This window comes from Chrysemys picta, chromosome 12, assembly GCF_011386835.1.
Source record: "Chrysemys picta bellii isolate R12L10 chromosome 12, ASM1138683v2, whole genome shotgun sequence".
Classification (NCBI taxonomy): domain Eukaryota; kingdom Metazoa; phylum Chordata; order Testudines; family Emydidae; genus Chrysemys; species Chrysemys picta.
The window spans coordinates 23,085,505-23,157,593 of record NC_088802.1 but is presented as its reverse complement, the minus strand read 5'-3'; the positions used below and the strand labels follow the sequence as shown (position 1 = coordinate 23,157,593).

Genomic DNA, 72,089 nt, shown 5'->3' with positions numbered 1-72,089 from the left:
AGAGCTAACTTTGATTCCATTAGGAGTCTAGTTACAGCCTGCTGAGCTGAATTCACTTTGGGCCAATAGTGCACTAGCACTGTGAGCTGAAATCACAAAAGAGCTAAAGTTATTAAGAGCTGAGATTGCTGAGTGCTGTGTTAAAGAATGGGGGAGCCTGAAACTATATTGCGAAGTGGCTAGCAGAGCAGTTTGTGGGGATGGCTGGAGTGGCTCACAGGTCAGTGAGTGGAGCCATTTGTGGAGACAGCTGGAGTGGCTCACAGGTTGGTGAGCGGAGCAGTTCATGGGATGGCAGGAAGTGGACTGGCTCGTGGTGAAGGCTGCGGTGGAACCCCATGTAAGGTGCCCCTTAACACCCTGTGTGCCCCCCTTTTACTCTGGGGCTGTGTGATGGGTTGGATCACAGAAACCCCCTTGGGAACTGCTACCTGATGTGTGAAGACTACCTCTGCTCCTGTTTTCCCTGCCAGCTCAGGACTCCAGCACCCTGTCTTGCTGAGCCAGACACTCCCGTCTGCTCCAACACAGACCCAGGGTCTGAATCACTTGTCCCAAAGCTGCAAGTTTTCCTGAAAACAGCTCACAGAAGTGTGCTTGTCTTTAGCACTCAGATGCCCAACTCCCATTGGGGTCTAAACCCAGATAAATCCATTTTACTCTGCATAAAGCTTATGCAAGACAAACTCATAAATTGTTCGCCCTCTATAACACTGATAGAGAGATATGCACAGTTGTTTGCTCCCCCAGGTATTAATACATACTCTGAGTAAATTACTATATAAAAAGTGAATTTATTAAATACAGACAGTAGGATTTAAGTGATTCCAAGTAGTAACAGACAGAACAAAGTAAGTCACCAAGTGAAATAAAATAAAATGCGCAAATCTATGTCTAATCAAACTAAATACAGATAAGTTCCTCACCAGTTCCAGAATGCTCCCTTTTACAGGCTAATCTCCTTTTAGCCTGGGTCCAGCAATCACTCACACCCCCTTTACTGTTGTTTGTTCCAGTTACCTTCGAGTATCCTGAGGCGGGGCGGGGGTGTGTGTGGAGAGGCTCCTTCCTTAGCCAGCTGAAGACAAAATGGAGGGGTGTCCCACAGGTTTAAATAGCCTCTCTCTTGTGGGTGGAGACCCCCCTCCTCCCTCCTATGCAAAGTCCAGCTCCAAGATGGGCTCTTACCTCAAAGCCCACTTAAAACTTCAAAGTCCCAAAACAATAGCCCACATATGAAGACACAAACATGGGAGGTCAACACATACAGACCCCCCCCCACACACACACACACAATGCACACACAGACAAACATACTGGGCATAAGTAAACACATGCAAAATCCCACTAACACATACACAATGAAATATATCAGTCACTCTCAGGCACAATGATCTCAAGCCATGTAGTTTCACTCAAAGATGTGACATTACACGTGTTTCCACACCTCCCTTGGAATTAATCACACATATATCGCTAGGATTTAATTTTCCATTCAACTTAATTCACAGCATTGTCAGCATATTCATAGCAAGAGAGTCTCTCCTGATTCAAGCCAAGGAGAATAATGACACTTGGTTTAAATTGATATCACCAGAATTTGAGCTGGTATAAACCAGAGTAAATTATCTCATTTCCCCAAATCCTGGCCCTCTGCTGCCCCGTAGTGCCCATTATACAAGTATAGCCGCCCCTTCCCCACCCCTCACCCTCTGCTGCCCCTAGTGCCCATTATACAGTATAGCTGCCCCTTCCCCACCCCTCACCCTCTGCTGCCCGGTAGTGCCCTTTATACAGTATAGCTGCCCCTTTCCCACCCCTCACCCTCTGCTGCCCCGTAGTGCCCATTATACAGTATAGCCGTCCTTTCCCCACCTTTTACTCTCTGCTGCCCTAGTGTCCATTATATAGTACATTTTAGAAGCTTCTGAGTATCCCACTCACATTTCCTAAAGGACAGTTCTAGACAGCAATCTCACCTGACAGGTGGCCACCTCACTCTCTTGGACATTCAGATACCCAGACAAAGCCCAGAGGAACCACTCCCATTTATATTTGGGGAACACAATGAGCAATGAGGGCTCCTGCAGGGCAGAGGAGAGACCCCATGCTCCAGGGACGAGGTAACTGGCAGACAGACCCCGCGAGAGCGGAGAATGTCGGCAGGCGCCACTCTGCCTTCGACGGAGTCATTTCCACTTGAGCAAACGAGACTCTGCAACCTTCAGGTACCTCTTCTGTCAGTGGATGGTGACCCTGACACCGGGAGAGACCCTCGGGTGGAGCGAGAAAGAGATGAGGTGTCCCTCCGCTGGGCCCCCTGGGGTGAGATTCAGCCCAGCCGCAGCTGAGTACACAAGGTACATAGGTGGAGAGGGGAAGGAGAGAGAGAGCCAGGCTGGAGGGCCTCTGAGCTCTGATCCCCTCTCTGCACCAGCCTGAGAGAGGGGCCTCAGTGCCTTTCCCAGCATGTACCCATCTCACAGACCCTTGTGACACAGTTCTGGGCCCAGTGTTTAGAATGAGCAAGGAGTAAAGGGCAAATCTGCATCTGCCCAGGCCATGCAGGAAATCACAGAGCCCTCCTAGAACTATGTTCTTTGGACACAGCTGGAATTGTAGCTCATTGAGACTTCCAGGGCCAGGGCCCATTGTAATCCCACCATGAATGGGAAATGGAAAATGTGCCTGGAAAACACAATAAAAGGCCGTAATCACATTTGGATGGTCATTGTTGGGCCTCTGACACAGATACTAAATTTCTAATTGGGATTGGTATGCAAATCCCAGTGTTTGAGTTGAAAATCTCAGTCTAAAGGTGAGTTTTTCTAGAGTTGGCCTAGATGCCCCCTTTGAAATCAGTGGAGCTGCCATTGAAAGTCAATGGGACCCTGAAACTGGTAGGTATGTACTGAGCATGGCTCAGCTGTGCTGCTTCTGCCACCACCCATGCTGCCGTGGCTACACTGCTGTTTCTACTCATGCTAGCTAGTTGAGAGCTAGTGTGGGTATGTGTACACGAGCAGAGGAATCACACCCCTAGCTCATAGTGTAGATGTAGCCTGTGTGTGTGTGAGAGAGAGAGACACACACAGACACACATACACACACACACACGTGAAGGACAGATATTTCAGTATGTCACCAGATGACGATCTGCGCCTAAAACAATGGGATTTCATTATTCCATAGCTCTTTTGTGTGAACCAACACGATGACCCACCAGGACCCCCCTCTTGAGCTGTTTGCCAGTATCCAGCATTGTGGCTCTTCCCAAACGCAGACCAAGGGATCTGGAAATTAGCAGGGCAGAAAGTTGTCATTAGTAAAATATTGTATTTTGCACAACAACAACAACAATAAAAGTTGGTACAATATTTCCTCTATTATGGGTGGGATTTTCGAAGGGCTTTGAGGGGGATTTAGGTGCCCAGCTTCCCTGGAATTTCCACTGACTCCAGTGAGCCCATTTGACAATCCCGGGCTCTAGCATTTTCTTCACTAAACTCGTGTTTGTGTCATGGGAGGCAGTGGCTGGGGAGCTGGGAGACCTGCCGTCTATTTCCATTTTTACCATTGACCCGCTGGATGACCCTGGGCAAATCACATGACCCCTCTGTGCCTCGGTTTCCCTATCTGCAAAAGGGGGTTAGCCACACTTCTCTTCCTTGTAAGGTGCTTTGAGATCAATACCTGAAAAGTGCACTGGGGGTGTGATGGAGTGTCCACCCCACATGAGCCCTGAGTGGGTTAATGTGGGCCGGGAGGGGCCAATTAACCTTAGATGCTGCGCATGGAGGGAAACCAGGGCTTGATAGGGCCTAATGGCAGATGAAGCCCAGCTGCGGGAGGAGCTGGGGTAGCATTATCAAGCCAGGAAGCCCGAGCAGGAATGAGCTGCTGGGAGGCAGGATATCTGCAGTTGCTCCCTGGGACAAGGAGAAGATCCAGGGGACACTAAGCCCTGGGGTTCTGCCCTGGACTAAGGAGTCTTACAAGAGGCCTAGAGGGGTGAAGTAGCCACAGGGAGTGGAGGAAGCTCCATGGGTGAACCCAGAGGTAGGCAAGGAGATAGAGCGCTGGGGTACAGCAACAGGGTCTGAGACTGAGCAGACCTAGTGTGCTAGTCAGAGGGTCCCTGGGCTGGCACCTGGAGTACCAGGGGATCTGGGTCCCCACTAGCCACTGGCAAAGTGGCCCAGGACCTGGTGTTGGGACAGAAGACTGCCTGAGAAGATATATGGACAGCCCATCGGCTGGGACTTCGAAGACCATGAAGAGCAAACCCTGCAGGTTCGTGAGGCTGGAGAATCCCAAGAGGATGAAGCCAGATGTTGGGGTGTGATTGCCACTCGCCATTGGATGGGTACATTGAATCTGCAGAGACAAAGGCAGAGGCACTTACTTAGCGTGTTGGCACCGAACTGTCTCTCACAGATGTGAAACCATGCATCTCATCTGCCAGCGATAGAAACTTGCATAGATACCCACACCCTTCTGACTGTGATTGTTGTATATTCCGGCTAATGTGTGTATGGGAGTGTGGCAAAGTTGCTGCCCCAACATGCCCGCTCCAGGCTGCAGCAACTTTTGCCTTGGTTTCCTCCATTGTCTTTTAGCCTCCAGCCACAAGAGTGTCCCGGCCCTCCATTTTTCACAGTCCTTTCACCCAAGGTCCAACTGAAACTTTTATTACCAAACCTTCAGCCTGGCTAGGCTCAGCCGGCAGCCACCTCATCACTGATGTGCTCTATCAGTTGTTCTAGAATCGCTCCCTGTCTAACACAGGCTTCCGTGCCTCAATCAACCCACAGCCCAGGGGCTAGCACATTTCTCCCCTCACAGCAGGGTTCACACAGGCTATAGCTCCTTGAGGTGCCTGAGTCCTCTCAGGCTTCCAGCTGACCCTGAGTGACCATTCTACTCTACTCTTCTTTCAGGCTGCTTCCCAGAGAGAGGGAACTCTCTTCCCCTCTCCTCTGAGTCTCCTTCCCCCAGCTGGGCTCACTCTGCTTAGCTTTATCTTTAATTGGGGGTGGTTAGGTGAGAGCAGGCAGATTAATTGGGCTCTCTGCCCCATTTTAACCCATTCCCAGCATGTGTGGGGTGAGCAATCAGACTTGCTTAACTGTTTGTCAAAGGCCTTATACTGGTGACAGGTAACACAGATTCTCTTTGAACTCCAAAGACTAAGGCCTTGGCTACACTTGCAGCTGTACAGCGCTGTGAGGTAAACCTGTCTTCGTACAGCTGAGTAGGGAAAAGCGCTGCAGTCTGTCCACAGTGACAGCTGCCAGCGCAGTGGTGTGGCCACACTTGTAACATTTGCAGCTGTGTTGGGAGCGGTGCATTATGGGCAGCTATCCCAGCATTCATATGGCTGCAACGTGCTTTTCAAAACGGGGGTGGGGTGGATTGTGACAGGGAGTGTGGGGGGAGAGAGTGCTTTTTGGAGCATGTCAGCTCTCTATTTTGCAAGTTCCGAACTCCTGGCCCCCTGCTCATTCATTTACTCACTCAAAGCAAGCTGCAAATTGTTTGCTTTTCTCTGCAGTATGAGCTTTGAAACCCGCACTTCCGCATTCCTGCAGCCGGTCACAACAATGGAGAGGATTGGCCACTTGACAAGGTGATTAGTACAGCGCTGCAAGCGTTTACACTCACACCTGTGAGTCGTAGCCACTCCGCTGCAGCTGTTACTCCTCTCGGAGATGTGGAGTACCTGCAGCGGTGTACCCAGGGAGATACAGCGCTGCAAGTGCCCTGCCAGTGTGGATGGGGAGTGAGTTACAGCGCTGGGGGAGGCTTTACAGTGCTGTAACTTGCAAGTGTAGCCAAGGCCTGAGGCCTGTGATTTTTGGAGCAGGAAGAATGGGATTTCATCTAGGGCTGACTGACATTTTTTCAACCAAAACTTGAAAAATGGGGTATTGACAAAACTTCAATGGAAAAAGTTGAAAAAAGGTGTGTGTGTTTTTTTAAAAAGGAGGTAAAACACCTCATTGTATCTTAAAACTTTTCCCTCTTGCTGGAAAAGTGTTCAAAAGTTTTAACAAGTAAGAAAAAGTGTTACTTTCTCTCACATTTTAAACCTTTTAAAAAACTCTGCCCCCTGTTTGATATTGGGGGAGAAAAGAGAAGTAAATAAAAACATGAAAGAAAGTGACTTTCCCCTACTTTCTCTAATTTTTTTCTTCCACCTGAAAAACAAATTTTTTAAACACATTAATAAGCACTAGAAATTAAACAGAGGAACATTAGCAGCAGCGTTCGGATCAAATTTTGGGCGATACCTGGCGATCAAGTCATGCATTTTGGTTTGTCCTGTTATTGGAATAGAAACCAGCTCAGCCCTGAGTTCAAGCCTGGCTCCAGAAACTTCAGCACCTTTGTTGAGCCACAGAGTCCAGGACTATCTTATCAGATGCACTTAACCTTCACATTGACCTCTCTGTTTTTCTTTACCAGCTCCCTGACGGGTGCCATGTTTACAAGGAATACCCCAATGCCAACTGCACCCAACTCCTTCTAACGTGAGGAGAAGGAATCCAAATAAGGTAATGTTGGTCATGAACAGTCTGCGGCCAGGAGTAAACACTGTACCCCGGTGATAAGTGTCTGTGGAATGAGGCCTGAGCATCAGAGCTGGATTTTCAAAGAGGCCTAAAGGGGTCAGGTAGCCAATACCTAGTGAAATTCAACTGGATTTGGATGCCCAACTCCCTTAGAATCCTTTAAAAATCCCAACCCTGATTTCTGCCACTCACCCCTCCAATGAGTAGCACCTAACTCCAGGAGTAGTTCCACAGAACTGATATGTCTATTCAGAGATTAAGGTACTACACTGGGACAGGGAGAAAGGCAGATTCTGGCCCTTGATTAATTTAAAGTAGAACTGTCTTCCCAAAAATTAATTAATGGAACCTGAAAATAAGAAAGGTTTCAATAAATAAAAATGCAAATGTTATTTGAGAAGCTGGGAATCAGAAAGCAAAAAAGATATGAGGAAAAGCACTAAAGCCAAATCCAAATAATGGGGCAAAGGGAAAAATCAATGAAGGAAAATATTAGATCATATAGAAAAATGGATTTTTAAAATAAAATATACATTTTTTTCTCAGAAATGTTGTAAAATGTTTTGCTCTTTTTTGATCAGTTTATAGAATTATTGGTATTTGTCAGAAATGTGAAATTTTCACTAATAAAGAAAAAAATAAAAAATAAATATGGAGAAATTTTTGCATTTTTCACCAGTCCCTGTTTTTTTTTTTTAATTGAATATGGGTATGGGAAAACAAATCTTTTCATTGACGAAACTTTGGTCGACAAAACTCTGTAGTGTAGACAAGGCATTAGTCCGCGATCCCAGTAAGAGATGTTCCCTGGCCCTCTCTGCTCTTGTCTCCTTCCTGCTTTCACATATTTTGGAAAACACTTGAATGTCCTCAGCTGAAGAACTGTCTGTCATTCTGTCCCCACTTGCCTATATACTTGTCACCAATAATTTCTAATGGAGTGACATGGCAGAGGCCCTTGGTTACATTGTTGCTAACTCATTTTCCAAAAGGCATTGTTAGCAATTGTAGAAACTGACTCTACTAGGGGACTTGGTCTCATTAGCTGCATCTGAGCAGCATCAGCACTAGTTCTAGTCACTTTAAAGTTACATGGGCCAAATTCAGAAGTGAGAGGAACGCAGGAACCCCACAACCAGCCCAGACCGTAACACTCCATTGACGGTGCTGTGGGTCTGAAATTCTATGTCTCAGGTACTGAGTAGGATGCTTGTGGTAGTTCCTTACATGATGGGAAACCACCTTGGGTGGCTCCATAGGTGAGCAATGGTTAGGTCAGTCAAAGTCAGTACAAGGCAGGTAACACACTTGTTCACATTTGCATGGAGAGTTTATGGTCCTGACTCAACAAGACACTTCAATATGTGCTGAAACCTAAGCATGGAAATGGTCCCATTGACTTCAATGAGACCAATCACATGCTAAGCATAGGCACATGCTTAGATTCTGTGTTGAATCATGGTCTTTCTTTCTTTCTTAGAAATATCATATGGATTGAATGCACATGCTCCGATCTCTGTGTAGGGGGAAAAAATGGAAATCCTAATTTCACAGCTTTCCTTACCTCTGTATTGGGAGAAAATGAAACTCTAGTTCAGAGCCCCTCATCATTTGCAGGTAATGCTCAAAATCCGTTGGAAGCAGAGTCAGAGTGAGCTGTCCCCTGACATCTGGTGGTGAGCTGTGGAAAAGGACTTCAGGGGCTGATCTCGTTTGCATGGGCACACCCACCCTGTGTAGCATGATGGGGCTGCTTGCCCAAATGGTCACTTTGTCTGCTGTGGGATCCCCAGTCTCTTTTGTTATTGGGGCAGGAGTGATAAAGGGTTATTATCCTGGTTATGTGAATCAAGGAAAGTAGAACTGTACTTGGCATTTTATTACTTAGGAACTAATCTTCAACTAAGCACCGGTCGCTAGGCAAGGGGCATGGGTTCCAAAGCCTAGTGAATTGAGAGATGTGGGTGGGTGGTGGCACCATCTCCATTGCTGATCCCTGGCCAAGTGTAGGTAGTCTCTTGGTCTATCCAAGGTTATGATCAAGTATCTTGATGTTTTTAGTCTTTTGGCCTCAAGATGAAAATCTTGTCTTTGCTTCTGGGACCTTGAAGTGAAAAAAAAAATTCTCTAGTATAGTATAGATTTGTACTTGACAGTGTGGTACACTGCTCCTGATTAATTCTCTTTTTACTGTATAATAACAAAGCTAATTTATACTTAAGTAAGAGTTTGGTTACATGCTGCAGAGCTGAAATCCCTGATACCTAGGTTTAAGTGTCAGACCTACTCTAGGCTTGTGGTTCTGATGCAAGAAGACTATGCAGGTGCACCAGCAATGAGGCTCCCCTACTAACAGCTGAAATCACTGAGTGCTGTGTTAAGTGGGGGGGCCTGAAGACATATTGGTGAGTGGCCAGCTGGACAGCTGGTGGAGAGAACTGGTGTAGAACCCCACAGAGAGACATAGCAATCAGCCGTCGAGGGCCCAAGCAGTGGAGAGTGTAAAGTGCCTCCATACCTCACCCCTTCCACCCAGGCTGGAAGGTGAACTCTGCAGATGAACTTCTGAACTCTGGGGCTGCTTGAATCTACTCCTGTTTCAAAGTGCAGTGAACGAATGAATAAAAATGAATCAACAACCTCCTGTTAAAAACAAACATGGAGACAGATGGTGGGGAGGGGGGAGAAAAAGAGAAGAAAAGGGAAAAAAAGAGAAAATAATGGAAAAGATAGAAAAAGCAACAAAACAAAACAGGGAAATGAAAAAAGAAAGAGAAAGAAAGGGCAAAAAAATGCAGGTTTCCTTTGAGGATGAGGACTGATACGTTAGACATGGAGTGATCGCTTTATGAAAAGTGTTCACCCACAGGTGATGGGGTGGTTTTGTCCTTTATCATTTTCCTGTACGAGTTCATTCAGGAGCATAGTGATTGTCTGGTTTCACCCACATAGTTGCTATAGGGGCATTTAGTGATTTAATGAACTCACACAGGAAAATGATGACAAAAATGATACAAGACAAAAACACCCCCTCCCCTGTGGGTGAACACTTTTCACAATGCGATCACTCTATATCTGACCTATCAGTCCTCATCCTCAAAGGAAACCTGCACAACACTTTCAAAAGATAATCCTGGGAGCTTAAATTCATAACTTTGCTACACTAAAAATCATGGACTGACCAGAGACACTGGATTTCTGAAGGGTTGCAACTTTCTAATTTCTGAAAACCGGAACCCCCTGCCCCATCTCTTCCCCCGAGGCCCCGCCCCTGCCCCGTCTCTTCCCCCCGTCCCTGCCCCTGCTCTGCAACCCTGCTGGCAAGGTAGGACACAGCCCTCCTGCATGGCAGCCTCCTGACTCCCTCTGCACTGTCTGCCCAGCAGCCCCCTTCTCTGCCCACTCTAGCCCTCTGCTCTGGAGCTGCCTGAGAGCGCAGCCAGGGGAAGTGTTGGCTGGTGGGGCAGCTTGTGTTCCTTCCCTCCCGGGGAACATTCCATGCTCACTGGGAGCCTCTTACCCCGCTCGCCATGGGTCCCCGCACTCTGTCCTCCGCCGCACCCCTGCAAACTGTGTTGCTCAAAGGGGCCGCCTGAGCCAGTGCATGCATGTTGCTGCAGGAGCCACCTCTTCAGTCCCGGGTTACAAGCTGCCACTCTCCCCACCCCCACGGTAACTGGACATTTGGTGTCCAGTCAGTACATATAACTGGACACTGCCAGGTCCCCTTTTTGACCTGACTTTCTTGTTGAAAACCAGACACCTGGCAACCCTAGATTTATGGTTTATTACAATAATCTGTAACCCACCATCAACCCGCCTCCCCAGCTGCTTTTTGCCCCCCCCCTTACTTTCTTCCCTATGACTGGAGGGTTGTTAATAGGGCACTTCACCTTGAATGATCCCTTGAAATGCGTGTTAAGTACTTATGCCAAACAATCTGTTCCACCTTGTATTTATCTGTGACACTCTGAGTATGTTTTCCTGACCTGAAGAAGGGCTCTGCATAAGCTTGAAAGCTTGTCTCTCTCATCAACAGAAGTTGGTCCAATAAAAGATATTACCTCACGCACCTTGTCTCTCTAATATCCTGGGACTGACATGGCTACAACAACACTGCATCCATTCATTCATCCATCTATCAATCATTTTCATAGCGCACCCATTAAAACTATACTTAGCAGCCAACACCCTGATTGCATTTTTTTCAGGCACAGAACTATCCTAAGTTCAGGGGGAGTTGGGTAAGTAAGTCCCTGAGGTTCCTTTGGAAATTCCAGCTATACATTATAATTCTTTGTATTATTCCTTAGAATAACAAAATGGTAAGGGGAGCGGAATAACACACCAGCGGCTGACTCCCTGCTCCCTTGCACCATGTGTAGTCATTTGTACCAATGCGAGGTGAGTGCAAAATGACTCCATATCAGAATTACCCAGTTGTTACACTGTCAATAGTGTTTTCACACCCAATTGGCACTCACATTGCTCACATGGAAATGACTACACAAAAGTATATGGCAGTGGAAAAAAAGGACCAAGGTAAAGATATACACTGACATGCTTGGTTAAAAAGCAATAACATGTAGAAAAAACATTGACGTTTAAAAATATTCTAATATAATATAATTAAGGATACAATTTTGTCATGGCAAAATTCATGGGACAGTCATGGTAAAAATGTACAAAATCAGGATATGGTCATGGTGAGGCTGAAGCTGAAGGCCAAGCCCCGCTGCCTGGGCCTGAAGCTGAAACCAAAGACGTCATGGAGGTCTATTAAAGTCATCGAATTTGTGACCTCCATGACCAAATGGTATCCTTAAATATAATCATGTTCTTCAAAACTTACTTGCAGCTGAGAGAACAGCGTGTTCAGCAACTCTGAAGAAGCCACACCTTGAGGAGTCTGAGTATTTAAGTTCTTTTATGTCTCTGTTGAGACAGGTTCTCCCATGCATTGAATCCTTGCAACATAAAAGACTCATAGATCAGATAAGGAAATTTTTCTCTCTCTTTGGGGTAGAGAATATACGACTTTATGGTCAGGGTCAAAGTTTCCAAGGACAGCTATTTTGAACAATGGATGGTGGAAAATTTTCCTCACCCAGAGATGGGGGGCAGCTTTTCAAAGGTATTTCAGAGCTTAGTGATGCAGAGATGCACCAAGTAGGATTTTCAAAATTGCCTAAACAGGGAAGGGCCCAAATCCAAAGGACCCCGATTCACAAAGGTACTTAGGTGCCTAACTACGGCTTTAGGCCCCTAAATATCCCAGAGTCAAGCCCTGCTGGGATTCACAAAACTGCTGCCCAGCTGTCATCAAATCCTTTCAGTGCCTAAACTCCCTGGGCTCCTACTTTTTTGCAGTAAAAATTCCCAAGGTGCCTTTGTTTCTGCCTCTGGTCATGTGCTCTGCAGCCTAATGCCAGCCAGCCAGACACCTTATCCCCAGAGCGATGCACATGCTGGGGGGAGATAGCCGGTCCTCCGCCTCACTTGCCTGCGGGGCCCAATTTGGTAAGCATGCTCAGAGCTCACCTACCAGATTGGGCCCTTATAGGCAAGCTTACACAAAGCAAAGATGGTCTGGAGTGGGGGGGAGAGGAGGCTCTTCCTCAGATCTTTTAGCTCAGTGATTAGGCTATGTAGTTGGGATGTGGGATAATCTGGTTCAAGTCCCACCTCTGCCTCAGGGGGAGAAGGGATTTGAACAGAGATCTGCCACCTCTCAAGTTTCATAGATTCATAGATTCCAAGGCCAGAATGGACCACTGTGATCATCTAGTGAAGTCTGATGATCTATATGACACAGGCCGGGGAACTTCCCCAAAATAATTTCTAGAGCAGAGCTTTTAGAAAAACATTCAATCTTGATTTATAAATTCTCTGTAATGGAGAATCCAACATGACCCTTAGTAAATTGTTACAATGGTTAAACATCCTCACTGTTGAAAATTTATGCTTTACTTCCAGTCTGAATTTGTCTAGCTTCAACTTCCAGCCATTGGACCGTGTTATACCATTCTCTGCTAGATTGAAGAGCCCATTATTAAATATTTGTTCCTCATGTAGGTACAAATAGAGCTGCAGCAGTGTAAGGGCATGCATCTGCTCGGATTGCTTATTGATGAGAGACTTCAACATTGCAGTCTGCTCCTCCATAACTTTAATCATGCTTTCCTCAATCGGTGTCCTTTCCATCCTATCTTTTTCTCTCCGATCCCTTCACTCCTGTTTCTCGGCCTCAGTGGTTTGGAGAACGTCCCTAAACATGTCCTCCTTGCTTCGCCTTGGCTATTTCCTTATCTGCCGAAGGCGCTCAGCCGGGGTAGAGGGGGTGCCCCTCAAGGATGCTTCTGCTGAAGCACAAGGAACAATACACAGAAGCATGATTGTTATTCCAAGCACAGCATTAACAGTATAACACACCTCTGTGAATATCACAATCACTTTCCAAGCACACATCTTGCAAAACAGTGAAAGCATGGTGAGTGAGGCTGGGGTAGAGGTTGGGCTCTCAAGATTGGGAAAGGGGGTGCCTAACATTGGAAGGGTGTCAGATTAGTTAAGCATGGACTATATTGTAAATGTTCCCCTCATTTTCCACAGGCGAGGCTCATTGAAGTCGATATCTCGCTCCTAAGGTTGAGCCGGGATGCAAGGGTGCATCTACTGCATGTGTGCGGGTTCAGATCCAGCCCTTATGCTGCTCGCCTGTGTTCTGTTTTGGTCCCAGCTCAAGTGATTGCCCGATGGCATGGGAAAGTGTCTTACAATGGGGGATGGAACAAAGCTACAAAGTAGGATGTCAAGTATCTGAAGAAGTGAGGTTCTTACCCACGAAAGCTTATGCTCCCAATACTTCTGTGAGTCTTAAAGGACCCTCTGTTGCTTTTTTACAAAGTGGGATGGAATCATCCATAGAGGATAGTGGAGTACTTGCATGAAAGTTTTTCAAAGATATCAATGGAAGATTCCCACAAAATTGCAGTTTGCATTAACACGCTGCTCTGCTGCACCGGTTAGTTGCACATGGGAATGTGGAGCACACTCAAGCACACTATTCTTGCCCATTGCTATCCCTTGGCCCACTTTACACAAAGAAAAGCACAGCTGAACCTCATCTAACCAGGGAACACCGAAAAGAACACTTACCGGTTGCCTCCGCCTCCACAGCGTACGTGGTGGAGCTGGACTCCTTGGATTGCCTAGACCCCTCCTGAGTGCAAGGGATGTCCTGAGTCATCAGACCACCGGACGATCCAGCGTTGTCCTCCACAGTGTCCTCCACCTCCATCTTCTTATCCACTACTTCTTCATCAGGGTTCACTCCACTGTCTGCCGAGGGAGGATGGCGTACAAGTCCTGGCAGAAGCGGCATGTCTTCGGCGCACCACTGGAGTGACGGATTGCCTCCCTCGCCTTCTGGTATGCCTGCCTAAGCTCCTTTATATTGGCTCAGCACTGCAAAGTGTCCCGTTCATAGCCTTTCTCATAGCCATGAGAAATCTGCCTGTAGGTGTTGAAATTCCTGGGCTTGAGCAGAGCTGAGACTGCACAGCTTACTCTCACCATATACTCAGGAGATCCAACAACTCAGCCGTGCGCCAAGCGGGAGAGCGTTTGCCGCATGGAGATGCCATGGTCAGCTGGGAAGACATGATGTGAGTTCTCCACGCCAAGCAAATGGAGTGGAATTTCAAAATTCTTGGGACTTCGGGGATGGGGGGAGAGGAGTGGATGCCTGTGTACCTGGGAGCAGAGCAGCGGAGTTCGAACTGCTGACCAGAGCAGTCAGAATGGGCATTGTGGGACACCTCTGGAGGCCAATTACAGCGAAAAAAACCAAGCACGGTATCCACACTCACAGTTTGTTACCAAAACATTGCCACAAAATACTCTCCGCATTTCGTTGAACTGGTTTCATTTTGCCGCAAAAACAGGAGACTTTTGTCGCTTGGAGGGACATTGCAGTGTGTACGCTTGCACAGTTTTGTCACCAAAAGGTGACTTTGGTCGACAAAACTCTGTAGTGTAAACAAGGCCTTAGACTTTGACTTCTTTTCTGTTTCCCATTCACAAACAGTAGGCATGTACTTTCCACCTGAGCCTTTGAAAACTGTCTAGGGGATTTGGACACCCACTGGTTTTATTGGGATTTGGACACCTGAATCTCTGAGGGTATGTCTACAGTACGAAATTAGGTCGAATGTATAGAAGTCAGTTTTTTAGAAATAGTTTTTATACAGTCGATTGTGTGTGTCCCCACACAAAATGCTCGAAGTGCATTAAGTCGGCGGACTGCGTCCACAGTACCAAGGCTAGCGTCGACTTCCAGAGCGTTGCACTGTGGGTAGCTGTAGGTAGCTATCCCACAGTTCCTGCAGTCTCCGCCATCCATTGGAATTCTGGGTTGAGATCCCAATGCCTGATGGGGCAAAAACAGTGTTGCGGATGATTCTGGGTACATGTTGTCAGGCCCCTCCTCCCTCCCTCTGTGAAAGCAACGGCAGACAATCATTTCGCACCTCTTTTCCTGGATTGCCAGTGCAGACGCCATACCATGGCAAACATGGAGCCCGCTTATCTCACCGTCACCTTGTACGTCTCCTGGGTGCTGGCAGACATGGGACTGCATTGCTACACAGCAGCAGTTCATTGCCTTTTGGCAGCAGACAGTGCATTACGACTGGTAGCTGTCGTCATTATATTCCTGGGTGCTCTTTTAGCCGACCTCGGTGAGGTCGGTCAGGGGCGCCTGGGCAGACATGGGAGTGACTCAGTCAGGTCATTCCCATCTTCTGCCGAGCACCCAGGAGATGATGATGGCTAGCAGTCATATTGCACCGTATGCTGCCAGCCTAAGATGTAAAAGGTAGATGGAGTGGATCAAAACAAGAAATAGACCTGATTTGTTTTGTATTCATTTGCTTCCTCCATCCCTCCCTCCCTCCTTCCATGAAATCAATGGCCTGCTAAACCCAGGGTTTTGAGTTCAATCCTTGAGGGGGCCATTCTGTGTGACAGTTATCTGTGTTTCTCCTTGATGCAAAGCCACCCACTTTGTTGATTTTAATTCCCTGTAAGCCATGTCATCAGTTGCCCCTTCCTCCATCAGAGCAACAGCAGACAATTGTTTCGTGCCTTTTTTCAGCCCAGACGCCATAGTACTGGCATCATGGAGCCCGCTCAGATCACCGCGGCAATTATGAGCACTATAAACACCACGTGCGTTATCCTGGAGTATATGCAGAACCAGAACCTGCCAAAGCAAAACCAAGCGAGGAGGCTACGGCAGCGCGGTGACGAGAGTGATGAGGACATAGACATGGACATAGTCTTCTCACAAAGTACGGGCCCTGGCAATGTGCACATCATGGTGTTAATTGGGCAGGTTCATGCCGTGGAACGCCAATTTTGGGCCTGGGAAACAAGAACAGACTGGTGGGACCACATAGTGTTGCAGGTCTGGGATGATTCCCAGTGGCTGCAAAACTTTCGCATGCGTAAGGGCACTTCCATGGAACTTTGTGACTTGCTTTCCCCTGCCCTGAAGCACCAGAATACCGAGAGCAGCCTTCACGGTTGAGATGCGAGTGGCCATAGCACTGTGAAAGCTTGCAACGCCTGACAGCTACCGGTCAGTCGGGCATCAATTTGGAGTGGGCAAATCTACGGTGGGGGCTGCTGTGATGCAAGTAGCCAACACAATCAAAGAGCTGCTTATATCAAGGGTAGTGGCTCTGGGAAATGTGCAGGTCATAGTGGATGGCTTTGCTGAAATGGGATTCCCTAACTGTGGTGGGGTGATAGATGGAACCCATATCCCTATCTTGAGACCGGAGCACCAAGCCAGAGAGTACATAAACCGCAAGGGGTACTTTTCAATGGTGCTGCAAGCACTGGTGGATCACAAGGGACGTTTCACCAACATCAACGTGGGATGGCTGGGAAAGGTACATGACACTCGTGTCTTCAGGAACTCTGGTCTGTATCAAAAGCTGCAGGAAGGGACTTTCTTCCCAGACCAGAAAATAACCGTTGGGGAGGTTGAAATGCCTATAGTTATCCTTGGGGACCCAGCCTACCCCTTAATGCCATGGCTCATGAAGCCGTACACAGGCAGCCTGGACAGTAGTCAGGAGCTGTTCAACTATAGGCTGAGCAAGTGCAGAATGGTGGTAGAATGTGCATTTGGACGTTTAAAAGCACGCTGGCGCAGTTTACTGACTTGGATAGACCTCAGCGATACCAATATTCCAATTTTTATTACTTCTTGCTGTGCGCTCCACAATACCTGTGAGAGTAAGCGGGAGACATTTATGGCGGGGTGGGAGATTGAGGCAAATCGCCTGGCCGCTGATTACGCGCAGCCAGACACCAGGGTGGTTAGAAGAGTACAGGAGGGCACGGTGCACATCAGAGACGCCTTGAAAACCAGTTTCATGACTGGTCAGGCTATGGTGTGAAAGTTTTGTTTGTTTCTCCTTGATGGAAACCGCCCCCCCTTGGTTCACTCTACTTCCCTGTAAGCTAACCACCCTCCCCTCCCGCCTTTGATCACCGCTTGCAGAGGCAATAAAGTCATTGTTGCTTCACATTCATGCATTCTTTATTAATTCGTCACGCAAATAGGGGGATAACTGCCAAGGTAGCCCGGGAGGGGTGGGGGAGGAGGGAAGCACCGGGTGGGGTGGGGGAGGAGGAAAGGACAAAGCCACACTGCACTTTTAAACTTTAAATATTAAAAACTTTAAAACTTATTGAAGGCCAGCTTTCTGTTGCTTGGGTAATCCTCTGGGATGGAGTGGCTGGGTGGCTGGACTCCCCCCCACTGCGTTCTTGGGCATCTGGGTGAGGAGGCTATGGAACTTGGGGAGGAGGGCTGTTGGTTACACAGGGGCTGTAGTGGCGCTCTGTGCTCCTGCTGCCTTTCCTGCAGCTCAACCATATGCTGGAGCATATGAGTTTGATCCTCCAGCAGCCTGAGCATTGACTCCTGCCTTCTGTCAGCAAGCTGACACCACCTATCATTTTCAGCCCGCCACTTGCTCTCTTCAGCCCGCCACCTCTCCTCACGTTCATATTGTGCTTTCCTGCACTCTGACATTGTCTGCCTCCACGCATTCTGCTGTGCTCTGTCAGTGTGGGAGGACAGCAGGAGCTCAGAGAACATTTCATCCCGAGTGCGGTTTTTTTTGCCTTCTAATCTTCGTTAGCCTCTGCGAAGGAGAAACATTTGCAGCTGGTGGAAGAAAAGGGAGAGTGGTAGTTAAAAAGGCACATTTTAGAGAACAATGGGTAGACTCTTTCACTTAAACCTTGTTGTTCAGATTACATAGCACATGTGCTTTCGTTACAAGGTCGCATTTTGCCTCTTATATTGAGGGCCTGCCAGTTTGGTGTGAGAGATCACTCACACAGTGCCAGGCAACAGAATTTGGCTTGCAGGAAGCCATGGTAAGCCACAGTCTTTTGGTTTCTTTAACCTTCATAACATGTGGGAATGGTTTCAAACAGCAGCGCCCTCATTTCTCATACCAAGCGGCCGTTGGGTTGGCCATTTAAAATGGGTTGGCAATTGAAAAGGAGGGGCTGCGGTTTTCGGGTTAGCATGCAGCACAAACCCAAATAACACCCCCCCCCCCACACACACAATTATCTGAGATGATCGCTTCACCCCTCCCCCCACTGTGTGGCTAACAGTGGGGAACATTTCTGTTCAGCCACAGCAAACAGCCGAGCAGGAACAGGCACCTCTGAATGTCCCCTTAATAAAATCACCCTATTTCAACCAGGTGACCATGAATGATATCACTCTCCTGAGGATAACACAGAGAGATAAGGAACGGATGTTGTTTGAATGCCAGCAAACACCGGGACCATACGCTGCCAGGCTTTGTTATGCAATGATTCCAGACTACGTACTACTGGCCTGGCGTGGTAAAGTATCCAACCATGGCGGACGGAATAAGGCCGCCCTCCCCAGAAACCTTTTGCAAAGGCTTTGGGAGTACATCTAGGAGAGCTTTATGGAGATGTCCCTGGAGGGTTTCCGATCCATCCCCAGACATGTTAACAGACTTTTCCAGTAGCTGTACTGGCCGCGAATGCCAGGGAAAATTAATCATTAATCACTCTTGCTTTTAAACCATGTGTAACATTTACAAAGGTACACTCACCAGAGGTCCCTTCTCCGCCTTCAGGGTCCGGGAGCCCGCCTTGGGTGGGTTCGGGAGTTATTGGCTCCAGGTCCAGGGTGAAAAACATATCCTGGCTGTGGGGAAACCATTTCTCCGCTTCCTTGCTGTGAGCTATCTTCAATCTCTTCATCATCATCTTCCTCATCCCCAAAACCCGCTTCCGTGTTCTGTGCTTCTCCATTGACTGAGTCAGAGCACAGGGTTTGGGTAGTGGTGGTTGCACCCCCTAACATGGCATGCAGCTCATCATAGAAGCAGCATGTTTGGGGCTCTGACCCGGAGCAGCCGTTTGCCTCTCTTGTTTTTTGGTAGACTTGCCTTAGCTCCTTAATTTTCACGCATCACTGCTTTTCATCACTGTTATGGCCTCTGTCCTTCATGCCCTTTGAGACTTTTTCTAATTTTTTGGCATTTTGTTTACTGGAACGGAGTTCAGCTAGCACGGATTCGTTTCCCCATATGGCGAGCAGATCCCGTACCTCCCGTTCGGTCCATGGTGAAGCTCTTTTGCGATCCTGGGACTCCATCATGGTCACCTCTGCTGATGAAATCTGCACTCACCTGCACCTTGCAACGCTGGCCAAACAAGAAATGAGATTCAAAAGTTCGTGGGCCTTTTCCTATCTACCTGGCTAGTGCATCTGAGTTGAGAGTGCTGTCCAGAGCGGTCACATGGAGCACTCTGGGATAGCTCCCGGAGGCCAATACCATCAATTTGCGTCCACACTACCCCAAATTCGACCCAGCAAGGCCGATTTCAGCGCTAATCCCCTCGTCGGAGGTGGAGTAAAGAAATCGATTTAAAGAGCCCTTTAATTCAAAAAAAGGGCTTCGTTGTGTGGACAGGTCCAGGGTTAAATTGAGGTAACGCTGCTAAATTCGATCTAAAATTGTAGTGTAGACCAGGCCTTAGACAGCTTTGAAAATCTCAGCCTCAGTCTCAATGACTTTTTATTTTATATTAAAGGCAAACAGAACAGAAGAAGAAACATAAATAAAGTCTCCATGACAGAGAGCACAGTGTGTGTAGCTCATCGATAACAGTTTGTTTTAGAAGTAAGCACAAAATGGTAGCTGCCCCCAGGAGACTCCTAGCAATTTATAGCCCAATTCAGTACAGTGCTTGAGCACAAGCTTAACTTGCCGGGCAATCTAGGGTGGTGGAGGATGGGGATAGGGGATTGTAAGGTCCTAAATTATGCATGAAAAGATGGCAAAGATGAGAGGTTTATACTGGAGCAGGCCAGGAGACAGATTTTGTCCCTGAGAGTCCCTGGCTCTTCCCTTGCCCCAAAGAAGTGGTAACATCAACCAGTTCTACAGCTAGAGCTAGATTCACCAAAGGACTTTGAGTGCCTAAATCCCAGAATCAGGCCCCACTGCAATTCACAACCCTCCCACTCAGCTGCCACCAATCCCTGTGGGGAGGGATAGCTCAGTGGTTTGAGCATTGGCCTCCTAAACCCAGTGTTGTGAGCTCAATCCTTGAGGGGGCCACTTAGGGATTTGGGGCAAAATCAGTACTTGGTCCTGCTTGTGAAGGCAGGGAGCTGGACTTGATGACCTTTCAAGGTCCGTTCTAGGAGATAGGATATCTCCATTAATATTCTGTAGTTGTCGCTTGGAGTCGGCACCTAAATTTTTGCAGTGAACGTTCCCTACGTGCCGATGTTTCTGTCTCTGAGCATGTACCCTGCTGCTCCACTCTAGGTGTCTGGACGCCTAAGCCCGTGTGCAGTGTGGGAAGAGAGACGTTCCTCTGCTGAATTTGCTTGTGGGGCCCGGTCTGATAAACACTCTCAAAGCATGCCAAGTGTGCCCTGTATGCAGAGGAGGAGCTCTCTCATCACTTTTAGCCCAGTGGTTAGGGCACTCATCTGGGTTGTGGGAAACCCCAGGTTCAAAGTCCCCCCCTTTAACTGAAGGGGAGAAGGGATTTGCCTCTTCTCAGGTGAGTGCCCCAACCACTGGGCTACAGCATATTCCAATACAAGACCCCTTTGTCTCTCCAGGGGAAGTGGTTCCACTGTGGCTAAATAATTAAAAAATGCAGTGGAGCAGGGGGACTGGATCCTGGGTCTCCCACCTCCCCAGGAGTGCTCTACCCACTAGACTAGAGCCATTCTTGGGCTTGTGCTTTCTCTCTCTCTCGAGCCCGATGACGTTTTCATTATTTTCCAAAGTAGTAGGTAAGCTTTGAGCACTGAGCAAGTTGAAGTTTCCATAGGGTTTGGCGGCAGAATCCCAGAGGGGCCTTATTCTGGGATTTAGGCACCTAAGGTGACAGTTAGGTGCCTAAGTCTCTTTGTGACTCTAGCTCCTGGTGGGATTTAAAAAAGCATCTAAGCAGTGTAGGGACCTAAACACCTTTGAAAATCTGGCCCACAGAGACAAAGGAATTTGCCCAAGGTCACACACAGAGTCCGTGGAAGAGCAATACATTGAATCTGGGTTACCCACCTCTGAAAGTAGGATGCTAACCACGCTTCTGTCCTCCCAGCCAGCTGTTTGTGGGCAAACTGAAGTCTTTTTTGATACTGTGCTCTTTGGGGGCAGGGACTGTGGATAATACTTGGCAGAACTAGGCCCCAGTTTTGACTACAATCTTTGTTAGCTACCTTAATAATAAAGAAAAACAACAACAATAATTAATTCCAAATTAATCTTTATTCAGGCAGGTATGGATGTGAACTCAGTTCAATTTTTGAGAAAATGTTTCTGGGGAATGGTTTATGATATTCATCCTGATCAGCTGGGAGTACAACATAGGATTCCCTTGTCTGTTAAATCTGGTGGGGTGGGGTATGGACCAGATTTGTAGCTAGTACAGGCAGTCCTCGGATTTAAGACACAATTCGTTCCTGAAAATCACGTCTTAAGTCAAAACGCCATAACTCTGAACCAATTTTCCCATACATACATGTTATGAATGGGGGAGCATCATAAAGTCAAAACCAGCGTCGTAAAACTGATTTTATTCTTCAATTTATAAATGTCGTAAATGCCATTTGTCTTAAGTCAAATGTCATAAAGTCGAGGACTGCCTGTACAAACTGGCACAGCTCCACTGATTTAAATGAAGTTATGTCAGTTTACACCATCTGGGAATGTGGCCCAGTATTTTTCATTTTAAAGTCCCCCACGCTCCCTTTTTTACTTTATCTCCTTCGAAAATCCATCAGTCTAGCGGCCATAGTCCTCAGGGCGTCATTCACGTCCTTGTTTCTCAGGGAGTAGACCAGAGGATTGAGCAATGGGGTAACAAGGCTGTAGAGAAGGGAGAATATTTTGTTTAGGTTTACAGCTGAGTTGGCTTTCGGCACAATGTAGACCATGGCCAGAGCCCCGTAGAAAGTGCTGACCACAGTAAGGTGGGAGGTGCAGGTGGAGAAGGCCTTCTGCCTTCCGGTGCTGGAAGGGTTTTTTACTATCGCTGCTATGATGAATGCATAGGATGTCAGGGTTAGCAAGAAGGGGATCAGGGTGGCTGTAGCTGCTAGCAGGAATGATGCTAAAGTGATCAGATGGGTGTCACTGCATGACAGCTTTACCAGGGGCATGAAATCACAGAAGAAATGGTTGATTTCATTAGGGCCGCAGAAACGTAGCCTGTAAATCCAGGCAATTAGCACTGGGTTGAAGAGGAAGCCACCCAGCCAAGAGCAGGATGCCAGCTTAATGCACACCCTCCGGTTCATGAGGGTCATGTAACGCAGAGGGTTGCATATCGCTAAGTAGCGATCGTAAGCCATCACCGTTAGCAGCAAGATCTCTGTGGCAGCCTGGGAGCCAAAGATATAAAGCTGCGTGACACAGCCACTGAAGGAGATCGCCACGCCCTTCTCAGCCAAGAAACCTTGCAGCATTTTGGGGACTATGTTGGACGTGTACCAGATATCCAAGAAGGACAAGTTTCCCAGGAAGAAATACATGGGAGTGTGGAGGCCCTTGTCAACCAGAATAGTGACAATGATCAGGGTGTTCCCAGCCACGGTGGTGATGTATGTTAGTAGAACCAGCACAAAGGGACCCGTCTGGAATGGGTAGAGGTTCCTGAACCCGCGGAGGATGAATTCTGTAATATCACTTTGATTTCCCCTCTCGACATCTGTCATGTGCACGGTTTCTAGAGAAAGCACAGCGCATAAATCAAGCACAGACAGACAATAAACCAGAAAGATTCTGGGACTAGACCCGCCTTTAAAATGCAGTCCTATGTCAATAAATGGCTTTCATCCCTATGGTTGCAAAACCAAACACCATCTACTGAAAGAAGATTGATCACCACCAACGAATTGAGAGAAATGGGATGTCTTACTGCCTGAATTAGATTAATCATGGAGGTATTCAAGAAAAGATGGACCAAATGGAATGAAATGATAGGAACAATCACTCATGTAACTGTCACAAAAACATTGGATGGAATTTTCCAAAGCTGCCTAGGGGATTAGGATGCCAAATTCACATTAATTTTAATGGGAACTGAGCATCCGAGTCTATTAGGGTGCTTTGAACATTCCCTCCTTTATATTTACTTGCTGTGGGCATATGGGAGTTTGGCATGCAACTCCCATTAAACTACAAAAATCCCACCTGTAACTCACTGAATATTACAATCTATACTGTCTCAGTTTTGCTGGTTCCCCAGACCTTCTTATTAGTTGCTCTGAATATTTATGTAACAATATAATTTGAACTATCAACAATTCTCCTTATCTTAAATAAAAAAATTGGGGCCAGATTTCCAAAAGGTATTTAGGCATCTAAAGATGCAGATAGTTGCCTAGTGAGATTGGCAACAGCACCTAAGCAGTTTAAGTGCCTAACTCCCATTGGAATCAATGGGAGTTAGGTGCCTAGGTGCTTTTGAAAATCTCAGTAGGCATCTATCTGCATCTAGCCTAAAAACATTAAAAAACCTGGCCCTTAGTAACTAAATTTAGTTCAGCTCTGAAAAGGAACTGTTTTAAAATGACTCCTTTTCACACCACAAATGAAGCGAGAAAGATGAGGCTCTGTTCCGTGCTGATGAAGACTCACCGAATTGAAATTGTTACTGCTTTTAGCATTTCAGAGCCTGAGGCAACACAGCCTCTGGGGTAGAGCCCACCCAAGTTTGGGGGGGTGGGGGCAGGTTTAAAATTAAGAAGTATCAGAAAAGCGAAAGAGGTGACAGAAAGAGTGATTCCAAATGGCTTTCCAGTTGAGATGTTGGGGTTAAGAATTGGACAGAAGGAGGCAAAGAGAATTTTTTTTACCAAAATCTTTGATCTGATCCCTTGCTCCCTATAGCTTTGGGAAGATGGGTGAAGAATCCAGAGCTACATCCAAGAGCTACTCCAAATTTCATGGCTGAGGATGGTGGGCTGCATGGCACAGCTTTGTGTCAGGGCACCCAGGACTTCTTATTTTTGTGCCAATCAAAATAAATAAATAATAAAAGAAAGAATAGTGAAACATCAGCATTAAACACAGGACAAGACCCTGAGCTGGGGAAAGTCACCACAGCTCCGTTGTACTGTAACTGGAGCTGCACAGTTTTACACCAAATCTGTGCGACGGAGGAGGTCCGACTAGACAATCATCACAGACCCGGCTGGCCTTAAAAATCTATGAAGGTATGAAAATCACAAGAACAAATTATTTTAGCTCTTCCTGCCCCTTTCCATTGCCCCAAGTGCTCGGCATGTAACACTTAGTTTCTGATAATTTTCTTTAAAATCAAATAAAAAAGAAAGAAGCCAGTGGGGAAGCTGGAGAAATTCAGCCTAAGGAATTCAGGTGCCCAGAGCAGTGGGATTTGGATGCCTAACTCTCTTAATTTCCTCTAAAAAACCCTTCCCAAAACACTCCAGTCAAACATACCTCTATCAACACTTATCGCTCAATTAAAAGCTATTTGGTGGAAAATCTGTTCTGGGTGAGACTGAGGAGCAGTGTCCAGCGCTGGTGGAGGGATGATGTGGACTCTAAATAGGAGAAAAAATACAGATGGATCAGAGATGATTGTGATTGAAGTTTGTGTTATCCTCATTGTCCAGAGAGTCAGTGAAATTCTCAAAAGAACCAAAAGGCCAGTTTTTCAAAAGTATTTAGGCACCTAGAGGAGTAGATAGGCGCCTTGGAAATAATAGCCATCATCAATTATTTTGTACACTCTCTTTGTGCGAAGGTTAATGATGACACAAAATGCAAGTCAGTGGAGAATCAGGGCCCTTATAGCTAGGCAATGTAGATAAAATGGAAATTATTGTTAAACACCACAGCTGTGAGGAGCTGCTCCCAGGACTGAAGGAATCTTGTTCTATTTAATGTTATCCCAAGATTGATAGATTTCTGCCCATCATCTCCCCTGCAACTTAAATCAACATGTACCGGAGACAAACATTCTTATTCTCTGTAATTAACCCATATTTGAACTCTATACTCTTCCTACTCATGTCCATTGCAAAACTCCCATTGACTTCTGCATGAGTAGGACTGGACTACTTTTCTCTAGAAAATATAGTTTAAGATAAAGTGTTCTGGGCCAGATTTTGATCTCACACCAACACAGCAGCACAGATATTGAAGGCTGTGGTATGACGGACAGACAGACAGATAGTTAGATTAGATAGCAGGGGTGGGTCCATAGCTGGTATAAATCAGTGTAGTTCTTGTGAAGTCAATGTAGTTACGCTGATCTACACCAGCTGAGGATCTAAACACAGGTGTAACTCTTTTGAAGTTCATTGTTGTTATACTAATTACGATAACAAATGGAATATGAACTATATATGATAATATTTAATTATATACAATTCCTTCTCCTAAGAAGAATATTTTCCACTATGTATCAAGCACTTTCCAAATACTTAAGAAGGACAATCTCTGCTTCGAGGAGCTCCCAATTTAAGGACAGACAAATAGACAGAGGTCAGGGGAAGGGGAATAACCAGAGACAACATATATACAATTTACACTCATTTATGTAGCTATATCAGCAAGATTCAGCAAAAACAGAGTGGCAGGACTGGGTGTTTAAGAGGGACTCACACTTGTAGAGGGTAGGAATAGCTCAGGGAGGCTGGACTATGAATAGGTGGCTGCATGGAAGATGGCACGGAGGTGACTGGGTGAGAATCTGACAAGAGGGAGAGTGAGGCTGGATGTATTAGTGGAGGGCGTGGGAGGCTTGACAAAGAGAATATCAGTAAGGGGAAGCAGAGCTGTGTAGAGCTTTGAAGGTAGTGACGAGAAGCTTAAATGTGATATAATATTGGTTGGAAAGCCAACAGAAGGATTCAAAAGGGAATTACATGATCAAAGTGATGGGAAAGAAAGAGGAGTTTAGCAGCAGCATTTTGTGGGGACTGAAGGGGGTCAGTGTGTGTGTCTAGGAGGTGAGAGAGGAAGGTGTTGACGTGATGAAAAATGAAGTTATACTAATGTAAAACTGGTGAAATTAAGATCAGAATTAGAGTCCATTATAATTCAGTAAATTGTCTATAGATTCATATTTTGCATTGGTTCCTCAATTAGACAATTTCAGGTCAGATTCTAGAAAGAAGCCAATGGAGTTACTCCACCTTGACACTGGTCTCAAGTTGGGCATACAAAATGCAAGGAACCCAAAATTCTAGGTGACTCTGAAAAATGGCAAAAATTTAATATTGTTACTTTTGCAATAATTTCCTTCTTGCATATCTCACATAGTGCAATATAATATAATATAAATAACATGCACTTACCTGATCAATCCCAGGCAGGTTTCAGGGTTTTGGCATCACTGAGTCACTTTCCTCTCCTATTTTATTCAAAGATAGAAAAATAGATAAAAAGGAGAACAATTCAGGTATGAATACCAGTAACCAATCTTTTATGAGATCTAATTTCGTTGACCAAATAGATCCAATTGAAATCAGAGCTAGTTCCAGGTACTAGAATCAAAATGTATTCCAGCCCTATTGGAGGCTACTGTTACCAAACAGTTGTCTCTCCTGTGGGAGAGATAGAAGTCTGACACTCTGATGTGCAGATGAATCATGTTATGACAACATGTGTGGTTTTCAGGGTTTGCTCTTTATACTTAAAATCATGGCATTTCAGGACAGAGACCCTGAATCACTCAGAGCTTTGGATCTCAGATGGGCTCATTAAATCATCTTTATATCTCATGGGATCTGGAAAGAATCATTCCTCGTTGTATTGATGTCAAATGTTTTTCAAGAACTCACATGTTCTCTTTGTCTCTTTTCCAAGCCTTTTCCACACAAAGAAATAGCACTGGGTTTAACTTAAATTGCAGTTTTTAAACTGAGGCCTTCTCTACATACAAATGTGCACCATTTTAATTAAACCAGTTTAGTTTATCTGGTGCAAACCCCAGTGTGGACACACTTATTGCAGGCTATGAGTGGCTTATTCATAAATTCATAGATTGTAAGGCCAGAAGGGCCCATTAGTAAATCAACTCTGACCTTCTGAAGAACACAGGGCAAAGAACTAGTGATTCCTGTATCAATTTTGTATGAGATAGAACATATCTTTTAGAAAGACAAGAAATCAGTCTTGATTTAAAGACTCCAAGCTATGGAGAATTCACCACATCTCTAGATAAGTTGTTCCAATAATTAATTGTGCTCAATGTTAAAAAAAAAATCCTTATGGTAAGAACTTGAACCAGCATCACCAACATCCCTTGTGATGGCCCTAACCACCATTGGCTACTCTAGGTTCTTGTTTGCAGTGTGAGAAACATTATCATCAGAACTGATACGTTTCAGTGAAAAGTTTTGATTTTGAGGAGTCGGCATTTTACGACCGGAAAAAAGTTTTTCAGAAAAATTCCTGACCAGCTCTACTCTTAACCTTCTCTTGGATAAACTAAATACATGGAGCTTCTTAAATCTCTCACTCTAAGGCAGGTTTTCTGGACCTTTAAATAGTCTCATAGCTCTTTTCTGAACACTTTTCATTTTTTTAGCCTAATTTGTTCCTAATTGACTTAAACTAAACCAAAACAAGCCACTCTTAAAAGAAAATAAGAGTGTTGACAAATGGGGTTTGCATTGCTTGAAATAAATCAGATTGAATTTCCAATCCAGTGCAACTCTCCATGTAGACAAATGCTGATTCAGTTAAACGGCTGCAAATCCCTGCGTGGAGAAGGTCTTTTCTACACACAAAAGGTGTTCCACTTTAACTGTGGACTCAGCAATACCGGCATAAATGTGGAGAAGTCAATGATTGAAATTCTTGAAGCTGCCTAAGGAATTTAGAAGCCCAGTTCTCAAAACTGATGGGAATTGAGGCATCAAAATTTTTTAGGGGCCTCTGAAAAATCTCAGCCTTCTGCATGCAAAGGATGGAATGATAGAAGAAAATAATGGAATATTATATATGGGACTTTGGAAATACAGAACAATCACCCAATATCAACCTCTCATTACTCACTATGTCACAACAGGTTTTGACAAACAAAAAATCTATACAGCAGGTCGGAACATGTTTTTTTTTTTTTCCCCAGGGAAAATTTTGAGTTTTTGTCAAAAAAAAAAAAAAAAAAATGGACACCCCCCCAAACCAATTATTTTCAACAATCAAAATCTAAAATATTTCAGCTGAAAACTGAACAATTTTTGGCCAAAAACGAAAACATTTTCAGACAAAAACGACCACCCTCCAAAATTTGTTTTTTTGGTTTGGGCGTTTCAGTTTCTGATGAAAAATCAATAATTTACAAGGGAAGCATATATTTTCCATGAAAAATTTCATTTAATCAAATTCCCAATTCTCTGAAAAAAGTTTTGATGGAAAATTTTTGACCAGCCCTAATAATCTGGTTTGTCTGACTCAATTAATTATCCATGTCTAGAATGTTCTTCATAGTCACATCTTTGCATTACACTAAGGTGTAATAGAGATGGTTGGAAAATATTGGTCAAATGAGGTTTGGATTAGAAACAGGGTGAGGGTGGAAATCATGAACATTTTAGTGATTTTCCACTCTCATTTTCTTACCAGATCCATTGTGTACATCAGAGGAGCTTAGAAAGTTTCATTCACTAATGTCTGTAGAAATAGATGTGAGAGCTGTCAATGGATGTAATTATTTGCAATATAAGCTCCACTTAAAATACAGAAGGAAGTCAAGCCATATCATTGTCTTTATTTTTGATGTTTTAAAAAACAAAATTACAAACAAATTGAAGGTATGTGTCAATAGGTAGAATTTTGGACCTTATGTTAAAGCAAAAACATTGCTTTGACAAGCAGACATGAAGCACTGTGGTGTAAGACAGTGGAACTCTACTGAAGTCAAAGGACAATGTACACTAGGATCTACATCTGTGATTATTACATCTAGTTGGAAAACTAGGATTTTTGCCATGACAATTGTTACAGGAAAAATTCCCATTTGACAAATTCCACCAGGAAATTCCAGTGTGGGAAATTTTGAAAATGTGGGAAAGATTTTTTGTCACCCTCCTCACACTTTCTTACCATTTCCCCAAATTTTCCAGCTTGGAAAAGTGAAAGTGCTACTTATGTGCTCAACTTACTTAGGTAACTTTTGCAAGCTGGAAAACAGACAGGAAGTGCAGAAAATCCCACAGTTTTGAAACAAATAATTTCAGAAACACCAACAAATGTTGAGATTATTTTATTTGCAGAAATATTTCATTTTCGCTGAAATTGTTTCTTTTCCAGACTTTCAACACAATATTTTTCTCCTGGGGAAAAAAAAATGTAAAATAATTTTTGATTAAACCCTATTTTCCATTGCAAATTTTTTTGTTGGAAATTTTTTGGCCAGCTCTACTGCAGAGAATTAGGTTAGCATATATTATCTCATGAATTCAAAAAATCCAATAGACATTGTTGATCAAAAATATCTTCAACCAGTTAAAGGTGCTCACACAAAGCACCATTTAAACTGAAAGTACCTCCTTAATCCATGTGTAGGAAATTAGAATGACTTATCTATTGTTGCCATGACTTTTTACATATTGCTGATTAAAAAAACCGACTTTGATTCACTGTGACTCTACTAATTGAGGTTCAAAACTAATGAGGACTAATCATAAGATGTTTGACTCCCTCAACGCTCATGAAAGTCAACGTTGTGCTGGATAAGGACTCAGCTCAAAATGACGACCTGTTTTCTACAACCCTTATTCAGACTGGGAAGTGTGTTAGAGCTGGTCTGCTGCATCCTGCTCCTGCATGGCGCCCCATGGAAGTTAAAATGCAGGACTAGGGCCTTGCTCTCCAAAGTGCTCTTTAAATCTATGGGAGTATTTTTTAGTGACGTTTGGATTTTCAAAGGGGCCAAAGGGAGTCAGGAGTCCAATTCCCATTAAAAGTTAATGGGGTTCATCATCTAATTCCTTTATACCCATTTGAAAATCGCAGTGTTAAGTCACTACCTAATGTGCCTGAATTACCACTGGTTTATTCCACTTTGTGTTGTGTAACTCCATCAATGTTCAGTGAAGTCATATAAACTTAGCACTGGAGTAGAACAGTGGGGAATCAGGCCCCATAGGGATCGCAGAATCAGGCCCTGAGTGAGATCTCCAGGAACCCTGTGACTTCAGTGGAACTGGGAACCCCAGGCTGAGATTTTCAGAGTTGCCTAAGGGATTTGGAGGCACAATTTCCATCACACATAATGGGAACTGCACATCCAAAAGCCTTTGGTGGCTTTGAAAATCTCATTCCGATGGCTGTCCAGTCCCCCAGTGAAGGTCAGCAAAGAGGCTACAATGGGCTACCACAAATGCCTATTCCCTGATGTTAGTGACATTTATGACCCATCACTCTCCTCAAGGCCCCTTTCACTTCTGCGTTCCGCAGCCTGTAGATAATGGGGTGCAGCATGGGGGTGAGGACCCCATACAGCATGGCCACCAGCCTGTCCCGATCCGGTGAGTGGTTTGACGAGGGGCATATGTAGGTGAAGATGGTCATGCCATAGAACAGACACACCACTGCGAGGTGTGAGGTGCAGGTGGAGAAGGCCTTGCAGTTGCCTTCAGCCGACTGGATCTTCAGGATGGCCGAGGTGATCTGGATGTAGGAGACCAGGGTGACCAGAAAGGCCCCCACGCTGAATATTCCCCCTATGATAAGGGCCACCATCTCTGTGAGGTATGTGGAAGCGCAGGATAAAGCCAGCACTGGAGGAACGTCACAGTAATATTGGTTGACTTTATTGGAGTGGCAGAAAGACAGGGAGAAGGTAAGCGCTGTATGCAGCAGGGAGCGAGGAACCCAGTGACCCATGTCCCGGCCATCATCAGAATGCAGAGTCTCTTGTTCATAATGACTGCACACAGCAAAAGGTTACACACGGCCACGTTCAAATCATAGGCCATCACTGCCAAGAGGAAAACCTCCGTCCCTGCTACAGCCACCAGGACGGAGAGCTGCAACAGCAGCCAGTGAAGGAAATTGCGTTGCTCTCCGACAAGAGGTTTTCCAGCATCTTGGGCATGGTAGCAGTGGGCCAGCAGATGTCTAACAAGGAGAGGTTGCTGAGGAAGAAGTACATGGCACTGTGCAGCTTAGCCTCAGTCCCTATGGCTATGAAGATGAGGCCATTGCCAGAGAGGGTTATCAAGTAGATCAACAGAAAGGCAACAAAAAGGGAGAAGCGAATGGCTGGGCAATTGGAAAGTCCCGTAAGGATGAATTCGGTCACCACTGTCCCATTCTCCATTTCTCTGCTTGAAGAGGAGCTCTCCTGCAAGGGGTTAAATGAAATTGATTTCATTTTGTGAAATTCTATGCATGGGAATGATGGATGGTCTTAGTGTTAAGGCAAAGGAGTGGGAGACAGAAAATCTTGGTTCTCCTCCACAGGCATGTGTCTACCTGTTTCCCCTAATAATAAGCATTCTCAGATTGATACTTTTTTTTTTAAACCACATTGAAACATTTCATTTTGGGTAAGTTAGACGTTAAACTCTCTTCACTTGAGCTGCTTCAGTGATTCATGGGAGTTGTAGTGTGGGTGCTTCATGCTCCCATTTTCCTCTCTGAGCTGGACTCTCTGGCTGGATTACATCTCATCTGATGTACTGCAATGGAGGCATAAACAGGGGAATCTCAACTAGGCATAGAGAGGTTATTTTACCTCTGTATTTGGAACTGGTGCGTCCGCTGCTGGAATCCTGTGTCCAGTCCTGGTGACCACAATTCATGAAGGATGTTGATAAATTGGAGAGGGTTCAGAGAAGAGACACAAGAATGACCAAAGGATTAGAAAACATGCCCTATAGTGATAGACTCAAAGAGCTCTATCTATTTAGCTTAACAAAGAGAAGGTTAATGGGTGACTTGATTACAATCTATGAGTACCTACATTGGGAACAAATATTTTTTAATGCACTCTTCAATCTAGCAGAGAAAGGTATAACAAGATCTAATGGCTGAAAACTGAAGCTGAACAAATTCAGACTGGAAATAAGGCATACATTTTTTAAGAGTGAGGGTAATTAACCATTGGAACAAGTTATCAAGGGTTGTGGTGGATTCTCCATCACTGACATTTTTAAATCAAGGTTGGGAGTTTTATTAAAAGATCTTCTCTAATTCAAATAGGAATTATTTTGGGGAAGTTTTATGGCTTGTGTTATACAGGAGATCAGACTAGATGATTACAGTGGTCCCTTCTGGCCTTGGAATCTATGAATTTTTGAATGGTTCAATCAGAAGGGAGTCCTCAGTGCATCATGGGAGATGTAGTCCAGCCCAAGAGCCCAGCCCACAGAGGAGAAAGAAGGCATGAGGCATCTGAACTACAGCTCCTGTGAATTATCATGGCTGCTCAGTTGGATGCACATTGATGTCCAACTGCCCTGAAATTGAATGTTTTGACTGGATTTGACAAACTGATATTTTCATTTCAAATCATTCTGATCCAGAACAAAATATTTCATTCCAATTTTCCATCAGGAAAAAAATTGAAAATGTTTGGCTGAAATTCCTGTGGAAAATTTTGATTCTGACAAAACTGCATTTTCTGTTGAAAAAACATTTTGATGGAAAATTTCCAAGTGGCTGTCTCTATTTGCTACTCTCCAGTCATATAGTATAATATTTTTTTAGTCATAGACTAGATATTTTGTTAGCAGTTCAGCCACTTATCATATATCTTCACCCTCTCTTACACTTGTCTTTAATTGACTTTTCTCCCTGCTAGCTTTCTCTCCATTCCTAATTTAAATAATACCCCTCTAGATTGTTTTTTAAACAGCTAGCAGGCTGATTCACCTCTGTTTATGGTAGGTGCCCTTCTGTTTATGCCTGCTTTCTCCAAAGATTTCTAAACCTCTCATCTCCAGCATATTCTCATCCATGCGTTAGGAGACAACAATCTGCAACCTATTGTCACCCACCCTTCCCTTTTAGCTGGCTCTGCATTTCAGTGACAATTGCTGCAGAAGTGTTTGATTTCAGCCTTCTTGATCATTTAAACTTGATCATCAGCACCTGTCTTTCACCCTTCCCAGTATAACCAAGGAACTCTTCAGCATACCTGATGGGTGGAGTACCTCTTTTGCCATGATAGGCACGCACACACACACACACACACACACACACACCATTTCAAACAGCACAAGTTAAACACTGTGATATGCCATGAGCTAACAGCATTCTGCTTCCATTTCAGCAACAAGACAGCAATATTCTCAAGGATTTGTTCTTAATAGAAGTGGAGTCATCCAGAGACACTACCTACTAATGGGCTATAAGACACATTTAAAACGTGTGGCAGCATGGTCCTTCCAAGCAGGCACTGTCTTGGGAATCCAGAGAGCTGCGTTCTGTTCCCAGTTCTGCTACCCGATCATGGGTATCTCTGTTTCCCTTTTCATCTACTCAGTCTTGGATTTTCAGTCTTCATCCTGTGGGAATCCCAGGTGAGAGCCATGCAAATAATAAGGTGGCTAACAAATAGGAGGATTTCTCATCTGTCTCCTCCACAATCACCACCAGCTACAGAAGCTAATGAGGAGCAGCTTTGTGGGAGCCCCATGTTAAATGTTAGCAGCACTCCATTGCCCCCCCCTTAACTGCCTGACGTCTACATGGCTGCTCATCTCTCTCCTCTTCAGACTGCATGTCCCACCTGCTTCTATGCCTGCTTCTTCCTCTCCAAATGCAAACAGATGGACATCATACCAAAAGGACTGAAGGTAAAAAATCCATTGCAATCAACATACTACACTGAGTATGGTGAGAGACTGTGCCACACACTCTCAAAGAAACTGAGGAACCACCTGATCAGCATCCTGTACAGCAGACAGGAGAAGATCAAGAATGAGCTCTCAGAACTGGAGACTCTCATACAATACCAGCCTTCTACACAAACTTCCACGTGGCTGGACTTTACAAAAATGAGACAAGCCATTTACAATGCACACTTCACTTCTCTACAGAGGAAAAAGGACTGTAAGCTATCTAAACTAATACCTGCCACTGGGGGCTATAACAATGGTACCCTCAACTCATCTAACAACATTGTCAATCTTTCCAACCACACACTTAGCCCAGCAGAAGAGTCTGTCCTATCTCGGGGACTCTCTTTCTGTCCCACCATCCCCACGAATATGATACAGTTCTGCGGTGATCTGGAAGCCTACTTTCGTCGTCTCCGACTCAAGGAATATTTTCAACGCACCACTGAACAGTGCACTGACCCACAGGAACCCTCCTACCAACACTACAAGAAGAAGAACTCTGCGTGGACTCCTCCTGACGGTCGAAATGACAGACTGGACCTCTACATAGAGTGTTTCCGCAGACGTGCACAGGCTGAAATTGTGGACAAACAACATCACTTGTCCCATAACCTCAGCCGTACAGAACGCAATGCCATCCACAGCCTCAGAAACAACTCTGACATTATCATCAAAGGGGCTGACAAAGGAGGTGCTGTAGTCATAATGAACAGGTCAGATTATGAACAGGAGGCTGCCAGGCAACTCTCCAAGACCACATTCTACAGGCCACTATCCTCTGATCCCACTGAGGAATACCAAAAGAAACTACACCATCTGCTCAAGAAACTCCCAGCTACAGTACGGGAACAAATCTACATGGACACACCCCCAGAACCCCGACCAGGGGTATTCTATCTGTTACCCAAGATCCATAAACCCGGAAACCCTGGACGCCCCATCATCTCAGGCATTGGCACTCTGACAGCAGGATTATCTGGCTATTTGGACTCTCTCCTCAGGCCCTATGCTACCAGCACTCCCAGCTATCTTCGAGACACCACCGACTTCCTGAGGAAACTACAGTGCATTGATGTTCTTCCTGAAAACACCATCCTGGCCACCATGGATGTAGAAGCACTTTATACCAATATTCCACATGAGGATGGACTACAAGCTGTCAGGAACAGTATCCCTGATGAGGCCACAGCAAGCCTGGTGGCTGAGCTTTGTGACTTTGTCCTCACCCACTTCAGATTTGGGGACAACTTATACCTTCAAGTCAGTGGCACTGCTATGGGTACCCGCATGGCCCCACAGTATGCCAACATTTTTATGGCTGACTTAGAACAACGCTTCCTCAGCTCTCGTCCCCTAGTGCCCCTCCTCTACTTGCGCTACATTGATGACATCTTCATCATATGGACCCACGGAAAGGAGGCCCTGGAAGAATTCCACCTGGACTTCAACAATTTCCACCCCACCATCAACCTCAGCCTGGAACAGTCCACACAAGAGATCAACTTCCTGGACACTACAGTACAAATAAGTGATGGTCACATAAACACCACCCTATACCGGAAACCTACTGACCGCTATACGTACCTACATGCCTCCAGCTTCCATCCAAGACACATCACACGATCCATTGTCTACAGCCAAGCCCTAAGATACAACCGAATTTGCTCCAACCCCTCAGACAGAGACAAACACCTACAAGATCTTTATCAAGCATTCGTAAAACTACAATACCCACCTGGGGAAGTGAGGAAACAGATTGACAGAGCAAGACGGGTACCCAGAAATCACCTACTACAGGACAGGCCCAACAAGGACAATAACAGAACACCACTGGCCATCACATACAGCCCCCAGCTAAAACCTCTCCAGCGCATTATCCACGATCTACAACCTATCCTGGAAAATGATCCCTCACTCTCACAGACCTTGGGAGGCAGGCCAGTCCTCGCTTACAGACAACCCCCCAACCTGAAGCAAATACTCACCAGCAACTACACACCACACCACAGAAACACCAACCCAGGAACCTATCCCTGTAGCAAACCTCGTTGCCTACTCTGTCCCCATATCTACTCTGGCAACAGCATCAGAGGACCCAACCACATCAGCCACACCATCAGGGGCTCATTCACCTGCACATCCACTAATGTCATATATGCCATCATGTGCCAGCAATGCCCCTCTGCCATGTACATTGGCCAAACCGGACAGTCCCTCCGCAAAAGAATAAATGGACACAAATCAGACATCAGGAATGGTAACATACACAAGCCAGTAAGTGAACACTTCAATCTCCCTGGTCATTCTATTACAGATTTAAAAGTCACTATCATTGAACAAAAAAACTTCAGAAACAGACTTCAAAGAGAAACAGCAGAACTAAAATTCATTTGCAAATTCAACACCATTAATCTGGTCTTGAATAGGGACTGGGAGTGGCTGGCTCACTACAGAAGCAGCTTTTCCTCTCCTGGAATTGACGCCTCCTCATCTATTATTGGGTGTGGACTACATCCACCCTGATTGAATTGGCCCTGTCAACACTGGTTCTCCACTTGTGAAGTAACTCCCTGCTCTCCATGTGTCAGTATATAATGCCTGCATCTGTAACTTTCACTCTATGCATCCGAAGAAGTGAGGTTTTAACTCACGAAAGCTTATGCCCAAATAAATCTGTTAGTCTTTAAGGTGCCACCAGACTCCTTGTTGTTTTTCTATGCCTGCTTTGTTTCCTTCTCCTACTAGTAACTTTTGCCATGCTGCAGTCTCCACCTAAACTGCCATCCCTTGTCCTGTAGCACTGGCAAACTCTCTCCACTCCTTCAGATCCCTCTTCCAAACACACTTTTTTCCCCCTACGATCCCTCAGTCAATGATTCTGTCATTCTGTCATGTATCCCCTTGAGATAATAAAATAAAATAACTCAGAAAGAAAGAAAGAAAGAAAGAAAGAAAGAAAGAAAGAAAGAAAGAAAGAAAGAAAGAAAGAAAGAAAGAAATTAGGAAAAAATTTCTAACTCTAAGGGTAGTTAAACTCTGGAATAGGCTTCCAAGGGGAATTGTGGAATCCCCATTACTGGAGGTTTATAAGAACAGGTTGGACAAACACCTGTCAGGGATGGTCTAAACTAGGTTTACTTGGTCCTTCCTCAGCACAGGGGCCTAGACTTGATGACCTCTTGAGATCCCTTCCAGCCCTACATTTCTAAGAAAGAAAGAAAGAAAGAAAGAAAGAAAGGCAATAGACTTCATAAAGTACCAGTCAGGCATCACCTTAACCTGTTCATTCTTCTGCACTCCATCTATCTCCATGGCCTGCTGTTACCTCCCACACCAACTTCTCTTGTCTTGATCAGTTCAAACAGCGAGATCTTTGCTGCATGGACCATGGATCTCAGGCCTGGTCTACCCCTAAAAATTAGGTTGACCTAGCTACTGTAGTAGAAAGAGAGAGCCTGAGACATGAGGCCTGGTTTGAGGGGCCCGGTGTAAGGCCTAAGGCCTGAACTAAAGTCAGGATCTTTTCCAAAGCAGATGCCTGCTTGCAAGTTCACTCTCTGATATATGAACTTGGCAAGAACAGGGCTGGCATTGAAAAAACACAAGCACTCCTAGGCACTAAGTATTCAGGTAAACACATTCCAGAAGGATAGTACCAGAACACTCTGATACAAAGTTATGGTGTAAAGACACTCCCCATAGATTATACAAGGATACACTGACCCCTTTTAAAGATAAGGTCAGGATAACAGGGTGATGGATAGAGATGTTTTGATTGAACCAACAGGTACAAGGTAAAGGATGATAACTAACCATGTCAGAGGGGCGATATGTAACTTATTTGTATCAGTGTATAAAAGAGGGGTCACAGAGGGGGTGTCTTTGTCTGGCCGAGACGGGAGTGGAAAGTCCCGCCGCTCACTGAGTTGGTCCATTGTCACAGGCATACATGTATTAAGTGTACCTGTAGCATGTATAGGGCAGTAATGCCGTGCTTTGTCATCAATAAACCTGGCCGAGTGCCTTTGCCACTGAACAGAGTCTGTGGTCTTCTTGGGCACTTCGATCAAGGTCTGCTATACTGGTTACCTGGCTAGAGCCAGTGCAGCAGAGAGAGAGATCCCCCACATAGCCAGCAACTGACAACAGCTATATCACTCAGGACTGTGAAAAATTTCACACCCTATAGTGACATAGTTAGATTGACTTAACCCCCAATGTAGATGGATCTAGGTCCATGGCAGAATTTTTCTGTTGACCTAACTACCACGTCTCAGAGGGGTGGATTTACTACAGCGTTGGAAAAACCCCTTCCATCGCTGTGGTGTCTACACTACAGCGCCATAGCAGTGCCGCCGTAGCAGCTGTAGTGTAGACATGGACTCGTTCTTCTCTCACTTACACTGGTGTAAATAAGAGTTATGGCAGTAGCAAGCGGAGAGTCATATCTGTGCCTGTAATCCCTTTGTAAAGTGCCATGTGCTCGTGTGACTCTATATGCATGCGTTAAACAATAACATGAACAATAACATGGGTCTCCTCTCAGGTCAACTCAATGATGTGTCTCACCTGCCTTGAGCACATAAAGTCTTTCGTTCAGTAGCTCAACAGGCTCCTATAAGTACGTGCTGACTGGCATGTCTAGGGAGACCAGTCCCGTAGAGTGATCACACAGCGGATAGCCTGAAGTCAACAAACAACTCTTGAATTTCCATTATATCATCTGCCTTGGCTCTCCCGTCTTTCATGTGGAAGGAGCTTAAAATAATCTCTCAATCCTACAAGGCTTTATCTGGTCAATAAACCTTACTCTATCCATTAGTCCCATGGAGTAGGCTCACTAGGGGTTATCTTTTAAATAAAGGCTGAAGGATCAGGGTGTTAAACCTACTGGACTTGATTACACTGTACTTAGGCATTGAGTTTCATGCACATTTTGCTTATACATGGGCTTGATCTTGCAATGCTTACTCACACAAGTATTGATTACTCAACTGAGTATTCACATTAAAGCAAGTTGTGTTGCTCGAGTGTAAAAATTAATTAAGCAGGTGTTGAGTGCATCCTGTGAAGTCAGCTGGCTAGTGCCTTCCAGGATGGGTCCCACAAAGAGCAAGGAAATTATGGATTCTGAGTACAAAATGCACTGGGGATTAGCATAAATAAGTGTTTTAGGTTGTAGAAGTTTACCACCACATATGAACCCCAAAGGGCCTTGTTAGAGATAATGAGGATAACTGCTTATTCTCAGTGGCAGAGAATTACCTGGAAGATGAAAGTCCACCACACAAAACAAGGACAATCGTATATAGGCAACATATTCCAAAAGCAGCCTCTGATTTTGGGTGCATCTGGTTTTCAGGAGCCCAATTTCATACACATTGGACCTGGTTTTCAGAGGTGCTGACCTCAGCCATAAATCCAGCAGAGGTGAATGGGAGCGGCAGGTGTTCAATGCATCTAAAATACCTATGTTTGCAAGAAGCATTTCACTTTTGATAAATCAGCATTTTCCAACAGAAATGCATTCTGCTGGAGAATTTCTGACCATTTCTAATTCATAGATTTAAAGGCCAGATAGGACAATTATGGTCATCTAGTCTCATCGCCTGTATGGCACTTGCCAGAGATTTTCACCCAATGATTTTTGAAGTTCTCTGGCCTGTGTTATACAGATGGTCGGACTAGATGATCACAATGGTCCCCTCTGGCCTTGGAATCTAGGAATGGAGGCCAATAGCTTGCGGTGGAATTAGGGCAGGTCTTTTAGAGATACACTCAGTCTTGATTTAGACTGGGATTTTCAAAGGAGATGAAGGGGAGTTAGGCACCCAGTTCCCGATTCCCATTCACACTGCAGACCTCTTACACCATTCAGGCAGCTAAAGGAGCAGTTAAGTGGGTGTGACTGTAATTTATGCCCATGTTAAAGCCTCTTTACACTGCCAGAATTAAAGTTTTTATGTAATTCAGACCTGGAAAATTTACCATGCCCTTAAGTAATTTGTGTATGAGGCCTTCAGTCTTTACTCAGGCAGATGTTCCAGTGGAGTTAGGGTGTATCTGGCTCTGTAACCAGGGATGGATTAAGGCAGGCTCCAGATTTGGGACCTAGATTGGGAAGGGGACCATGGACTCACAAATCTTGGACCCAAGGATCTATTCTGTGGGAGGCAGCTGCCATTTTCTCTTCAGTTCTGAAACAGATGAGAGAGACGCACACTGTGCTATCTCTGTCACTCATGGGGATGGGGGTAGCGGGGAGGGAGCAATTTTCAAAGCTGCCTGAAAGATTTGGATGGTTCAATGGCAGCATTAAAATCTCAGCCAAAGAGCATATAATAGGATGGGATTTTCAAAAGAGCCAAAGGTATGTAGGTGCCCAACTCACAGTGATATTCCATAGGATTTGGGTGCTGGATTTCCTTAAGCCCCTTAGAAAATTACAGCCTTAACATACAGTTTTTTAAATGGAATTCCCTAGAGTTTTTTTATTAATTTGATTTGATTTAATTGTAATGTAATGTAATTTATTTATGTATCAATACGTAGGTAGATAGATAGATATAGACAGACAAGTTTGTATGGGATAGATAGATAGATTTCCATGATCGTTACTCTGTCTTTGTGTCACTCTGCAGCCTAGAACATCTGTTGAGTCAGTGTGAAGTGATGGAAGCAGCTATAAGCATAACTGAGAGCTATTTTTGTTCAGAATATCACCAGGTTCAATAATTGCTGGGATTCACCGTCTGTTACCATCCAATCTGGAAATTTTCAGCCATTATTACTTCACAAATTACCCCTGTGTGACAGCAAGGTGTGTATCTAGGTCAGTGGTTCCCAAACTCTGGTTCGTGAACCCCTGGGGGTTCGCGAAATGTTACAGGGGGTTCTCAGGAAAAAATTCCCTAATGGCAGACAGAGCTGTCCCTAGGGACCCTGGGCAGCACGGGGCCAGCAGCCTGGAGCCTCTGGACTTCCAAGAGCTAAGCAGATCAAAGCAAGCATATCTATCACACTGAAGAGATTTAAACTTCAAGACTCCTTATAAGAAATGGAAAGGGAGGTGGATATTTTTTGCTGTTTTTAAAATTAAATAGGCAGCTAGTATTGTTTTTAAATTATGAAGAACAAGTTTAAGCTTTGTTGTAACGTGCGTTGTTTGCCTGGACTGCTCAAGACCTGAATGCTTGTGTAGGAGGAATTCTGAGTTGGTTTCTTAAATACCTTCATGCTCTTTCACATCTGATACTCCTTGATGAAACATAGGAGCCTTGTCTTATAACAGGCTTATTCAAAGTGATACAAGCTACGAAAGTGAGATCTTGGAAGAGTGTTGCCGTTTTCATAATGTAATAAAAATACTGTAATGATAAATAATAATTAATAATAAATAGTGTGTAATAATCATGTCATAAAAACAAATTTTATATTTCTAAGATCACTGCTTTTATAATTTATACTCAGGTAAAGGAGAAAATCCGTGGAAATATTCATTTTTAAGAGGGGGTTAGTGAGACTTGACGTGCTAGTGAAAGGGTTCACAGGTTGCTGAAGTTTGGGAACCACTGATCTAGGTCATGCTGAGAGACCTAGACCATTGTGTTATCGGAGTAACTCTACCAGTACCACCCTTACCCTACAGCTAATTTGCATGCAGCAATTTTATTGGTTATATGAGGGAGACTTGGCGCATCTGCCATAATTCATGACAGAAGGGGCTCTCAGCTACTAGTGTGCATGTGTACACACACACACAAACACACACAGTTAATATCCGTTATGTGCAACTGTAACAACTTCTCACATGCAACAGCACTAGGTTTTGACCATGACACCTTCATACGCAGGCCAGGCCTGTACAACTTGACCTAAAAGAACAATTCATCTAGTTGATAGCAACAAGAAGCTGTTATACTCTGATACTCAATTCTCTGGTGATTGAACTAGGTTGTTATCCCCGTCAGACAACCCATCGACATTGCCCTGGCTGAGGATTGCCCCTCCACAGGAAGAATTCTCTAGGGGTTTCTGTGGCCAGTTTCAGATCTCTTTGTGCTCTGTGATGAGAGAGCACTTGAATGGTCATTGGGCCAGTGAGAGAGAGAGAGAGAGAGAGAGAGAGAGAGCATGGATCTGTAGCTTGGAGGTTAGAGCATTCACTTGGGAGGTGGGAAAACAAAATGTAAGTCCCTGGTCCAATGATTAAAATGATGGGGTCTAAATTAGCTGTTACCACTCAAGAAAGAGATCTTGGAGTTGTGGATAGTTCTCTGAAAACATCCGCTCAATGTGCAGTGGCAGTCAAAAAAGCAAACAGAATGTTAGGAACCATTAGGAAAGGGATAGATAACGAGACACAACATATCATAATGCCTCTATATAAAGCTATGATATGCCCACACCTTGAATACAGCATGCAGATGTGGTCACCCCATCTCAAAAAAGATATATTGGATTTGGAAAAGGTACAGAAAAGGGCAACAAAAATGATCAGGGGTATGGGACAGCTTCCATATGAGAAAAGATCAATAAGACTGGGACTTTTCAGTTTGGAAAAGAGACGACTAAGGGGGGATATGATTGAGGTCTATAAAATCATGAATGGTGTGGAGAAAGTGAATAAGGAAATGTTATTTACTCCTTCATATAACACAAGAACTAGGGGTCACCAAATGAAATTAATAGGCAGTAGGTTAAAAACAAACAAAAGGAAGTATTTCTTCACACAACGCACAGTCAACCTGTGGAACTCTTTGCCAGAGGATGTTATAAAGGCCAAGACTATAACAGGGTTCAAAAAAGAACTAGATAAGTTCATGGAGGACGGGTCCATCAATGGCTATTAGCCAGGATGGGCAAGGATGGTGTCCCTAGCCTATGGAATTGGCCACTGTTGGAAGACAGGATACTGGGCTGGATGGACCATTGGTTTGACCCAGTATGGCCATTCTTATGTTCTTATTATTTAAACAAAGTGGAAGAGTTTCAATAGGAGAGACTGAGACACATCCATCCACTCCCCTCATGCCCCCTAGGCTATGCTACAGCCCAGTGGTTAGGGCAGTCACCTGAGAGATGGAAGTCCAAGTTCAAATCCATTATCAACATCAGGCAGAGTGGGGAATTGATTCCTGGTCTTCCACATTCCAGGTGACTGACCTAACCGCAGGGATAAAGTCTATAGGGGGTGCCAGCTCTTCAGCTGTTTTGTGAATGGTCCTTAAGTCCCCTTGACAATCTATCCTGAAAAAAAAATTGGGGCTAAAACTCCTCAGTGAATTCCCTTTATATTTATGAATAGTTTTGGGTTGAAAAAAACGGACAATAATTATTTAATGACTCTAGACACTGAGATTCAAAAAGCTAAAGCTTTATAACGGCTAAACCACAAATTGTCAGCATCACATGCAAAAATACACAAAGTATATAGCCTTAAATCAAACTCTAATAAGTTCTCAAGCAACGTTTTTCTTTCTTTGCCTGCCTGTAGATTTCTATGATTTTTGATGAAATATTTTTTCATCAGTTTGTGTGTGTACAGACAAAACAATGTTTACTGATATTTACCGATTAAAATCTAATCCTGCCAAGCCTATTTATATAACACTTGTTAAGTACAATACAAAACAGGTACACTGGGTAAATTACATTTGAATGGTGTGTTATTTTAATGAGTGAAATCCTGCTCCAGTGATGTCCATGGGAGTTTTGCCATTCATTTCAGCAGGGTCAGGATATCACCCAATGATTTTGACCCTGGAGAAATCTTGATTATCTCACTCTATTAGGCTTAGTAACTCCATTCTTCTATGGACAAGTCATCACTAGCTATTCTGAAGCCACAAGCCACAAGTCATCACTAGGTATTCTGAAGAAATGACCATACAACACCAAAAAGAAAAATCTGTTTCTCACATTCAGTAAATCTTCTCAGTTTATTGCCTTTTCATCAACAGCTAAAACAATGACCTTACATTCTCTAAATTCTCGTGAAATCCATAAATTTACTGACTGCTTTTCTTAGGGCCTTTTTTACCTCTTTATTTCTCAGGCTGTATATGAGGGGATTGACCAGGGGAGTCAGGACTGTGTAGAAGATAGAGAACACTTTGTTCAGGTCTCTCAGTATCTTAGTTTTGGGTAGGAGATAAACAATGATCAGAGTCCCATAGAAAGTTGTAACCACAATGAGGTGGGAGGAGCAGGTGGAAAATGCCTTTTGCCTCTCAGTGGTGGAAGGGATTCTCAGGATGGAGGTGATGATACAAAGGTAGGATGATACAGTTAGTAGAAATGGTGGCAGTGAACATACAGTTGACAGGACAAAACCCCAAAATTCTATTAGGCGAGTGTCATTGCAGAAGAGTTTTACCATTGGAGTGAAATCACAAAAGAAGTGATCAATCTTACTGCCACAGAAAGGCAGTTGTGACATCAAAGATGTTGTCATGGTAATAGCCAAAAAGCCATTTATCCAAGACCCAGCCACCAGCAGGGCACAGAATCTGCCATTCATATGAGCTCCATAGTGCAATGGTTTGCATATTGCTAAATACCGATCATAAGACATCACAGATAAGAGAAAACACTCTGTAGTAACTAGGACTCCAAAAATATAAAATTGTACAATACAGCCTCTGAATGAGATGGTTCTGTCCCCCGTCAGGAGACTGACGAGCATCCTGGGCAGGATAGTTGAGGTGTAGCAAGTTTCCAGGCAGGACAAGTTCCCCAGGAAGAAGTACATGGGAGTGTGAAGGTGCTGATCAATTACAACAAGTATAATGATGAGTATGTTCCCTACCATGGTCACAGTGTAGATAACTGAAAATAGAAGGAAGAGAAGAACTTGCAGTTCAGGGAGATTCCCAAATCCCAGGAGGATGAATTCTATAGCTGTTTTATTGCTCCAGTCTGCATTGGCCATGGGTGGTATCTAGAGAAAATCCAATATACCCTGGAAGAGAACATGAAAAATATATTTAAAGATTAATGTATTGTCAGCAAATAATGCCAGAAGTTTCTTTTTTTTTTAATGACTTCTCCTGCTGGTTACTGGCTGAACGGTTGGGTGGGGAATGCAACCCATGGTGTAAATTGATAGACAACTCAATTTCTGTAATAGATTATTGCTCTTCTCGAACAGCAGCTTAAAGAATCTGTTATTCTATATGGACACTGAACTTACAACATGAAATATCAGGCTAGGTATACATATGCTGTAGCAATACAGGTTATATCAGTGTTAAGGACTGCATGGAAAGCGCTGGAAGCCAGTTGCAATGCACAACAATCTTTTATTTTATTTTTGTGTTTGCTTTTAAAAAATCAGTCAGCTTCATGGATCTGCAGAAATCATCATGTTCTAGAACATGAAAATATTTGGAAAGTCCATTAAATGTGTTCTCTACGAGGGTGTTTTGTTTGTTCCCACACCATGCAGCACTGGTCTGCAGAACAGAAGCCACGAGCAGCAAACCATGATTTAAAAGGACCGAGCATTTACATGGATAACCGGAACGTCCAGAGTTACACTATCGAGAATTCAAACACAAACCAAAGATAAAATTCAGAGGTTTGGAAGGGAAATAAATCCCCTTGGCTTAGAGTATAAGCCAATTAAATGGCTAATTAAATGGGTAGATTGGGAGAAAGCTGCTCTGTGCACCTACCGCTTAAGCAGCGTGTGCATGTAACTGTTGGAGATAGGCCACTTCCCTGGGTGGATCAATGATCTGATCTGATACAGCCATTCCTATGGTTCCAAGATATACAATTCAGGCTGAGATTTCCAAACCTGCCTAGGGAAGTGGGGTGCCCAGTAAAGAGGCTATGAAAATTGCAGCCTATACAGCTAAAAAAATTGTTAGCATCTATCTATCACTAAGTTTCTCAACAACTCAGTGAGGCAGATCCCCTCCTGAAAGGTAAAATACAGCAGTGTGCAGAGAGGATGGACATTATCAGCTGCCCACTCTTGTCCATCTGCATTTCTGATTTAACTGAAAAGAGTAATGAAGGTTGATTCACCTCTGAAATGGGTCTATTTCAAGCTGGAATCGTTTGCTATGACCCCTTTGTTCAACATTTCTGGGGCCGGGATGCAGGTTCTACAGTCCATCTTCTAACACCACCTCTCCATGTATTTGATTTCCTTCAATAAGCAGATTCCAGTCTGGATGCCCTCGTTCTACTGCTCTGTTTGATGTACGTTGTGCCTTGTATAAAAGCGACTGTCTCTGTTGTCTCATTATTAATCCTTCATGCAAGAGGGTGAAATCTCCTGGGACATTTCTGCATATGGGAGTTTAAATCAATGTATAGGAAAACTGGGACATTATTATGAGTGTTAAACTCTTAACCTGAAAGGGAACAAGTTGGAGGGCATAGAACTTCTAACCTCAAAGACAAACTCTTCTCCATTTTTTTTTCTCTTTAGAACATATATTAAATGCCCCAAAACTTTGTTAAATCCGAGTTAAGGTTGCCCAGAGGTGCCTTGTACCCTTCCAGAATGAGGAAAGTAATTAAACTTAAACCTCTGAAAACCAGGAAATGAAGAGGTAAGGTACACACTATCGCCACAACACAACTTTAACTCCGATTCCTGGAGCTGGCAATAGCTATCGCGAATAAGTCAGTAATGGGGGTGCCTGCAAAAGTTAAACTATCAATGGAAGTGGTGGATTCTCTAGCTCTTGATGTCTCCAGATCAGGACAGGAAGATGCTTTAATCAAACATAAGTTATTAGATTCAATGCAAAAGTGACTGGTAAAATTCTCTGTCTTGTTATACAGGAGGTCAGATGAGATGATCTGTTGGTCCCCTCTGGCCCTAAAATCTATGAATCCACACTCAGTAGGTGTGAGGAAGGGCTAAGAGAATAGGATGCTGTCGGTGTGTGTTCCACAGATTTGAATACCAGCACTGGTCTGTGTCTGCCCCAAGTGGGGTCACTGTATTAGGAGTAGCTGCATTGAGCAGTGGAAAGATTAGCTGGAGCAGCTTGTGATCAGAGCTGTCGCTGTGATATGAGGAGCAGTGCGGCTGCACTTTGAGAGATCAAGGACACCTCATTTCAGCACCGAATCCTGTTGGTGGTGTCGGTGGAAGTGCGCAGACCAGGCTCGTGCATGGGGGGCAGGAACAGGTGATCAGACACCCCCAGAGGAGCAGGGCCCCCCAGATCCTGACTGGGTCTGGGGCCACTGCCACACCATTTCCCCCTTTGTTTGAGGTGTGCCCCCTCTATCTCCCAGCCATTGCCCTGATGGGGCTGTGAATAAGAGGCATCTCTCGTTCCCCACCCATACCACCCAGCTGGGACAGGAGTAGGGGAGGGGAGGGGAAAGGGGTGGTGGCTTCAAACCAGTTAGGGGAATGTGGAGCTGACAGTCCCCACCTCCTTAGACCCCATCCCCCTGCCATCCACACCCATGATCCCCTTCCAGTGTTTCTCCCCTCCTCCTGGCCCAACTCATCCTCCCCTGGACACTCCCCCAACTCTCAATCCTCTCCCCTACCACCCATCCCCAGTTATCAGCGATTCATAGAGTTTAAGGCCAAAAGGGAGAGCATTAAGTCCCCTAGTCTGACTCCTGTGCAGCACAGGCCATTACGTTTCATCCGGTTACCCGTATTTTGAACCCAATCACTCGTGCCTGCCTAAAGCATCTTCCAAAACAGCAGCCAGGCTGGGTCTGAAGACATCAAGAGATGGAGAATCCCCCACTGCCCTTGGGATTTTGTTCTAATAGTTAATACCCCCATCGTTAAAACATGTGGGCCTTATTTCTATTTTGAATTTGTCTGTCTTCAGCTTCCAGCTAATGGCTCTTTTTCTGCCATTCTCTGCTGTCTTTACCAATACTGCATAGTATTGGTAAAGACAGTAAATACTGCAATCTACATGGACACACCCGCAGAACCCTGACCAGGGGTATTCTATCTGCTACCCAAGATCCATAAACCCGGAAACCCTGGACGCCCCATCATCTCAGGCATTGGCACTCTGACAGCAGGATTATCTGGCTATTTGGACTCTCTCCTCAGACCCTATGCTACCAGCACTCCCAGCTATCTTCGAGACACCACCGACTTCCTGAGGAAACTACAATGCATTGATGTTCTTCCTGAAAACACCATCCTGGCCACCATGGATGTAGAAGCACTTTATACCAATATTCCACATGAGGATGGACTACAAGCTGTCAGGAACAGTATCCCTGATGAGGCCACAGCAAACCTGGTGGCTGAGCTTTGTGACTTTGTCCTCACCCACAACCACTTCAGATTTGGGGACAACTTATACCTTCAAGTCAGTGGCACTGCTATGGGTACTCGCATGGCCCCACAGTATGCCAACATTTTTATGGCTGACTTAGAACAACGCTTCCTCAGATCTTGTCCCCTAATACCCCTCCTCTACTTGCGCTATATTGATGACATCTTCATCATATGGACCCACGGAAAGGAGGCCCTTGAAGAATTCCACCTGGACTTCAACAATTTCCACCCCACCATCAACCTCAGCCTGGACCAGTCCACACAAGAGATCCACTTCCTGGACACTACAGTACAAATAATTGATGGTCACATAAACACCACCCTATACCGGAAACCTACTGACCGCTATACGTACCTACATGCCTCCAGCTTCCATCCAAGACACATCACACGATCCATTGTCTACAGCCAAGCCCTAAGATACAACCGAATTTGCTCCAACCCCTCAGACAGAGACAAACACCTACAAGATCTTTATCAAGCATTCGTAAAACTACAATACCCACCTGGGGAAGTGAGGAAACAGATTGACAGAGCAAGCCGGGTACCCAGAAATCACTTACTGCAGGACAGGCCCAACAAGGACAATAACAGAACACCACTGGCCATCACATACAGCCCTCAGCTAAAACCTCTCCAGCGCATTATCCACGATCTACAACCTATCCTGGAAAATGATCCCTCACTCTCACAGACCTTGGGAGGCAGGCCAGTCCTTGCTTACAGACAACCCCCCAACCTGAAGCAAATACTCACCAGCAACTACACACCACACCACAGAAACACCAACCCAGGAACCTATCCCTGTAGCAAACCTCGTTGCCTACTCTGTCCCCATATCTACTCTGGCAACAGCATCAGAGGACCCAACCACATCAGCCACACCATCAGGGGCTCATTCACCTGCACATCCACTAATGTCATATATGCCATCATGTGCCAGCAATGCCCCTCTGCCATGTACAGTCCCTCCGCAAAAGAATAAATGGACACAAATCGGACATCAGGAATGGTAACATACATAAGCCAGTAAGTGAACACTTCAATCTCCCTGGTCATTCTATTACAGATTTAAAAGTCACTATCATTGAACAAAAAAACTTCAGAAACAGACTTCAAAGAGAAACAGCAGAACTAAAATTCATTTGCAAATTCAACACCATTAATCTGGACTTGAATAGGGACTGGGAGTGGCTGGCTCACTACAGAAGCAGCTTTTCCTCTCCTGGAATTGACACCTCCTCATCTATTATTGGGAGTGGACTACATCCACCCTGATTGAATTGGCCCTGTCAACACTGGTTCTCCACTTGTGAAGTTACTCCCTGCTCTCCATGTGTCAGTATATAATGCCTGCATCTGTAACTTTCACTCTATGCATCCGAAGAAGTGAGGTTTTTACTCACGAAAGCTTATGCCCAAATAAATCTGTTAGTCTTTAAGGTGCCACCAGACTCCTTGTTGTTTTTGTAGATACAGACTAACACGGCTACCCCCTTATACTTAATACTGCATAGTGTTATTTTTTTAGGCATTGGCCATTATTTTTGAAAATTCATGGTGATTGGAGGAGGTCCCGGACGATTGGAAAAAGGAAAATATAGTTCCCATCTTTAAAAAAGGGAAGAAGGAGAACCTGAGGAACTACAGCCTCACTTCAGTCCTTGGAAAAATCATGGAGTAGGTCCTGAAGGAATCCATTTTGAAGCACTTGGAGGAGAGGAAGGTGATCAGGAACAGTCAACAGGGGCAAGTCATGCCTGACCAACCTGATTGCCTTCTATCATGAGATAATTGGTGGCTCTGTGGATATGGAGAAAGTGGTGGATGTGATATATCTTGACTTTAGCAAAGCTTTTGATACAGTCTCCCACAGTATTCTTGCCAGCAAGATACAGAAGTATGGATTGGATGAATGAACTATAAGGTGGATAGAAAGCTGGATAGATTGTCGGGTTCAATAGGTAGCGATCATGATGTCTAGTTGGCAGCCGGTATCAATCAGAGTGCCCCAGGGGTCTGTCCTGGGGCCAGTTTTGTTCAACATCTTTATCAATGATCTGGATGATAGGATGAATTGCACCCTCAGCAAATTGCAGATGACACTAAGCTGGGGGGAGAGGTAGATATGCTGGAGGTAGGGATAGGATACAGAGGGACCCAGACAAATTTGAGGATTGGGCCAAAAGAAATCTGATGAGGTTCAACAAGGACAAGTGCAGAATCCTGCACTTAGGAAGGAAGAATCCCATACACTGCTACAGGCTGGGGACTGACTGGCTAAGCGGCAGTTCTGCAGAAAAGGACCTAGGGATTACAGTGGACGAGAAGCTGGATATCAGTCAACAGTGTGCCCTTGTTGCCAAAAAGGCTAACGGCATTTTGGGCTGTATAAGTAGGGGCATTGCCAGCAGATCGAGGGAAGTGATTATTTCCCTCTATTCAGCACTGGTGAGGCCACACCTGGAGTATTACGTCCAGTTTTGGTCCCCCCACTACAGAAGGGATGTGAACAAATTAGAGAGTCCAGCGGAGGGCAACAAAAATGATTAGCGGGCTGGGGCACATGACTTACAAGAAGAGGCTGATGGAACTGTTGTTATTTCGTCTGCAGAAGAGAAGAATGAGGGAGGATTTGATAGCAGCCTTCAACTATCTGAAGGGGGGTTGCAAAGGGGATGGAGCTAGGCTGTTCTCAGTGGTGGCAGATGACAGAACAAGAAGCAATGATCTCAAGTTGCAGTGGGGAAGGTCTAGGTTGGATATTAGGAAACACTATTTCACTAGGAGGGTGGTGAAGCACTGGAATGCGTTACCTAGGGAGGTGGTGGAGTCTCCTTCCTTTTTTTTTAGGCCTGGCTTGACAAAGCCTTGGCTGGGATTATTTAGTTTGTGTTGGTCCTGCTTTGAGCAGGGGATTGTACTAGATGACCTCCTGAGGTCTCTTCCAACCCTAGTATTCTATGGCCAGGTCTACACTAACCCCCTAATTCGAACTAAGGTACGGAACTTCAGCTACGTGAATAACGTAGCTGAAGTTCGAAGTACCTTAGTTCGAACTTACCTTGGTCCACACTCGGCAGGCAGGCTCCCCCGTCGACTCCGCGGTACTCCTCTCGCCGAGCTGGAGTACCGCAGTCGACGGCGAGCACTTCCGGGTTCGACTTATCGCGTCCAGACTAGACGCGATAAGTCGAACCCAGAAGTTCGATCGCTCGCCGCCGAACTACCGGGTAAGTGTAGCCAAGGCCTATGATTCTAGAATATCATATGGTATTAAATGAAACACCTTGCACAAGTCTAAGTAAATCACATCTACACAGTTACCTTTACCAACCAAAACTTGTAATCTCATCAAAGAATGAAATCAGGTTAGTTTGACAAGATTTGTTTCCATAAAACCAGGTTGACTGGCATTATTTATATTCCTATCCTTTCATTCTTTATCAGTTGAACCCCGTACCAGCTTTTCCGGTATTTTGCCTGGGATTGATGTCAGGATAACTGGCCTATAGTTACTCAAGCACCCTACTTGCCTTTTTTGAATATTGGCACAACATTATCTCCCTCATCCTCCCTCCCCTTGCCTGACTTTCTCTAGACGGACTTTCTATGAGCTTGTATTGTCCAGAAGGAGAGAGCTGGGCAGTTTCTGGGGACAAGTTTGGGACTGGGAGTTTGCTGGTGTCACCCTGTATGTAATTCATGGGTGTTTGGCTATAACACTCATTCAATGTAGCAGGGAGTGATTTACATGCTGGGGGCTGTGTATGAGCAGGCAAGGAGTGGTTGTTCTCACAGCAAAGCAATGTAAAAGGCACCCCAGGTTGGAGAATTGAGGGGACACAGCTGTCCATCTGTCCAGATTGTACCCTGGGGAATGTCTCAGCATCCTAGAGCTGAGACTTAATTAACAAGATACTCTCATGTCTGATAAGGTATTGCTCACCAGCGCTTTACAGCCAGGCTGCCTGTGACCCCTATTCCTTATGACAAAGCACACTGCCAGCTTGCCTCCTTGCTGAAGGATAAAATCTTGTCCCCTCTCCTCTTTTTTTATGCAGTTACAGACATTGTCTCTTCCCCCAAAAGATCCCCTCTTCAAAGACTTTTCTTGGGGTTCCTTTGTCTTTGTAAATCCTCAGGCCCTCATCTGGCCCAGACAGTAAATATAGGCTGTTTCCCCGGATACTCATTGTTCTGTGTGCTAATTGAGTTAGCCCTGAGCCTTAGAATCATAGAATCATAGAATATCAGAGTTGGAAGGGACCTCAAGAGGTCATCTAGTCCAACCCCCTGCTCAAAGCAGGACCAATTCCCAGCTAAATCATCCCAGCCAGGGCTTTGTCAAGCCGGGCCTTAAAAACCTCCAAGGAAGGAGACTCCACCACCTCCCTAGGTAACGCATTCCAGTGTTTCACCACCCTCCTAGTGAAATAGTTTTTCCTGATATCCAACCTGGACCTCCCCCACCGCAACTTGAGACCATTGCTCCTTGTTCTGTCATCTGCCACCACTGAGAACAGCCGAGCTCCATCCTCTTTGGAACCCCCCTTCAGGTAGTTGAAGGCTGCTATCAAATCCCCCCTCATTCTTCTCTTCTGGAGACTAAACAATCCCAGTTCTCTCAGCCTCTCCTCATAAGTCATGTGCTCCAGACCCCTAATCATTTTTGTTGCCCTCTGCTGGACTCTTTCCAATTTTTCCACATCCTTCTTGTAGTGTGGGGCCCAAAACTGGACACAGTATTCCAGATGAGGCCTCACCAATGCCTTGACTCAGGTGACAAGCTGTCCTTTAACAGTTTTGGAACCGAATATTTTACATATCTCTTAAACTGTTGCCTGTACAAACATCTTCCAATAATTATGATGATCAGTGAGCTACTTGCTCCTGGTAGAGACCTCACACGCCACCCTTTGGTGAACTATTATGCATATAACTGACTTAGAGGATCCCTGTAAAATTCTATGGACCCCCTGAGCCCTCTGCCAGTTCACACCATGAGGTCTCTGGGTCACAACAGCTTCTTCAATGTAACCCCAAAGGGGCAGTGGGTGCTGTGCATTAGCTGAGATAAATCCTGAGTGACTGAGATAAGTTTGGGGCAGATCCAGGCTGTAATTTGAGCCCCAGTTGTATGACAAAAAAAATCCTTAGAAGAACTTGATTTCACAATGCTGTTGCTTGGGAAGGCTGCGTGGGTGTTTGAAACTCAGGAATCTCTGGTTCAAATTTGGAACACTAATGTTACCTGGCTGCCCCATGAGGTAGGGCAAATTTATAAGCACTTAGAATGATCCACCTTCCAAGAAAAAGTGAAGCTCAACCCTAATTATAGCTAGGCGTGGCAGAATTCGTTTTTTAAAAACATAATTCGATGGATAACATTGATGTTCATTTTTAAGCATTATTTTCTATTTTTTATTTTCACAGTGGTGCAAAATTATGGGTGGTCAGACAATGAGGGCAGCAGACAATAATTGTTTAATGGCAAAAAAACATTTAGATTTACAAAGTTAAATTTCATAACCATTAAAACACAAATTGTTAACTCGCATGTCAAAATATACAAAGTAAATATCCTTAAATCAAACTCCAATAAGTTCTCAAACAGCATTTTTCTTACTTTGTCTATCTGCACATTTTGATTGTTATCTGTGGAAATATTTTTTTCTCAGTTTGTGCATGTACGGGGAAATTGATGCTTACCGGCATTGACTGATAAAAATCTAATCCTTCCAAGCCTAATTATAGCAGAGCTGGCACTCTGCATTTTCTGCTATCACAATGACACTAATGGGGCAACAATGAATTGCTGATACAGAATCTGGTGGAGTTCTTGGGAAATAAGATGTATCTGCCAGGTGCTGCCACAGACCAGGCTGGGTTCACCCACAATCATGCTCACCTTGGACTTGACATTACAAGATGCTGAGTGCCCTCAATTCCCACTGGCTTCACTGAGAGCTGTGGGTGCTCAGCATTTCACAGGAAATGCCCAGCACACTGTAGGAATGGACACCATATGCTTTCTCTGCTGTATAATTGACAGATCAAATTTCAGAGGCTATGAAGTTTGGAAATCTGCAAAACAAGGGTACCCTGGGTAGTAAGGGATTGAAGCAGCCATTCACACAAGGGTGTCAAGAAACTCCATTGTACAGATAAGGAAACTGAGGTCCAGAGGTGAAGTCAGCTTCCCTGGATCCCAGTGACAAAACAGGGAATAGAAGCCAGGTCTCTCTGTGCCATTATCACAGTACCAACCTTTCTTCTTTATTGTCTCACCTCAGTGCTCAAGTTCTTACAGAGCTATTGGGTCCTAGGCCTCATCTCACATTACCTTGGCATATTGAAGGAGATGGATAAAAAGAAATATTGAGCATCTGGTGCAATCCATGATAAAGGGGCCCAGTATAAAACACAGTGTGTGCTCATGTAATTACAGGCGGTATCATAATGGAAGCACAGGATGGCATCTCTCTGCCTTGGTGCCTCATTGACAATGTTTTTTAAAGCAAGTCACAACAGCAGTGATAAATATCAGACTAACAAAACCACAAAGACCTGGATCCCTAAGCCCAAACAGCACAAATAGCCCCAATATTGAGTGCGAGCTATAGCGGCCACTAATCTCACCTAAAAAGCCAGATGGCCAGTGACAGAGGTGACTCAGACCTATCACAGCAAACTAGCTCATTCCCACTTCACGTGCACTGAACAAACTATGATAAGAAGGTTTGAATCCTTTTGACAGCAGAGAATTTAGTGGCAACTTTTCCCAAGGCCTCTTTGACCTCTCTGTTCCTCAGGCTGTATATGAGCGGGTTGAGCATGGGAGTCAGGACTGTGTAGAAGACGGAGAACACTTTGTTCAGGTCTCTCAGTGTATCAATTTTTGGTAGCATGTAGACAATCATTATGGTCCCATAGAAAATTGACACCACGATGAGGTGAGAGGAGCAGGTGGAAAAGGCTTTTCTCTTCCCAGAGGTGGAAGGGATTCGCAGGATGGTGGTGATGATACAGACGTATGTTGCCAGGGTTAATAGATATGGCGGGAGAGTGCATATAGCAGCCAGTATGGTAGTGATAAGCTCCATCATACGTGTGTCACTGCAGGAGAGTTTTATTACTGGGGTGAAGTCACAGAAGAAATGGTCAATTTCATTGGGGCCGCAGAAAGTTAATTGTTGCATTAAAAATATTGTTATGTCTATAGCCAGAGAACAACTAATCCAAGTGCCAGCTGCTAGCTGGAGGCAGCACCTGCCATTCATAAGGACAGCATAGTGCAGTGGTTTGCATATTGCTAAATACCGATCATAAGACATCACTGCCAGGAGATAGCACTCTGCAGCTGCCAGGAACCCAAAGAAATAATATTGTGTGAGGCAGCTGCTAACAGAAATGGTTCTGTCCCCAGTAAGAAAACTGGCCAACATCCTGGGCAGGATGGTGGAGGTGTAGCAGGTCTCCAAGCAGGACAAATTCCCCAGGAAGAAATACATTGGGGTGTGAAGTTGCTGATCAGCCACAACTAGCACAACAATGAGGATGTTCCCAGCCATTGTCACAATGTAGATGACAAGAAACAACAAGAAGAGAAGAATTTGCAGCCCAGGGAGATTCCCAAATCCTAGCAGGATGAAATCTGTGAGAACTGTTTGATTTCCCCACTCTGCGTTCGCCATGAGGTGTAACTAGGGGAAAGAAAACACAATTTACAATAGAATCTGAAGATGATACATTTTTATCAAGCATCAGCATCAATTTAGTTCCATAAATATTCCATAAGGCCCTTCATCTTGTTGGTTCAGTGAAGAACCAAGACTCTGGCAGCAAATTTTCTAGTACCGCAACTTCTGCTTGGATCTTTGAGTTTCCATCATCACCCTGATTCTTTCAGTGACCCAGGCAAAAGATATAGGGTTATCAGAAAGGAAACTACATTGACATGGTTGGATGGATAAGGTGACATTTGCTTCCCTTTCTTGAATGATCTATTTTTAATGAAGTTGAGTGTGAAAGATTTGTTTACCTTAAGGCTGGCATAGAAGAAGCTGGAACCTGTGATGTGACCTCTTCACTCAGTGTTTCAGAGAGCAGGATCCTGGTTCTGCCATTTGTCTCCTATCTGCACCCCCTTCATATGTTTTAATTGTCTCAAGGTATGTCTACACTGCACATTATTGGCGGCAGCGTGTAAGGTATGTGTAGCTACACACCGCAGTGGAAAGCAGTAACGAGACCTGCATGTTCCTGGCTGGACACCCTAGTTGTGCTGAGACCCTTGGTTTGCTTTGCCTTGTATCTCTCACCAGAAAATGAATATTCCTCCAGAGCAATTATTTATCCTGCAAACACAGCAGGTGAATTCTCCCTTGAGACATCTGCTAATAAGCATTTTAAATTACTGGGAAGGAAAAGTTATTTGCATGTTTTGTTTATTTGTTGAGGGTAGACAGTATATTAATAGAATCATACTTCTTCTGGCCACAGAGGAGATGGAACAGAGAAGGAAAAGCTTCAAAACTAAAAAGACTTTATTATTTGAAGCCCTAGACATAGACCAGGGACCATTGTGCTAGGTACTGTACAAACACAGAACAAAAAGATGGTCCGTGCCCCAGGCCTTTCTTACTCTGGCCTGTTGAAGCTTTGTATGAAATAGTTAAAAATCTGTTGGGCCAAAGAAAGAGACTTACAATTACTCTGTAATGGCGTGGTTGGGGCTCACATGTAGGAATTGGGACACCCAAGCTCCAGTCCTCTAGCTCCAGTGAATATTTAGTTATTTCATACTCCTCCTCCATGTCTTAGAGCTGTCCTGTGCCCTAGTGCCTGAGTGATCTGCAAAGGCAGAGTGTGACTATGTGTGTTACGCAGATTGGGTCATTGCTCAAGGAGCGCAGAGTTACGGTTGCGTTGACAAGCACTTTTACTTTGTACATCCTGATTAGGATGAAGAAGGTCCAGGTTCCCAGAAAATGGTGGGGGTGGGAGCCCATGTTGGCGAAGCTTGGACCTTCCCCTTCTCTTGTCTTTTAGTCAGCCAGCATGCTGATGGCAAACTTCCTCCCAAAGTCTCTTTTTTTTGAGAACCCCAAAAGGGAGTGATGGGTGGAAAAGCCCATCCCCTCATTATCTTGTCCATCAATTAGCTCTAATTTGTGATACGCCAGTTTTGGTTCATTGACTTCCTGTCTCACGCTGTTCTCATTTACCAGACATGACCTTGAGTTATACCAGGGGACCTTCTTGTTTGGACTAATTCAGTCTTTTATCTCTTCTTTGCTCCTTTTCCCATCAACATTTGTTGTTCTAGGTTATTGTGATGCTCTGTGAACTTTCATGCACTTCTCACAGTTGAGCTCACAATGAGGGTAAGTTCGTAGGTCCAATGATCACAGACCCTTTGTGAATCCAGCCCTTGGTGGGATTTTTGAAAGCATTGACGCGCCGAACACCCTTTGAAGTCAGTGAGTTTTATAAGCCTCGGTGCTTTAGAAAAACCCATTAGGCACCTAAATATCTTTAACAATCTGTCCCTAAGTGCCCTTGAGATAACATAAAAACCCACCTGCATCACTAAAGTGCAGTTCAGTATAACTCACCACCAGTGAACCTGAAAGTTCCAATCTCTCTCCTCTTCCATCTCTATTAGACACACAAATCCTTTGTGTTAGTTCACTGAATTCAATATCCTGGTAATAATGGACATAATGAACGGAGCTACCCCACACGCCACTCCAGCAAATCGCACACACCTTTAACTGCAGTGACCTCAATGGGAATACCCTGGTGTTTAAAGTTAAGCATGTGCTTAAATGCTTTGCTGCATTGGGGCTGGAGTGGTCAGTGCTAGGCAGGATTCAGTCTGCTCACATTGACATTAGGGATCTGGAGCACATGACTTATGAGGAGAGGCTGAGGGAACTGGGATTGTTTAGTCTCCAGAAGAGAAGAATGAGGGGGGATTTGATAGCAGCCTTCAACTACCTGAAGGGGGGTTCCAAAGAGGATGGAGCTCGGCTGTTCTCAGTGGTGGCAGATGACAGAACAAGGAGCAATGGTCTCAAGTTGCAGTGGGGGAGGTCCAGGTTGGATATTAGGAAACACTATTTCATTAGGAGGGTGGTGAAGCACTGGAATGCGTTACCTAGGGAGGTGGTGGAGTCTCCTTCCTTGGAGATTTTTAAGGCCCGGCTTGACAAAGCCCTGGCTGGGATGATTTAGTTGGGAATTGGTCCTGCTTTGAGCAGGGGGTTGGACCAGATGACCTCTTGAGGTCCCTTCCAACCCTGATATTCTATGATTCTATGATCAAGTTCAGGATTCCCCATCAGGTCTAGGTCACTTGCACCAGCACTTTGGACCAAACTGTGCTGGTTGTAGGTCCAGAACTGAGCTCGATGTGTAGGTTTGGGACAAGTGGTCTGTGAGGGAGACACAAGTACGTATGGCAGAACTGATGCCTAAAATCATTGTTGTCATTTCCTCCCATGACGCTCATGGCATACACCCAGAGAAGTGTGTATGCTACTACATACACACTTCTGTCCTTCCCTTTCATAGTGTTTCCTTATTCCACAATAGGGCTCACTACATACAGAGACCCAGCCTGGTAATTATCTTACGCTAAAAGTAACAAAGTTTGAAAATCTCTGTGGTTAGCCCCCACGGTAGGAATGGTATTATTGGTCACACACTTATCCTGTCTTCATTTTAAAAAAACCCACCAAAAACAAACAAGCCACAAATTTTATTTTACCTGGAAATTTACCCTTTTATTCATGAATAAATTCTGTATGCAATTTGTAAGAAACATGGTGATTTTCTTATTCTTAGAGCTATTCAGGAACCAGAATTTTCATTTCATGGGAAATTCCATGAGTTCAAATTTTTGTTTTCATCCCAATTCTGACTTTCCAAAAATATATTTTTAAATTTTATTTTGAGATTTTATTTCAGTTTTTATGACTTTTTATGTTCATTTTAAATTTTATTTTCTATTTTATTTTATTTTTATATTATAGTTCATTTTGTATTATTTTATAAAATATACAGTAATTAGTTTTTCCCTAAACAAAAATTGTGTAGAAATTTCCCATGGAACATTTTGATCTTGACAATTTGGCATTTTCTGATGGGAAAACATTCCATTAGCAAATGATTGATCAGCTCTATATTTTCTTCTCTTTTTTTGGTTAAAAAATATGAATTCTCTCTATCTTTTTGTTTGTGGATGTCCTATCTGCCATTATATTCTGTCTGTCAAGTAAGGACCCGATCCTGCATACAGGTATGCACAAAGTTAATTTTACACCTGGAAATAATTGTGTTGAGTCTGAGCCTTCTTTTGCTGTGGTAAAAGATAAAATTCCCACTGACTCAAAGGATTGGACCCTTTGATTTCAATGGGATTTGGACATCTAACTCCTTTAGTCTTTTTCAACCCTTATAGCCAATGTCCCAACCCCTAAAACTGAGTGCAGCAGCAGCAGCAGATATTAGCTCTGCTTCACCCACATCATCTCACTAACCCTCCCAGTGCCCCAGTGAGGTGGGTGCTGCCATTAACAGTACAATCTTCAGAAGGTCCTAATTACTAAGGTTTAGCAGCCTAAATCTCATTGAAAGTCAAGGGGTCTTAGGCTCCTAAGTGACTTTTAAAATTTGCTCTACTGTTTTTCAGAATGTTACCCTTCGTTTAAGGCCTCCTGCTCAGACATTTCTGAAAAGAGCAAATAGGGATTGTTGCTCAGATAAAATGCAGGTGCAACAAGGTGCTTTACACATTTAGGTTGGAATTTTCAAAGGGGGGTAATATATACAATAAACACCCCACGCCCATTGAATTGCTAGAAACCAGAGATTACAAACGTGCAAATAGTTTCTTCACCTATCCCTGAAAAGTTTCAGGGATCTTCAGTGCCATGGCAATTATACAAATTAGATAATCTTGTACCAGAGCTATAGGCCTCTTGTTGGTCTATTGGAGTGAATGATAACCAACAGAACATTGCTGATTACTCTCCTCTATAGGATTGGTTATATATTCACACTAGCCAGTTCACGGTCCTATTTGGGTACAGTTAATATGATCATTTCATTTCTGTGTATTATAGGATATTCTGCAATTTGATTCAAAAACTGGGCTTTCTCAGCATGAAGTTTTTGACATACTGTCACATCTTCCCCTGAAGGAAAGGTTTGTTCCAGCCTTTATGGAAGAATACAAATATCCACTTATTTCTGAAGGCAAAACAAACTAGAAGATTGTTATTCCAAGTCCTGTCCTAGTGTAATGTGCTCACTAAACATGTAATAAGGTGTCAGTCCAGTTTATCACCTGTGTGAATAATTTTGTGTTACCAAAGCTTTATTTTTCATAATGCCCAATGTTGAATATTGTGGCCCACATAACTGCATTTAAGGGGAAAAAAACAGGTTTCTTTTTTTTTTTTTTGCTTTGCTTTTAATTAATCTCTGACAAAAATATTGCAGATAGGGATGAAAACCCATTGCCTAACTCTTTGAAGGATACAGATCTAAACTGAAAATTGGCTATAATACAGGGATAGACCTGGATCTTCACACGCTTTGGCTTAAATATTTAATTCCGAGTTTATCGACTCCTAATCACTTAATATTTTTTTTACTGAAATCACAGGTTTAATATTTATTACTGTCCATTTGTCATTCCCTATGATCCGCTGTCATCTAGAGATCATTAGAAAGGATACATAAAACATTGGCCTTATTAAGCTTGGCTTCTGCATAGTGCCCATTATACACCATAGCCACACCTTTACCAGACTTCACCCTTTTTTTTAAAAAAAATGGAGATATCCTATCTCCTAGAACTGGAAGGGACCTTGAAAGGTCATGGAGTCCAGCCCCCTACCTTCACTAGCAGGACCAAGCAATGATTTTTGCCCCAGATCCCTAAGTGGCCCCCTCAAAGATTGAACTCACAACCCTGGGTTTAGCAGGCCAATGCTCAAACCACTGAGCTATCCCTGCCCCACCCTCTGTTACCCCTAGTGCCATTACACAATAAAGCCGCCCCTTTCCCATCCCTCCCCCTCTGCTGCCCCCAGTGCAGAGTTCAGCACTGGCAGCTAGGGTACATTCTTGCTTGTGCAGCTGGCGCTGAAGCTGGTACTGTGGTTTCTTCACTTCTATTCTGAGTGAGCTAGCTAGGGTACAGCAACAGCGGCTACGTCTACAGGAGCTGCCATTCACCGCCCCGGCTGCAGTGTAGATGCCCCCCAAGTGTCTAGCTGTGAATTATTCACTCTGGTCTCTCTTTCCGTCAGTTGGCCGCTTTTGACTTGGCCAATCAGCGTAGATTATCAGCATTCCATTGAAATGCAACAGACAGTTTCCTTGGATTATCAGCGTTCTTTTCAAGGCCATGAATGTGCTGATGTATTTTCACATGGACTCACGCTAGGTCTCCACACAGATTTTGCACCAGTATAACTATTCTGGTTAGTGGTGTGACACTGTTATGGAAATCATTATACCGGTACAACCTCTAGTGTGGACACAGTTTACCAATATAGAAGTCCCTTATACTGTTATAGCTTATTCCCCTTCCCGTATGGGAATGAACTATACTGAAATGAGCACTTTTACATCACTATAATTGCATCCAGTCAGAGTACATGAATGGCCCCCTCACAGTGCCCCCTGAAGGCCTGAGGGCAGCCCAGAACACGGCCCCTCACCTCAGTTTGCCATCTTCATTCCCCCAAATAAACTCCACATGTGTTTTTTCCAGTCCAATCAAAATCAGCCCCATATAGGTTTCATTTATTAACTTAAAGTTCAAAACTAAACCCAGAAGTCTTCTCTCCAACTGCATACATCCAAACTCCCCATCTGATCTGAGTCCTTCCTGCCTTAGCAGGCTATTCTCAGCTCTTCCTAGCTGGAGCAATTCCCCCAGTACCAGGGTTTTCCCTCTCTCGCTCTCTGAAATTTCACTTCAGCCTCCTGAGCTGGCCTCTTACTCTAGCCCCCTTCTGCCCTTTATTGAACATTGCCTGATTCCCCTCAGCTGGGCTCCTTCTCTAATCAGGGCTGGCTTGGCCCCAGGCTCTCCAGCCCAAGGGCACGCGGCCCTGTCACAGGCAGGGATAGGCCGGTACAGTTAAAGTGGTGCAACTTCTATGTGTAGCCAAGCCTTGACACATGTATTCCTCACACTGGTTATGAAGGGAGTAGATAATGGGAGGTATAACAACAAAGATGACAGAAAGAGAAGACTTAGTTTAGTTCTTTTATTGAATGATGCTTTTGGTAACAGAGACACAATTATTAGGGTCTCCTTGAAAATGGTAAAACATTAGAAGGAACTGGTGGGAAACATCGCCTGGGAGTGGAAGGAATTGTCAGGGCATTGCTTTGGCTATAAATGTACAGGCTGGGTTTTTCTATAAGAGGCTGATGTTAGGCACCCAAATCCTATGGACAGTGAATGGGAGTTGGGCACCTAATACCCTTAGGTCCCATTGTTAATTACAACTGGACATTGTGGAGCAGACAGTGCACTGGATTAGGACTCTGGATATTTGGTTTCTTTGCCTGTCCTTGCCACTAGCCTGCTGAATGACTCTGGGCAGGTAATATCACATCTTTCTGCCTTTGTTTCCCCAGCTATAACATGAGGATAAGGATGTGGAGCTAGGGCTAGAGTCACACAACTTCCACTTTAGGCCTCTGAATCCCAGAATCCGGCCCCCAGTTATTCACAAAACCCTGTTGAGCTGCCGGCAAACCCTGTAGGCACCTAAGTGTTTGCAGTAAAAGGCCCATAGGCCCCTATGTTTCTGTCTCTGGACATGCCCCCTGCAGCCCCAGACCAGGTACCTCGTCGCCGAAGCCCCAGAGTGATGCACGGACCTGGGGAAGAGAGACGTTCCCCTGTCTGGCTCACCTGCTGGGCCCAATCCAGCAAGCGAGGTGCCCACATGCTTTTGAAAATCCCACTGGGCACCCAAGTATCCTGAAAAACTGGCCCTAAGTCATTGTTAAAAATTGGCATATAAGAGGCCTGGGCTGGTGTCCTGTGTTCTGTGGTACAGGTTAGAGGGTTTCCTTTTGCTTTTCTGTTCCTTTGGAAAGAAGCCTGGGGATGAAAGACACTAAGAAACAAAAGTTAATTATACAATTACCTAACACTGGAGTTCCATGTGGATATTGCAACCCTATATTTTTATAATGTAGGAATCACACATTGTGTGTGTGTAGAATTCTCTCACCCTACAATGAATGGATGCTCAGCATTCCAGCTGAGTTCATCTTGCCTGCAGTCTCTCACTGAGCACAAACTCCCCTCATTATCTGAACTTTGAGCAGCCAGAAGTTCAAGTCTCTCAGCAACCCAGTAGTACCCACCTGTGGCATCTTATAAAGGTCCTAAAAAGAATGGGGTCACAGGATTAAAGAACTCTCTGTCTCCACTTTCTCCCATGGTTGTGACTCTAAGAGCATGACACGAAACCCATGACCTTGGACTACAGCAGGCTTCGGTTCAGGCCCCAAACCAGCCTATGGTATGTCTATTTCATTTTAACCTAAGGAAACTGATCGGTTAGCATCGTCCAAACACAAACTTCCTGCTAGCTTTCCTCAGAGCTTCTTTGACCTCTTTGTTTCTCAGGCTATAGATGAGAGGATTGACCAGGGGAGTCAGGACGGTGTAGACGACAGAGAGAACTTTCTTGAAATCTCTCAGTGTGTTGGTTGTTGGGAACATATAGGCAATTAGTAGAGTTCCATAATAAATGGTCACCACAATGAGGTGGGAGGAGCAGGTGGAAAAGGCCTTTTGCCTCCCAGTGGTGGAAGGAATTCTTAGGATGGTCACAATGATGTAGATGTAGGACATCAAGGTAAGTAGGAATGGGACCACTAAGAAAATCAAGCATAGTGTTAAAGCCAACATTTCCATCATCTGAGGATCATTGCAGGAGAGATTTACTAGGGGGATAAGATCGCAAAAGAAATGGTCAATATCATTGGAGCCACAGAAAGTTAACTGGGATATCGACAATGTTATTATGCCACTACATAGGAAGCCACCTGTCCAAGAGCCACCTGCAAGCTGGAGATAAAACCTGCCACTCATACGGGTTGCATAGTGCATTGGATTGCATATCGCTAAATACCGATCATAAGACATCACTGATAAGAGAAGGCATTCTGTGGCAATCATAGAACCAAAGAAAAAATATTGTGTGAGACACCCACTAAATGAAATGGTTCTTTTCTCAGTCAGGAGACTGGCCAGCATACTGGGCAGGATGGTCGAGGTGTAGCAGGTCTCCAAGCAGGACAAGTTCCCCAGGAAGAAGTACATGGGGGTGTGAAGGTGATCATCAGTCACAACTAGCGCCATGATGAGGATGTTCCCGGCCATGGTTGCAATGTAGATCAAGAGAAACAGCAGGAAAAGAAGAAGGATTTGCAGATCAGGAAGAGTCCCAAATCCCAGAAAGATGAATTCTGTGATGGACGTTTGATTTCTCTGTTCTGGGTTCGTCATAGGTTGTGTCTATGGGAAAGAAATTCACTATGGGATATAAATGAAGAACATTCACTCAATAAAAGGTCAGCATTGTTTTCATTATCCCTGCAGCTGCTTAACAGAACAATAGCTGAGTAGAGAGTGGAGGCTAGGGAAGGGAAATGAGGAAAATGCCATCTCACTTGACCCCTGGAACACATTTGATATATGAGCAGAATGCAGGTTAACCAAAACGTTAATCTCTCTGGAAACCTGTGTAGTAACTGGAGAGATCACACCAAATACTCAAATACTATGGTGATGAGGCTCATCTACAACAGTACAGAAACACAGATAGATATTGGTTCCAATAGTCACAGCTTTCACTTCCTGGTGTATCAACGCAGAACAGTGTCCTTTGATAGGTTGCAGTTCCACTGCTGAAATGCGTCAGGATTTTTTATTTAAGGGGAAGCCACTTCACTGCTCCACTGGACCAGGGCAGCCACCTTCCCTGCCCCTTGCACCTCGGTGGTGCAGGGAGCCACCAGTATCCTATTGGTGAATGCTGGGAGCCCCTGCAGCCCCGCTATAACCTCTGCCCTAACCCTGACCCCAACCCCACCCCCTGCTGAACTTCCTGCAACTGTAAAAATTAAAATAGTTTAAAATGGGGGAAGGGGGAATTAATAAAATTCAACAGTAGTTGTGAAAACTACAAAAAAAAAATCCGGATTCTGCCAAGCGAATTTATTGCCAATGTCTCCTCTCTTAGCACTGAGCACAGCAGCAAATACCAGCTCAGTTTTTACCCACAACATCTCCTTAACCCTCTCAATGCCCCAGCGAGGTCTGTGCCAGAAAGAAAAGTAAAATCCTTTAAGTAGCACAGAGGGAAGCTTAAAGTGGAATAAAGGATACTCCAGTGTTTGACAAGCTCATCCTGGACTTGGGCGAGGTTAGTTCAATTCCCTCCCTAGCCACAAACTCCTTGTGTGACTTTCAGGCCAGATTATCAAAGCTCTGTAGGTACAAAAAATGCTCATTGGTGCCTGAGTATGTGCGGTACCTAACGCCCATCGATTACAATTCCCACGAGGAGTGTGTGTATGTGTCTTTAGGTGCTGAAAGACCTTTATAAATCTGTCCTTCTGGGGTGATGGGAGGATAGAGACATTAAAGACAGTAGGTGCCCAGATACTACACTGATAGGGGCCAGATAAGAAGCTAGGATAGCAGAGACCTCACTGGTCTTTCCTTTTTCCAAATTCTGTCATTTTGCTTTGGGTTGGGAGTTTGAGAGAGATAATTGCCCAGTTCCCCTTGGATTCCCATGAAATCAGTTATCTAGCAAAATTATATTGCTTCAAAAACCTTGAGCTTCAAGAAGCAGGGAGGAAAAGGCTGATTTACCTTTAAGGTGGGTCAATCACAAGCCAGAATCTCTGTTGTCACCTTCTCACTCACTGTTCAGAGACCAGGATCCAGGTTATTCAGTCCATCTTCGCTTCCCACCGCATCCATGTTCTTTCATTTACCCAATAAATAGAATGTCATAACCTAGAAAAGCTACTGAGACTTCGTTACCATGTCTGGTAACTTGCCCTGTGCATAATACACTCTGCTAAATGGGGAACGTCTTCTCTGATTCATTATATATCCTTCTGTGGCAAGGTGCAGTCTCCTGAGGCATCTCTGCTGTGGGGAATGTAACAGGCAAGGAAAAGTTTTGGCTGACTTTTAGAAAACTTCAGTAGAGTCAAACTTCTAATCTCAAAGGGAAAGTCCTGGAGAGGGAAGGAAATTCTAATCCTAAAACAAATCTCTATTTTTATTGGGTGAATGCTATGGTGACTGTCAAGAAAACTCATTAATTATAGATTTTACATCTGAGATATTCAGAGCTGCCTGAGCGATTTTGAGTTCCCAGCTAATTCCCTGAGGCAGTTTTGGAAATCTTAAGCTTACTCGATCAGTTCAGGTAACATTTTAAAAATCATCTCAGTGATTTAGGAGCCTAAATCCCATTTTCAAAAGTTTGCTAGTTTCTAAGGCTTAGCAGCCTAGATCTTCACTGAAGGTCAACACGTCTTAGGCTCCTAAATCACTTTTGATGTTCGCTTAAGTGTTTTTGAAATGTTACCGGATTGTTACTCAGATAAAATGCAGAGACAACAACATGCTTCACTCATTTAGGCTGGGATTTAGAAAGGCATAATGTACACAATAAACATCCAACTCCCATCACATTGCTATGAGAGTTTGGCACCTAACTCCCTTAGGCTTCTTGGAAAAGCCCAGACCATGGAAGCATGGAAGTTAGAGACCTGAGATTATAAAGTGCAAATAGTTTCTTCCCAAATCCCTGACAAGTTTCACGATCATGAGGATCTTCAGTGCCACAGCAATTATATACATTAGATCAGGGGTCGGCAACCTTTCAGAAGTGGTGTGCCAAGTCTTCATTTATTCACTCTAATTTAAGGTTTCGCGTGCCAGTAATATATTTTAATGTTTTTAGAAGGTCTCTTTCTATAAGTCTATATTATATAACTAAACTATTGTATGTAAAGTAAACAAGGTTTTTAAAATGTTTAAGAAGCATGATTTAAAATTAAATTAAAATGCTGATCTTACGCCACCAGCTTGCTCAGGTCACTGCCAGCCTGGGATTCTGTTCACCTAGGCTGGCAGAGGGCTGAACAGGGCCTGCAGCCGGGACCCCAGACCTGGGGAGGGGGTGTTTCAGGGGTCAGGGCAGAGGGCTGGTGTGTGTGTGTGTGGGGGGGGTTCAGAGATCAGGGCAGAGGACAGGGGTGTGTGGGGGTGCAGGGCAGAAGGCTGGGTGTATGTTGGGGTGTGGGGGGTTCAGGGCAGAGGGCTGGGGGGTGTGAGGGGTGCAGGGCAGAAGGCTGGGTGTGTGTTGGGGTGGGGGGGTTCAGGGGAGAGGGCTGGGAGGTTTGGGGGTGCAGGGCAGATGGCTGGGTGTGTGTTGGGGTGTGGGGGGTTCAGGACAGAAGGCTGGGGATATGGGGGTACAGGGCAGAAGGCTGAGTGTGTGTGTGGGGGGGTTCAGGGCAGAGAGATGGGGCTGTGGGGGTGCCGGGCAGAGGGATGGGTGTGTGTTGGGGTGGGGGTGGGGGTTCAGGGCATAGGGGTGGGGTGCTCGGCTCGTGGAGTGGCTCAGGGCAGGGGGCTGGAAGGGATATGCCCTGTTCCATCCTCTTCCCCCAGGCTCCATCCCTACCTCTCTCTGCATCCTCTATGGAGCTGTGTGCATGCTGCTGCTCTTCCCCCTCCCCCTTGCTAGGGCCATCAGCTGATTGGTGTAGGGAAGGAGAGGACGAGGGGCCAGAAAGCACAGCTGGGAGAAGAAGAGGGGGAGTGAGGAAGCTTGGCTGCCGCAGAACCAAGCTTCTGCCTCCTGCCCCCGCAGGGGAGAGCGGTGGGAGGGTGGCTGAGTGGGGTTGGGGGCTGGGACTGCAGCAGGGAGCTGCGTGCCACTTAAAATTGGCTCGCATGCCATGATTGGCACGTGTGCCGTAGGTTGCCAACCCCTGTATTAGATAATCTTCTATCAGAACTATAGGCCTCTATTGGTCTGTTAGAGAGTTTGATAAGCAACAGAACAGTACTGATTCCATCCCGTAAAGGACAGTGTTATACATTCACACTAGCCAATTCCTGCTCTGATTGGGTACAGTGAATATAATCATTTCAGTTGTATGTATTTCAATATATTCTGCAACTTCACTCCAAAACTGTCCTTATTCACCATGAAGCTTGACATACTGTTACTTCTTTCCCTGAAGGAAATGATTGTTCGAGCCTTTATGGAAGAATACAAATATACACTTATTTCTGAATGTAAAACAAACTAGAAAATTATTATTCCCAGCCCTCTTCTAGGATAGACCTGGATCTTCACACACCATGGCTTACATTTTTATTTCCAAGTTTATTGACTCTTAATCACTCTACTTATTAAGTAGCCCTGCCATGAGTGCAGAGGCCTTGATTAGATGACCTATTGAGGTCGCTTCCAGTCCTATACTTCTATGATTCTACGAATGCAAAGGACAGTTAACTTGAGTTTGTTCAATGCCATGAATATACTGATGTGTTTTCTTAGGGACTCACACTAGCTCTCCACCGAAATTTTGCAGCAATATAACTATTTTGTTAGTGGTGTGTTTTTGTTATGGAAATAGTTCTACAGGTAGGGTACAACCTCTAGTGCGGACGCAGTTTACCAACATAAAGGTGCCTTGTACTGGTATAGCTTATTCCACTTTCCCTAGGGGGATGCACTACACTAATATATCAGTATAATTGTGTCTAGTCAGTGTAGATGAGTGGCCCCCTCAGGGCATTCCCTGGAGGCCTTAGAGCAGCCCAGAATGCAGCCCCTCACCTCAGTTTTCCATCTTCATTCCCCAAATAAACTCATCACCATTTTTTTCCAGTCCAGTCACAACAGTCCCTATTTAGGTTACATTTCTTAACTTAAAGTTCAAAACTAAACCCAGAAGTCTTCCCTCCAGCTGCATACAGCCAAACTCCCCCTGTCTGGTCTGAGTCTTTCCTTGCTGCCTTAGCAGGCTACTCCCAGCTCTTCCTAACTGGAGCAATTCCCCCAGGGTTTTCCCTCACCCACTTTCTGAAGTTTCACTTAAGCCTCCTGAGCTTTGCTCTTAGCCCTTGTCTACACTACAAATTTAAGCTGACTTAAGTTACGTTGACATATAGCCACCGCTATAATTAAACCACTGTTGCATGTCCACACTATGCTCCTACTATCGGCAGAGCGGCATCCACACTAGCAGCTCTTGCATAGACACAGAGAGCAGTGCAGCATGAGTAGCTATCCCACTGTGGAACTGGCCGCAGGGTGCTTTGGGAAGGTTTTGCAATGCCTCATGGGGGCAGGTGCAGCGTCACATGATGCAGGTTTCTCGTTCCATGGGCATCCTATTAGATTACCAGCCGCTTTTCAACTGCTCTGATAACCTGCACCCCAGCCATCTCTGTCAGAAAGCAGGATCCTACACTGCTATTCAGTATTGTGCTGTGCATTGTGAACACAAGTCTATAAGAGGGGCTCAGCGAGGGGGCTATTCAGCTGAGGGATGCCTGGAAGGAGCATTTTAACACTGAGCCACAGTGATGTGTGTGGCTGTAGTGTGCTGAGCCTGGCAGTGTTTGTTTGCACCTGCTATGAACCTTGAAATGATTGAAGTGTGTGCCCCAAAAGTAACACCTTTTAAATCACTTTTTAAAAGTAGCACTCGGTAATCTGAGTGCTGAGCTGAGCACTAACACAAGAAGCCCACAGAAGTGTGTGTGTGGGAGGGAAGATTGTGTGTGTATGAGTGAGAGAGAGAAAGAGACCAAGTGTGAGTTGGTGAAGTGTGTGTGTTGGGGGAGGGGAGGGTATGTGTGTGTGTGAGTGAGAGAGAGAGAGAGACAGAATGTGAGTTGGGGAAGTGTGTGTGTTGGGGCAGAGTGAGTGTGTCACATGCTGTCTCTTTAAGCATAGCACTCACCAGCCTGAACACTTGCTCAGACAGCAGCCAGAAACAACCAATCCAGGTGCCCCCCGGTCCCCACATCCCAGCTCAGCGGAGACCAGTACCCCACTGGGGGAGGGGAACACCCCGACATCAGCCCCCGCCTCCCTCCCTAGCTCTGCAGTGCACATATTTCCCTCCCCCACCCCCCACAGCAGCCCACCCTATCTGCCTGCCGCTGTGGCCCTAGTGCCAGCAAGAGCAGGATTCTATGATTCCCTCCCAGTTCTCCCACAGGAGTTGAAAATGGTGAGCAGAGCGGTCAGAATGGGCATTGTGGGATACCTCTGGAGGCCAGTTTCAGTGATGTAACTACACCTCTACACCTCTCCCTGAGGTGGTTTTCGTTATTCGGCAAAGCAGAAGAGTTGTGTCGGCGGTATTGCCGTGTGTACACCACCACTGTTTTGTCGATAAAAAGCTGCCTTTTGTCTACAAATCTCCGTAGTGTAGAAAAGGCCTTACTCTAGCCCAGTGGCTCTCATCCTTTCTAGACTACTATACCCCTTTCACGAGTCTGATTGGTCTTGCATATCCCAAATTTCACGTCACTTAGGGTATGTCTACACTACGAGAGTAGTTCAATTGTACTTAAATTGAATATGTGGAATCAAACGTGTGTATCCACACTAAGGACGGTAATTCGACTTTGTGAGTCCACACTAACGGGGCAAGCGTCGACATTGGAAGTGGTGCACTGTGGGCAGCTATCCCACAGTTCCCGCAGTCCCCACTGCCCACTGGAATTCTGGGTCGAGTCCTCAATGTCTGCTGGGGAAAAAAATGTGTCGAGAGTGGTTTTGGGTAACTGTTGTCATTCAACCGTCACTCCCGCCCTCCCTCCCTGAAAGCGCCGGTGGGCAATCAGTTCGCGGACTTTTCTGGTGAGTGACAGCGCGGACGCCACAGCACTGTGAGCATGGAGCCCGCTGCGACCATCGCTGCAGTTATGGCCGTTGTCAACACCTCGCACCTTATCATCCACCTTTTCCAGAGGCAGATGCTGAGAAATTGGGCGAGGGGGCTACTGCAGCACGGTGAGGACATGAAGTCTGAGAGTGGCACAGACCTCTCACAAAGCACGGGACCCCGCGCCGTGGACATCATGGTGGCACTGGGTCATGTTGATGCCGTGGAACGGTGATTCTGGGCATGTGAAACAAGCACGGACTGGTGGGACCGCATAGTGCTGCAGGTCTGGGATGAATCACAGTGGCTGCAAAACTTTCGTATGTGGAAGGGAACTTTTCTGGAACTTTATGAGTTGCTGTCCCCTGCCCTGAAGCGCAATGACACCCGGATGCGAGCAGCCTTGACTGTCCAGAAGCAAGTGGCCATAGCCCTCGGGAAGCTTGGAACGCCAGACAGCTACTGGTCAGTCGCAAATCACTTTGGCGTCAGCAAATCTACCGTGGGGGTTGCTGTGATGCAAGTAGCCAATGCAATCGTTGAGCTACATGATACATACTGCTGTCAAAGGTTGTGGCCCTTGGAAACATCCAGGTCATCATAGATGGCTTCGCAGCGATGGGATTCCCAAACTGCGGTGGGGCTATCGATGGAACTCACATTCCTATCCTGGGACCGGACCACCAGGCCAGCCAGTACATTAACTGAAAGGGCTACTTTTCAATGATGCTGCAAGCACTGGTGGACCATAGGGGATGTTTTACAAACATCAACGTAG

General features: G+C 44.9%; 4 protein-coding genes and 1 pseudogene across 4 annotated transcripts; all 5 read right to left on the bottom strand.

Annotated features, from left to right (window-relative positions):
- Nucleotides 1-21,939: 21,939 nt before the first annotated feature.
- Nucleotides 21,940-22,896, bottom strand: LOC101953791 (olfactory receptor 11A1-like). Its single transcript, XM_005314253.1, has one exon. It carries the CDS (start codon nt 22,894-22,896, stop codon nt 21,940-21,942), a length of 957 nt encoding a protein of 318 aa, XP_005314310.1.
- Nucleotides 22,897-30,562: 7,666 nt separating this feature from the next.
- Nucleotides 30,563-31,487, bottom strand: LOC135974555 (olfactory receptor 5V1-like; annotated as a pseudogene).
- Nucleotides 31,488-43,999: 12,512 nt separating this feature from the next.
- On the bottom strand, nt 44,000-44,947 carry LOC135974554 (olfactory receptor 11A1-like). The gene has a single exon (XM_065562963.1). The coding sequence runs from the start codon at nt 44,945-44,947 to the stop codon at nt 44,000-44,002; it is 948 nt and encodes a 315-aa protein (XP_065419035.1).
- Nucleotides 44,948-55,035: 10,088 nt separating this feature from the next.
- On the bottom strand, nt 55,036-56,007 carry LOC101930907 (olfactory receptor 11A1-like). The gene has a single exon (XM_024114091.2). The coding sequence runs from the start codon at nt 56,002-56,004 to the stop codon at nt 55,036-55,038; it is 969 nt and encodes a 322-aa protein (XP_023969859.2). The 5' UTR covers nt 56,005-56,007.
- A 7,910-nt stretch (nt 56,008-63,917) lies between these two features.
- LOC135974648 (olfactory receptor 11A1-like) lies at nt 63,918-64,871 on the bottom strand. The gene has a single exon (XM_065563064.1). It carries the CDS (start codon nt 64,869-64,871, stop codon nt 63,918-63,920), a length of 954 nt encoding a protein of 317 aa, XP_065419136.1.
- Nucleotides 64,872-72,089: the final 7,218 nt, after the last annotated feature.

Bases quoted from the DNA above. Each gene is read 5' to 3' on its own strand.
- LOC101953791 (XM_005314253.1), bottom strand. From the start codon at position 22,896: ATGACAGATGTCGAGAGGGGAAATCAAAGTGATATTACAGAATTCATC.
- LOC135974554 (XM_065562963.1), bottom strand. From the start codon at position 44,947: ATGGCCAATGCAGACTGGAGCAATAAAACAGCTATAGAATTCATCCTC.
- LOC135974648 (XM_065563064.1), bottom strand. From the start codon at position 64,871: ATGACGAACCCAGAACAGAGAAATCAAACGTCCATCACAGAATTCATC.
- LOC101930907 (XM_024114091.2), bottom strand. From the start codon at position 56,004: ATGGCGAACGCAGAGTGGGGAAATCAAACAGTTCTCACAGATTTCATC.